Genomic DNA, 72,089 nt, shown 5'->3' with positions numbered 1-72,089 from the left:
TGGTGCTATAGTTGGTTAATTTGCTACTGGGATTTTCAAAAATCTCATCCCCCAAAAATAATGTAACATTTTAGGGCCTAAATCCTCCAAGGGAAAGCTGTATATTGAAGGCTAATTTGTGGGGTTTAGCCACAAAAATTCGTGAGCTCATTTGGTTATGTAAATATTAAACTAACAGTGCTGGAAGCACATTAACACTGACTGGTTCACGTGACTTTTTGATTATACTCCCAAATGCGTTTAATTATGAAATTTGGTATGATGAAAGATAACGTCCGAAGATTCAAATTGATAGCTAATACGTTAAAAATGGCCCAGTATACGATTTATAATGAGTTTTCAAAATTAATGGTCAGAATCTGAGAATTAGGGTTTTTGGCAAATGGACAGTGTTGCTTTTCTCAAAAGCCTGACGCTTTCTCATAAAGAATTGGACAATGATATTATTTTTTCTTGAAAGAGGACTTAAAAATCTTTAAGTAGAATTTTGAACCACCCCAATTAGATTTTTTTAGAATAAGTTATGAATTTTTGAAGTTGGGCCAGAAAAACTGGATTTTTACCCAATGAATAGTAAAAATCCAAAATTTAGCATTTTTATGGTAAAAAGTGAGCCTAAGACCATCCAATGTGGTCAAAAATGGTTTTAAAAGGAACCTAAGTCAATATATTAGTAAGGTGTGACAATAAACACCCCATCTTGGAAGAGCATTTTGGCAGCCATTTATAGAGGGAAAACTCTGCGAAAATTTAGAGAGAAAAACGTGGGGGTGAAGGCCAAGAAGAAGGAACAAGATTCAAGCTTTAAGATCAAGGTATGTGATAATTATAGTATATGCCTTGATGCCTATTTCGAATAAGTTACTCTTTGTATTTGATTCTAAAATTTGGCATGATTAAATTGCACTCATAAGCTTTAAATCCATAGGTAGAACACTTCATTTGGATATGTGTACCATTTATGGTGATTTTTCAAAGTTAGGGTTTGAAATCTGGAAACAGTGTTTAACCTTTGAAAGAGTAGCAAATTCCATACAATTTTAGTACTGTTACGTATAGAATTGGTTCCTGAAACTTTGCTTTTAAAGAGAAATTAGGGAGCTTTTAGTAGGACTTGGAACTACTCAGTTTTGATTTTTCTAAAATTAATTATGAATTTTCAAAATTGAATAAAAATTCTGGAATTTTTGTGTGAATAGTACTCGTGAAGCAAAATTTTCAGATTTGATCTTCTTGAATCTAAGGCCATATAAAGTGGTCATAATTGACAAGAAATGGATCTTAAGGATGGGAAATGATGAGATTTATGTTAGAAAATCTAGAAAGAAAAGCCTAAAACCAAGAGAAATGGTTGAGGTTCAAAAGAGCTAGTCCTGAACATTATGTAATCTCTTGGTCCTAATAGATTAAATGATCAATATGGCTATGTTTAGGACCTTAGAACATCTAAGAAGATGTTTGATTGATGTTAACCAAAAGCCCTTATGGTTTGGAAGTCAAGGGAGTCAAAGGAAAAGCAAGAGGAAAGCTTGAAGTACAAGATAGTGACTTACCCTTTATGTGCTTGATGTGGTATGCTTATGTGTTGGTTTATATTTATTGATTGTATGATGTTGTGACATGATAATTGTTGCTAGAAATACTATTTTTAATATGTTTTCATGGCCATGCATTTTTATTCTAAGCATAAAGCATGAGGGCATGTCACTAGTTAACTTAAGTTTATGGAAAATTACATACCATACACTAGCATCCATCTTGTGCATGTATATGGTAGTATTTGCTACTGAGATTCCCCCAAATCTCACCCCTCCCTAACCAACCATTTAGGTCAATCATCAATGGGCAATAATGGCATGAGAAGCAAGGAGAAGAAAGTGGAGAATTATTCATGTTAATGAATGAGATTGTTGATAAATGTGTAATTCTCCTATTATGTAAATTATGTTATGGATGCCAATGATGCCATGTATTTAATTATAATGTTTAAGACATGAATGAAAATACATGAGAATGAATGGAAAAGAGTAATCCCAAGTTATGTATTCCAAAGAAATAAAAAGAATTAAAGTAAGAAGTGGTTAAGGGATAAAACGTAGGTCCTGAAGCAGTGAGTTTGTAGCTCTAGTTTGACCTATCAAATGAATAAGTTAAGCCACAAGATTTGGTATACTTATATTACACATCCCAAGATTTAAAATGAGAGGTATATCACCTCAATTGGATGTGTATACAAGGAGATACGAATTTCCAAAGTTAAGGCACAGAATCTGGAAGTTCTAGATTTTACCAAATGAATAGTAACTTTACCAATTAAATTGTATGAATTAGGCAAGGATAAGTCCAATTGGATATTTTTTTTCCTTAAAGAGCTTTCAAAGATCTTTCTATAGAATTTTAGAATACCTCAATACAATTTTTATGAAATTAGTTATGAATTTTTGAAGTTGGGCTTGTAACCTGGAATTTAAATAGTGAATAGTAACCCGAGTAATTATGTTGAAATTTAAAATCTACGGGCTTATTTTGTGAAGCACTTGAACCATAACACTTCCAAATGCATACTCTAAGGGGTTAAAAGTAGGATGTTTCAAATATTAGATAGCAGACATGTTCACAAAGTCTCTCAATCAACAGAAATTCAATTACTTCAAACGAGAATTGGGAATGGTAAATCCCAATAAGTTGTAAGAAATCTCTTATTGATTCTTTAATTTAAGCATTTAGATTTAAAGTTTTGATGATTTAAAAACTAACTTAAGCATCAGAGTAGATAGAAAGTTGTTTTGCAGGAAACTCTGTTTTAAGGTAAAAAAACAGAGGTAAAGAGAGTATGAATGATCAATGAAGACATCGATAACTATGCTGTGAAGATGGCCTGAATTACTGATCACCTTATCAATAAACAAGGCATATAGAGTGGACTAGAAAAGGTGGAAGGAGGATTATCGATAAGCTGATCAATCACTCAATTATCGATCAACTCATCAATTAACAGCAACATAGAATCGCCGTTAGATCAGTCAAATAGGTAAGAATTATTGATAAGTTGATCTATAAACTATTAATCGATCAAATGATCAATAAGCCAGACCAGGTGAAATGTCTTGCCTTTAACCCCTCAGAGCACGTATTCGTAAGCATCATGGTTCAAGCAGATCATGACAAAAGCCCGCGGATTTGAAATTTCAACATAATTACTCGGGTTACTAATTACTGTTTAATTTCCAGATTACAGGACCAACTTCAAAAATTCATAACTAATTCCATAAAAATTGTATTAGGGTGTTCTAAAATTATACAAAAAGCTATTTCAATACTCTTTGAGGAAAAAATATTCAATTAGACTTATCTTTGCCCAATTCATACAGTTTAATCAATAAATATTACTGTTTATTTTATAAAATCTGTAACTTCCAAATTCTGCACCTCAACTTTGGAAATTCGTATCTCATTGTGTATGCATCTAATTGAGGTGATCTACCTTTCATTTTAAATCTTGGGATATGTACTATGAGTCTACCAAATCTCATGGCTTAACTCATTCGTTTGATAGGTCAAACTGGAGCTACAAACTCGCTGCTCCAGGACCTACGTTTTATCCCTTAACATCTCTTTACTTTAATTCTTTTAATTTCTTTGGCATACATAACATGGGCTTACTCTTTTCCATTCATGCCCATACATTTCTATACATGCCACAAGCATTATAATTAAATACATGGCATCCACAATATAAATTACATAATAGGAGAATTACACATTGAATAATAATATCATTCATTAACATGAACAATTCTCTACTTTCTTCTCCTTGCTTCTCATGCCATTATTGCCCATCATTGATTGCTCTAAATAGCTGGTTAGGGAGAGGGTGAGATTTGAGGGAATCTCAGTAGCAAAGAATACCACATAATCATGCTAGATTGATGCTAATACACTACATGTAACTTGTTTATTCTCTTGTTAATTAGTGACATTAGCATGCTCAAACCTAACTTCTTGATGTATGGCCATGGAAACATAATCTACTCATCATAAATAGTAATTACAGCAGCTAAAATATGTCACAATAACATTCAATAACATGTACACGGCAACACATAAGCATACAACATCAAGCAATGACAATAGGTAAGTTCACTACCTTGCACCTCAAGCTTTCCTCTTACTTTTCCTTTGACTCCCTTGACTTTCCAACCATGTGGGCATTCGGTTAACATCACCAAACATTCTCTTCGATGTTTCAAGGTCCTAAACATAGTCACATGATCATACAATCTATTAGGACTAATAGATTACATAATATTCAAACTAGCTCTCTTGAACCTCAACCCTTGCTCTTGGTTTTAGGGTTTTCTTTCTAGCTTTTCTGACATAAATCTCATCATTTCCCATCCTTAAGATCCATTTCTTGTTAATCAGGACCACTTTAGATGGCCTTAGATTCAAGAAGATCAAATCTGGAAATTTTAGTTCGCAGGTACTGTTCACGCAGGAATTCCAGAATTTTTACTCAACTTTGAAAATTCATAATTAATTCTAAAAAATACAAATTAAGTGTTTCCAAGTCTCACTGAAAGCTCCTTGAGTTAGTTTGAGAGGAAAAATAATTTCAGGAACCAATTGTACGCTGAACAGTACCGGAATTGTACGAAACTCGACACTCTTTCAAAGGTTAAACACTGTTTCCATATTTCAAACCCTAATTTTGAAAAATCACCATAAATCGTACACATGTCCAAATCAAGTGTTCTACCCATGGATTTAGAGCTCATAGAGTTTACTTTAAGGATGATAAATTTTAGAATCAGATACAAAGAGGAACTAACTCGAAATAGGCATCAAATCAGATGCTACAACCATCATATACCTTGATCTTGAAGCTTCAACTTAGGTGGACTTTCTCTCACTAGAAATAGCTCTTTCTCTCTCTAAATGCAAGAGCGGTAGAGTTTCCCCTATGGTTCCTTGCTTGGCCGAAAATGTGAGGGGAGGAGTGCCTATTTATAGCCAAAAATTTGGATTGAATGGACCAAAATGCCCTTGGTGGCTAATAGAAAGGGTAAGGACAATTTTGGAACTTCAAGTTGACTTTTACATCATCATCGCATCATCTTCTTACATCATCCTTATCTCATCCTTCTAGAAGATGCAAAGTGTCATAAAAGTGGTGGAGGAGAAGGGAGATTAAATCCTAGCCGTTGGATCAAGCTTGTTTCATAAGTTTCCTCCGAATTTACTTGGCCCACATTTCTCCGGCTTTCTTTATGGCCTTCCGGAGCTCAAAAAATTCTTCTGTCTACTCTATAAATTCCTTTTCATTCTATAGAATATCTATGAATTTTCTTAGGCCATAACACTCCCTTTAAGCCTTGTATAAAATTCATTTACTAAAATGCCCTTTTATCGGCACAATCGGCTCTTTAATTTATCAAAGCCACTCCATTGGCCTTTTGGTTGTGGGACTAAATTTATAAATTAGTACAACCTTTCAACCATTTAACCTCATTTTTGTATACATTTTTGAGGTCTCTTGCTATTTTAACTAATTACCTCAAACAATGTACTTTTTACTGGCCATAACCTTACAACTTCCATTTAAGCTACCTCAAGGGTATTTTCGTCATTTCTCTTCACAGAAGATCCTTAGAATATTATTTCCCATTTTCTAGGATTTTCTTGGAATTCTCTGTATACTCTTCCATTTTTATCCCTGTTGGTCATAACTTTTTGAATTTACGGTTTAGTCCCTGCTTGGACTTAGCTTCATATAATCCTCTCTTTGATGTTTCTAACTTAACCCTTGGCCTGTGTCTTGCCTCTTTTCTTTCTCTGGGCCTTTGAGACTTTACTGGAGTCTCTAACTTTAATTACACTTTAGCCTCTTGAAAGCTTCACTTTGCAGTTTAGTCCCTAAAACTGCTTTGACTTCCTTTCTCATCTTTGGGACTTCTGCCCAAAAGGGGTCTGGTAGCCTCTCCAATTCAGGCTATTTCTGGTACTTCTAGGCCCAAAAGTTTGGATGTTACAATTCTCCCCCTCTTAAAAGAATTTCATCCTCGAAATTCTGAGTCAACCCCCTATTCTTACCTTTAATGAGAGGTTAACTGAGGAGAATATCCCCACTTATACTTAACTCTGACCTCTTTAACCTTTCATTATATCACATTTTTAGGGTTTAACCCTAGGCTTCATACTCACATAACTTGTCGTTTTATACTTTTCCGTCATTTACATGAGCATGGCCTTTGCTTTTAAGCATTTTGTCACCACTACCACATTCTTCCTATGCTTTAGGCTCATCCTTTTATAATAATACCTAACTGAACCCAATTGTTCTATGTTATTTCATATCATTTTAAGGGTATTTATCATAGATTTTGGCTCCTTTTGATGATAATTGTGCTTAATTTTGATTAAGAGTCCTTAATTTGAGTTAGTGTCTTTTTGAGGGTAAAATTGTCATAATTGGTTATTAATTGTATTCAATTGATTTCTAGGACAATTGACGCTTCAAATTGTTGCTTTTTATTGCAGGACACTTGAGAATTAGAGCCAAGATTAAAGACCAAAGCATTACACAACATGAGAGTTTCCAAGAAAATGCTGTGCTGTGGCAAAAAGTCTGAAAATGTGCATCAGCGACTATTCTGAAATAGTTCACCGGGGCAAACTTTTGAGTTCGCCGCGGCAAACTCTCAACATTTCACTAAAATTCTTCTCTGGAATAGTTTGCCGCGGCCAACTTTTGAGTTCGCCACGGCAAACTCTCTCGTATCAGTAACGTCAAATTTGGACTCGGAACGCAAAAATAGGCCCTCTACTCATATGATCCGACCCAGATGGACCCCTAAAACCCTTAGAAACCCTATTTTTGTCCCATAACTCCATTCTATCATCTCCAACACCTCTATTCTCTCATCTTCTTGCCTCTCCACCTCCATCTTTTTCCCCATCCATTTCCTTCATCTTTCCTTCACTCAATCTCATTTCCTTCGATTCTGAGCTGCCATGGCCGACGGATTCACTTCAATTGGAGCTTTTCTTGAAGCTATGGAGGGCTAGGGTTTATCAACTCTTGAAGATGGTGGAGTAGCATGAGTTTCCAAGCTTCAAAGGGGAGTTTCAGTTTCAATCTTTAGTTTCTACATATGTATTTATGATTTCCTAGGTCTAGGATTTGTAAATTCTTAGTGAGACACTTTGGTTGATTCTGTAATCGTTGTTTAATGATTTACATTTGTAGTTTGGATTGGTTGATGTTGAATTTTGTGCTTAAATATATGTGGTCACATATATGCTTCTTTGTAGCTCTCATGATTCTCTCCTATCTTGCATGGTCATGTTTTGATACTGAGTTGATTGTGGGTTACATTGAGCCAATTGCATGACCATTCTCAAATTACACATTAGGGAAGCTTAACAATGTTTTCATTAATGATGTTCATTGATTTAAACATTGGACTCAATGAGTTATTGAGGTTGTTATTAAGAAAACCTAATGGATTTGTAAAACTCCCAATATCTTAAGTGAACTATGATTGCCATCAAAACCATTTTCAAGAGATTTCCTATCATTTATTTCCATTCCATCATTATTATCTTAAAACACCAAAAATATAGTATCTTAGGTTTGTTTTCATTACATTTAGTTTAGGCACCATTCATTTAAATCTTAAAAATCCAAAACCCCATTTCATTGCATTCCATGGCATTTAGTCTAGCTTAGGTAATTAATAAAGGCTCCCAAAAGTGAAACGACCTGAGTTTGCACTATACTGCATAGCTTGGATTTATTTTTGATTGAGAACCCCAAGGCGAACGATAAAAAGGCTCTCATCAATACCACGAAAGTATACCTGTCTTATTGGTATTTTACTATACCATGGTATTTTGGGTTTTCTTAATACAACCTTTATCCATTCTTTGTTCTATACCCTATCATTCCTCTTTACTTTCTGGGCATATCTCCTTTCTTTTCTTCATTGACTAGAACAAAATTGAGCCTAGTCTAATCAACAATAGAGATGTATGGAACAAGTCAAGGGTACTCTCTCTATATTAGCCCACCGCTGAAGGAGATTTCAGTATCTTAAACTCATCTCTGGTCATCATCTTCCCAAAGAGGTACTGTACTCTTACCCTTATGGCTCAGGCACTTTCTCTTAGGCTCAGTCTACTGCAACCTCAGGAGCTACTGCACTCTACCGTAAGCCTCTTCTGGATCCATCATGACCCTGGAATACTATCATCAATCTGAGCCATCTTAGGATCTCTAGGAGACTCTAGACCATAGAGTTGAGTAATAAAATAAGTCACCTCTACTCAGCTAGTAACTTGACTGATTATTCCCCAAGACTGATCACAGATATTAGTATTGTCTTCTTAGGCCTTACTCAATCCTTTCTGTCAACTCCTGCAATTCTTAGCCTTTCCATATTTTTTTAGCCCTTAGTTTTAGCTTCCTTAGGCCATTTTCCTTTTCTTGTGCCTTTCGAATGCTTAGGCACTGGCTCATCTCTAAAGCCCATTAACTTGCCATTATATTAATGCCAGCCTGCCTCGTCTTAGAACTCTGTAGTCCTTGCTGTCTCTTAATAATTCAAACAACATCGGGAGAGGACTTATATCATCACATCCTCATTATCCTTCAGTATTCCATAGTACCCTATTGAGCTCGAGGAGCAACTATTTGTATATCACACTGCTATTGTCTTAACCAGTTTCACTCTCTCTCTCTAGGGTAAGGTCCCTCCTGTGCCTTCCCTCGGTTGCTTCTACTTTTCCTGTGGGAGGATAGATTGCTTTAACTGGAGTATCGTCAACTCAACCACTTACTTTCTGTTTCATTCCTTCAGAGGATAGCTTACTCTTACTAGAGCAGCGTCACTCTGATCTGAAGAACCACTTTCCCAATCTTAGAGAGGTACTTCATGGTCAAGACTTTCTTTATATGCAATCTCTGCTAGGGTACATTCCTTGAATACCATATCCCTATCAAAGGGAGCCTCTCCACTAGATTACTCAATCTTATAAATAGTGGCATCTATCTATAGGAATCTCATTCCTTAGATTCCTTAATGGCTTGAGTTACATGGTTGTACGCTCTTGGATGCCTTAGGACATAAAAGAGTACTGTTTAGTCTCTAACATTATCATGTATCTAAGCATCATTAAGCTCTAGGTATCACCAGGAACTTGCTTATCTCTCTATTCCATAGTTCCTAATGCAACCATCTACTATCATGTTCTTATTCATTTCCTTTCATCTCTATCCTCAAGAGGGATCTTGCCTCACTTTACTCTTTCTAACTTTCTTTACCTCTTGACTAATTATTCTTATGGCCAAGTATTGATCACCATACCCTCATCACATCACACAGTGAACATTTAATCATCTTACTGTGTGGTGTCTAGGTTAGGCACCTAGGTCATTATTGACCCTTCATTCATTATCATCTAATCTCTGTCTCTCTTGGTTCACTATCCCATAAGTATTTCTATCTCTATTCAGGGATTTGAACAAACCTCAAACATCTCATCTTGTTACCTTGCCTCTATCGAGGTCACATCGATTACTTAAAGTACAGGTTGACATTCGATTCCCTTACTAGGGCATTGACTTATACCTCTGACTGGCTTACTGTACCCTTAACCATTCATTTCTATGGTCATATACTAATCATAAAGTGACCATTTTACACAGCAGGCATTGATCATTAAAACATCTCCGCTGTGTGACATTCCAGTCAAGCACCTTTAACCAATCACCTGAGGCTTAGGTTGTCACCTTGCTTTCCTATTAAGGTCTGGACTCCTATCCCTTACTGGCTTACCATACTCTTAGCCATTACCCTTTGGAGACGTCTTTCAACTTTAACTCATTCTCTGGTCAAGCTCTCTCAGCTCAACCATTCCTCTCCTGAGGGGGAGTCTCTTAGTAGCGACTACCTATCTCTCAAGTTACTCTCTGTCATTCCTTACTTCTCTTCTATGTCTATTTCCCTTGAAGAAAACACCTTAATATCTTAACCTCAGTTGGACCAATCCTAGTAACCCGTTACTTTTCTAATTTAGATTTCTTCTAATACCGGGCTTTGCTTGAACCAATACTCTACTTATACATTAGTCAGAACCTCTGTTCTGTTTACATACTTGCCAGAACCTTCGCTCTGATACCAAAATGAAACGTCTTGCCTTTAACCCCTCAGAGCATGCATTCGTAAGTGTTATGGTTCAAGCAGATCATGACAAAAGCCCACGATTTTGAAATTTCAACATAATTACTCGGGTTACTAATTACTGTTTAATTTCTAGATTACAGGTCTGATTTCAAAAATTCATAACTAATTCCATAAAAATCGTATTAGGGCACTCTAAAATTATACAAAAAGCTATTTTAATACTCTTTAAGGAAACAATATCCAATTGGACTTATCTTTGCCCAATTCATACAGTTTAATCAATAAATATTACTATTCATTTTATAAAATCTGTAACTTCCAGATTCTGCACCTCAACTTTGGAAATTCATATCTCATTGTGTAGGCATCTAATTGAGGTGATCTACCTTTCATTTTAAAGCCTGGGATATGTACTATGAGTCTGCCAAATCTCGTGACTTAACTCATTCGTTTGATAGGTCAAACTGGAGCTACAAACTCGCTGCTCTAGGACCTACGTTTTATCCCTTAACATCTCTTTACTTTAATTCTTTTAATTTCTTTGGCATACATAACATGGGCTTACTCTTTCCTATTCATGCTCATACATTTCTATACATGCCACAAGCATTATAATTAAATACATGGCATCATTGGCATCCACAACATAAATTACATAATAGGAGAATTACACATTGAATAATAATATCATTCATTAACATGAACAATTCTCTACTTTCTTCTCCTTGCTTCTCATGCCATTATTGCCCATCATTGATTGCCCTAAATAGTTGGTTAGGGAGGGGGTGAGATTTGAGGGAATCTCAGTAGCAAACACTACCACATAATCATGCTAGATGGATGCTAATGCACTACATGTAACTTGTTTATTCTCTTGTTAATTAGTGACATTAGCATGCTCAAAGCTAACTTCTTGATGCATGGCCATAGAGACATAATCTACTCATCATGAATAGCAATTATAGCAGCTAAAACATGTCACAATAACATTCAGTAACATGTACACGGCAACACACAAGCATACAACATCAAGCAATGACAATAGGTAAGTTCACTACCTTGCACCTCAAGGCTTCCTCTTACTTTTCCTTTGACTCCCTTGACTTTCCAACCATGTGGGCATTCGGTTAATATCACCAAACATCCTCTTGGATGTTTCAAGGTCCTAAACATAGTCACATGATCATACAATCTATTAGGACCGATAGATTACATAATATTCAAACTAGCTCTCTTGAACCTCAACCCTTGCTCTTGGTTTTAGGGTTTTCTTTCTAGCTTTTCTGACATAAATCTCATCATTTCCCATCCTTAAGATCCATTTCTTGTCAATCAAGACCACTGTAGATGGCCTTAGATTCAAGAAGATCAAATCTGAAAATTTTCATTCGCAGGTACTGTTCACGCAGGAATTCCAGAATTTTTACTCAACTTTGAAAATTCATAATTAATTCTAAAAAATCCAAATTGAGTGTTTCCAAGTCTCATTGAAAGCTCCTTGAGTTAATTTGAGAGGAAAAATAATTTCAGGAACCAATTGTAGGCTGAACAGTATCGGAATTATACGGAACTTGACACTCTTTCAAAGGTTAAACACTGTTTCCATATTTCAAACCCTAATTTTGAAAAATCACCATAAATCGTACACATATCCAAATGAAGTGTTCTACCCATGGATTTAAAGCTCATAGAGTTTACTTTAAGGATGACAAATTTTAGAATCAGATACAAAGAGGAACTAACTCGAAATAGGCATCAAATCAGATGCTACAACCATCACATACCTTGATCTTGAAGCTTCAACTTAGGTGGACTTTCTCTCACTAGAAATAGATCTTTCTCTCTCTAAATGCAAGAGCGGCAGAGTTTCCCCTATGGTTCCTTGCTTGGCCAAAAATGTGAGGGGAGGAGTGCCTATTTATAGCCAAAAATTTGGCTTGAATAGACCAAAATGCCCTTGGTGGCTAATAGAAAGGGTAAGGACAATTTTGGAACTTCAAATTGACTTTTACATCATCATTGCATCATCCTTATCTCATCCTTCTAGAAGATGTAAAGTGTCATAAAAGTGGTGGAGGAGAAGGGAGATTAAATCCTAGCCGTTGGATCAAGTTTGTTTCCTAAGTTTCCTCCGAATTTACTTGGCCCACATTTCTCTGGCTTTCTTTATGGCCTTCTGGAGCTCAAAAAATTCTTCTGTCTACTCCATAAATTCCTTTTAATTCTATAGAATATCTATGAATTTTCTTAAGCTATAACACTCCCTTTAAGCCTTGTATAAAATTCATTTACTAAAATGCCATTTTATCAGCATAATCGGCTCTTTAATTTATCAAAGCCACTCCATTGGCCTTTTGGTTATGGGACTAATTTTATAAATTAGTAAAACCTTTCAACCATTTAACCTCATTTTTGTATACATTTTTGAGGTCTCTTGCTATATTAAATAATTACCTCAAACAATGTACTTTTTACTGGCCATAACCTTACAAATTCCATTTAAGCTACCTTAGGGGTATTTTCGTCATTTCTCTTCATAGAAGATCCTTAGAATATTATTTCCTATTTTCTAGGATTTTCTTGGAATTCTCTGTATACTCTTCCATTTTTACCCCCTGTTGGTCATAACTTTTGAATTTACGGTTTAGTCCCTGCTTGGACTTAGCTTCATATAATCCTCTCTTTGATGTTTCTAACTTAACCCTTGGCCTGTGTCTAGCCTCTTTTCTTTCTCTGGGCCTTCGAGACTTTACTGGAGCCTCTAACTTTGATTACACTTTAGCCCCTTTCAAGCTTCACTTTGCAGTTTAGTCCCTAAAACTGCTTTGACTTCCTTTCTCATCTTTGGGACTTCTGCCCAAAAGGGGTTAGGTAGCCTATCCAATTCAGGCTATTTCTGGTACTTCTAGGCCCAAAAGTTTGGATGTTACACCAGGTATGCACTTTTACTTAACATTTATTGATAACGTGATTGATTATTCGTTTTTCATAACTTGATCGATAATTGTCTTCAGTGTTCTTGATTGTTCTTCTTATTTATCGAACACATGATCGATCATGCATTGACCGATAACTTGATCGATCAATTTTGTGCTTATAACATTTAGAATTTGAAAAACCCTGTTAGTTTTCAGAACCCTAGCTCGATAAACATTTCCCCTGTTTTCTCACAACGGTTGAAAATCTACCGTTTCATTAAATTTCATACTCCACTTCACTCGAAATCACTCCCTAAGCTCTTTCGATCTCTGCCAAACATCTCAAACTCACAAACCACCAAACTATCTTTGAGATTTCTTCTGGACAATGAAAAATAGTGAGAGTTAAGCAAGCTGGAAGTGACAGAGAAGAAAGCACCGAGAGGCCAACACAGTCCAAAGAAACAGGTTAGACAATGACAAATAAGCATTATAGACCTAAAGTATGGGATGATTCCACAAAATAGAGAGGGGTGCTCAAAATCAGGGAGAGCCGAGCTGAAGGTACCAAGTAACCACAGAGAAGATCACCTTGAGCAAAGTCAAATTTGCCAGTAGTAACCGAGGAATCAGAGATCGATTCTGATGAGGAGGTCTTAGTTCAAAAAGCTGTGGACACGACATTGAACATTCTGGAACCCAAGCAACCGAGACACAAGAAGTAGAGAATAAGTGAAGGAGTGTCTTAACCTACTTAAGGTATCCTCTCTGAACCATTTGAGTTTCTAATTGGGAATTTACATAAGGACGTAAACCAAGGGAAGTTCAAATCAGATTTTACTACCAAAAAATTTTGTCCAATAGTTTCTGTAAATTTGGACAACCTGAAAACTAATGAGAAGATTAGGCTAGATTTAAGTGACCCTCTTGAATATTACTCGAACTAGTTAAGGATTGGAGGTGAATATTGTCCTGAGGTAATTAAAAGGTTTCACTGCAACATGGAGTCAATTGAAGAATTTGATGATGAGGACAATTTAACAAATAAGTACCTCAGAACCAAACTGAGAGGAAGATCACTTATTCTCACCCTTGCCAAGTTGAATAGGTTACTGGGGACTGAAGACCATATGAGGGGAGGAGAAATGAATGCTATTAAAGCCTATAAGATCCTCATGCGGAGTGACAATTATCCTGGTAAGTTGAGCTTTCCTCATAAGCAGATACGTGATTATTACAGAATAATCCATTACATCTACTCAAGGAGCATGATCAACAAATCTGAAAGTTTCTCCCACCTCAACCAAGATGACTACCTTCTGTTGGCTAGAATAATCAATGGAGAAAAGATTAACATAGGAGCCCTCATTTACAGTGAAATGAAGGATTTTGTTCGTAACAAGTCAAAATCTACTTCTATCCCATATCCTCAGCTGGCTACCTATCTACTGAAAGTGCACAACATTGCACCACTTGAGCCTGGAGAAGTTAAGGTGAAGGTTCCCACTTTTGGCATTAACCAACTGAACAAGATGAAAATTTCTGTGCCCTTTAGATCTTCACATAAGCTAGCTCACAAGGAAAAAGGGAAACAACCAGTGACTAGCACCTCCAGACCCCAAGATAAGGCAGAATCCATTATAGCTCCCTCTCACACCTCTGGACCATCTTTCATGGAGAGATCAATCAAGGAAATGTTTTAGATAGAACTCCAAGATTTTGAGAGGAGAATTTATGCTACAGCTAAGGAATATAGGCAAATATTTGATAAGAAGTTTAAGGGCCTTTACACTGTACTAGACTTATATCGACAGGCCATGGCAGTCTTAGAAAGAGAGGTCTCATAGAGATTTGATTCTGTGGAAAAGGAAATCAGAGAGCTTAAAAGATTGGTTGCCTCTCTGTGCAACAACTTCTCTATACCTAGTACTTCTTTCAGCTTTGAAGACCTTTTATGTCATCCATACTCTCCTCCTCACCCTGATCCTGAACCCCCTTCTTCACCTATCTCTACCTCTCCCACATCTACTCTACCTTCTGCCCCTTCCATATCCCCTCCTACTCCTCTTCCCACTACCTTAGCCATTATCCTAGTTCCTCAACCTACTCCCTCTCTTGCTCTTCCACCTATCTCTCAAGCTCTTTCTCCCATTTCTTAACTCCCCCCTCTCCTTATTTCCACCACCTTGCCTACTATCTCTTCGCCTTCCCCATCTTCTGATGCTGACAAAAAAGGGGAGAAGAAATCTGCTTAGTACTTCTGCGTTTTATTTATGTTCTACACTTTACTTGTGCTTTCTGTTATGTAATTTGTTTTCTGTTATGTAATTTTTGTTTTTTGTTATGAAATTTCAATTTTGACAGTGGTTAAATGTTATCAGTTGCGTATTTCTACTAAATGATGACTGTTTAATGTTTACTGATGAATATTGTTATTTGGCATGATTTTTTGTTAAGTTCTAGATCTAATTTACATTTTTTTTATCTAATGAAAGTTGATTAATCTTACACCTATGTTTTGTCATCATCAAAAAAGGGGAGAATGTTAGTTTTAGTTTTAGTGATAACAATTTAAGTAAGATCTGGTTTAGTAAGTTCATCGATCACCTGATCGATCAAAGGTTAATCGATCTGGTGACAGATAAAATGTCTTTATACAAAAGTAACTTAGCAGTAAGATTGATCAATAACTTGCTAGATAAATCAAAATTTATAAGTTGATCGATCAAGGTTAACACCGTTTAGTCTACAAGCTTGCAGGAAATTATCGATCAATTGACAGAAAAATTCGTACAATTCTGGTAAGCTTTTGTTGATCACATGATCGATCAAGGAGTTATTAATGAAAACACAAATAAATAGTAAAATCCTCTTACTTACTTTATATTCAGTTTAACTCATCTTTTATCGATCAATACTTAATCGATAACCTGTTCTGACATTGCTTGATTAGCTTACTGGTTAATCGATAATAAGGTTCTATTTAAAGTTGCCTACTCGGTTCCTTTATCAATCAATTGATCGATCAGTCTAATTAAATGATCGATCATTACCATCTCACTATACTTCCTGTTTTAAGTCATTTTTAGATCACATGATCGATCATCCAAACTTCTGAAACTTTTGTTTTCACATAATATGATCGATCAAACTCTTTCCCTAACCCTTTTCTTGAACTAAGTTTTCAACGATATTTTATCGATCACTTCATCAATTAATCCTTAATCGATCAAATATTTGAACATCATATATTCTGTGATTTCAATGTGAAATTCTTTTCTAGACCTTTTATCGATCAATTCTTCTATCATTTATTTATCGATAAAGTACTTAATCAATGCTCTTTGAAAATCTATTTCTCTCATACTTAGCTTTATTGATAATATGATCGATCAAACAGTTTTTGATCACTTGTTCGATCATCACACCAGTTATCTCACTACAGCTATTCACAATGATCTTCAAAATCTTTTATCTTTTTATCTTTAAGCTTTTCTCAGCCTTCTTTTTACACATAATTCTCTTTTGAAGGGACTCAAAGGCATAGATGAATTTAAAGTTTTATTCTTGCAGAATTTCTTCAGAAGTCACTGCATTCATTTCTCATCTTTTATCGATCACTTATTCGATCATCTGTTGATCCATAAGCTTACTGATAAATATATATATGTGACTAAAGTTTTCTCTATAATTAATCGATAACTTGATCGATCAACTACTTATCGATCAAAACATCGATCAAGTATGTTCAGTTCATATTTAAAGTATTTGATGTTTGATTCGTTGCTTTTCTAGTTGGTATATGAATGTCAATGATCATTATTTGTTCAGTGATCTTCACAAATTTTCTTCTAAAAGAGAACTTACTGGTTTCAAGTATTGTTATAGATTACAAAGCAAGCTCAACTGTTATTTAGTAGCCTGTAACCTACAGTGTCAAAAACATTAATGGCGAAATACTGTTGTAATTGCCGAACACACGTAACTGATTTTTTGATAGCTAGAAGCTCTCTAGTCTAATGGTTAATTAAACTTCTCTAACTATAAAAGGTGTGAAGAGCATTGAATGAAGCATTAAATATGTGAGCTACCATCAGTTGAAATATTTACTCTTGCATTCAATACTCTATTTTCACCGAGCTTCAATGTTTAATATTCTTTTACTATGTGAGAGAGTTTGATACACCTACTTTACTCACTTTTAGAGGGTAACTCAAGAGTGTGAACTCTTGAGTAGGATTGTAACCGTACAGGTAGTAAGGGGGAGTAATTGAGAAATTCAATTACTGTACTGAGGCGCCAAGAGCCTGTTTAATCTTGGGTTCATAGTGAAAAACTCAAAGGTATTCTGAGGACTAGATGTAAGTCATGTGGTCAAGGCCGAACCAGTATAAATCCTGTGTTTTCACTTGGCGGTGAAATTCTTTTAACTCATCTTTTTTGTTTTACTTACCTCATTGTTTCATTACGTTAAAGTTTTATAACTTACCAAATTCACCCCCTCTTGGGTAAAGCTGCCACTAACAAGTGTGGTGTCATTTACAAGCTCATAAGACATGTCGAGCACATAAAAGTCAGTAGGAAAAACCAAATTCTTTTGCTTGAACCAAAATGTCCTCAATAATGCCCTCAGAATACCTAATAGTCCTATTAGCTAGCTGGAGTACAATAGTAGTAGACTTAAGGGTCTTGACTCCTAGTGAAGTGTAAATGGACTTAGGCATGACATTAATGGCTGCCCCTAGATCTAACAGGGCTCCCCCTATAGTAACCTTTCCTTTGGTTCAAGGGATAGTGAAAGATCCAGGGTCTTGGCATTTTATAGGAATTTAGGATTTAAACAAGACAGAAACATTAGAGGGCAACTGGACTCTCTCATTAGGTTTAAATCTCCTCTTTTGTGTGCACAGCTTAACACATCCTGCATTTTGGGCCTAGAAGAACTAGAATTAGCCTGAAATGGATAAGCTACCATACCTTTTCTGGTAGAGGTCCCAGAGATTCCTTAGAAGGACAGTACGATTTCCAGGGACTAAATCGCAAAGAGAAAGTTTTCTAGGACTGAGAAAAGAGGAGGTTAGAGATTTGGAAGAAGTCTCGACGCCCAAGAATGAGAAATAGAGATATATGTAGGCCAAAGGTTATGTTGGAGGTCTCAATGAGGTGAATTTTGAGGTTAAGCCAAACCAGGGGTAAAATTGTAATTTTGTAAAGTTTTGGGCTAGTAAGGGCAAAAATAAAAATTATGTCCGAAAATCCTAGAAAAATCCTAGAAAATGGGAAATGGTAGGTTAAGGCCTAAATACCTCAGAAAAATTTTAGAAAAATGGGAATAAGGTTCAAAGGCCTATATGAGGCTAAAAATGATGAAATTGCCTTTGAAAGGAATTTGTGGAATTCCCAGGGTTTTGATTGATTTAGAATATTATTGAAAATGAATTATTTAAAGTATAGGGAGGCCTCAAATAATTAGAAGGAAATGAGAAAAATACTTGAGGAATTATCACAGGTTTTAAAAATAATTCCGTCCCCAGAAAGCGAAGAGGTTGGCTTTAATGGAATTTAAAGCCTATTTACATACTATCTAGGGAAAGTCAAAGTCAAATGTCTAGAGGTTGACATTTGACTTAAGAAAAATTAGAAAAATTCCCTGTGATGAATAAATAGTATTGGTACGCGGAGATAGATTCTCAGAGTTGTGGATCGGTAGAAAGAATTCGGTCAAGATCACTCCTAAATAAATATGATTAATTATTTTAGTTATTTTAATGGAAGAACAAGGGAAGAGCATCACTCTCTCTGAGCATATAACATAATGCCATGTGAATTTATTTGAAGTGAGAAAATAATGCCAGAACATGTCCCGTTGGTTTCATGCAAGTCAGGACCCGAAAAAGTATCCTATACGGTGTAGAATGGCAAAATAGGTAGAGGAATACCTAAAGGCTGTATTTTACACCAATTTTGTATTAATTTTATTCCTATTTTAATGCCTTAATGATGAAGGAATATGGAGGATACAAGTGTACGGTTAGATGGGAAAAGAAGGTATTACGTGTACGGTTGGAAGCAAGACACGTGTACAGTCGGATGCAAAACATGTGTACCGTCAGATTAAAAGCATGTGGATTAATGATGTAAGCATGATGTCATCATGATGAGGTAAGCATGATGTCATGGGACACTTGTCACTACAAGATTAAAAGAGAAAATGGATGGTCAAGATCAAGCCATGTATTTTTAAGATCAACGGCCGAGATTCAGTCTTGTTTTCTATAAATACCCCATCCTTACCCATCATTTTTGTCCAACCTTATGGAAACCTTGGAGAAGTTCTGGCAAAATGGTTTCTAGAGAGAGAAATAAGAGGGAGAAATAAGAGGGAGAAAGAAAGGCCAAGTTGTCCCATGCAAGATCAGGCTCTAACACAAGGTATGTTCATGGTTTTTGATGTAGTTTTCATTACCCTTGTTGTTGTTGAGCTTGGTTATGGATTTTGATAATTTTTAGGAGCTTGGAACCCTTGGGGGAGGTGTTGCATGAAATTTTTAAGAATAGGGGGAGATGAAATTGATGTTTGAATAATGTTTAAAGGCTTGAGAGGAACAAGAATCAAGTGGTTTTATGTTGAAATCGGTTGAATTTCATGATTGTGCAACCTGAGTAGTAATTTGACCAGACTTGGTTCTTGTTCCTAGGATGTGATTTTGATAATTTAATGCTTCCAATGTGTTTAAAATAAAAAACTGTGCGGAGCAAAGGTGAGAAAACAAGTTTAGAAGCATTGGAACTGAAAATAGAAATTTTGGACCCTAAAAGCATACTATTCGGTCAAGGCCAGTTCATAGGGAGTTTAATTTTGATTATTTTGACCTTTGAAATAGATTCTATATGTAAAATTGTATGGGAATAGCATGTAGAATTAATTTTAGAAAGATTATAAATCAAGCTCAAAAGTTAGAAGCTAATATAGCTCAAAGAAAATAAAGTATTGATGTTATTGATTACCATGACTCTAATAAATGAATAGAAATAATATGTTGGTGTATTTAGGGCCATAAGACATCAAGGAAAAGGAATGGAAAAGGTTGAGGAAGCAGCCTTAATGGTTGGAAGCAAAAGGGAGCAAGTTGAAGAGCAAGAGAAAACTTATGATGCAAGGTAGTGAACTTACCTTTCTTATGTGCTTGATGTGTATGTGTGTATGTGCTATTAATGCCATAAGGTGCTTAAGCTATGCTACTGAATTATGATTGCCATGTTTATGTTAAGCATGCCTTGACATTATGTTGTGTGAATATGAATGAACGGGCTTACTTTTCATGGCATTTCACTATGCATGAATGATAAAGTTATGTACACAAAAACATGTCATGCACAATGTCATACACTTGCATCCATCTTGCATGCATAAATAGTAATGTTTACTACTGAGATTCTCCCAAATCTCACCCTCCCTTAACCAACCATAATAGGTGATATGATCAAGTGAAGGATACATGAAGTGGAAGCAAAGAAAGAAGAAAAGATTTGGGGAAATTTATTGTATTACATTGTACACTGTATATACCAATATATGTTGTAAATGTGCCATTGATGTTATGTGATGATAAATGATGATGTTGGCTTGTATAATTATCTATGATAATGTATGGGAATGGTTAGTGTATGAATGGAATAGTATTATGTATAGAAAGTCTTAATCATCAACTGTTAGTACAAGTTAGGGGATAAGCTATCCCTAATTGAGCAACAAAATAGTAACAGAGTAGAAGTATGGCAAATAACTGACTCTGCTTATGAAATTTGGCATGATTAAAGTGCACATCCTAAGCTTTAAAAAAATGGTAGATAACTTAAAACAGATGTGCACTAATAATTATGATTGCTCAAAGTTGGACTAAAAATCTAAAATTTACCAATAAATAGTAACCCAAGAACCAATCACAATGTTCAATCTATGGGCTTGTTTTGTGAATCGTTTGAACCATAATGCTTCCAAATACGTACTCTGAGGGGTTAAAGGTATGAGTTTCATAGCTCTTTTAAAACTTTAGCATATTTAGGAATCTTTTTAATCAGGTCAAGTAAGGGTATGTTCACTTCTACCTTCCTAAAAGTCTCAAGCAACTTGTGATCTTGCCTTTCATTGCCCATTTTTACATTTTTTAAATATGAATGAGAAAAAGGTAGTTCATTGATGTTTATCTCCTTACCTTCATTGCTCAAGGCTCCATGCTTGCTTGGCTCAGATTCCTTTGCATTCCCCTTGCTATCATGCTTTGTGGTGGTCTCCTTCTGTCGTAATCACATCTCTTTAGAGCTCTCTGAATTCTTGACCCTTGTAGGTGATGGTGGTAGCTCACCACACTCAATCTCCTCATCAACTACCTCATCCTCCCCTTTACTAAACTTTACTTACTTCCCACTTTGAAGAGTGATAGCATTCAAACCCTTTGGGTTTATAACAGTGTTGGAGGGAATAGCGCCACTACTCCTAGCTTGTTGCTCACTCATGTTATTGGATAGCTGAGTTATGTAACATCTCAAATTTTGGCTCATAGATACAAGTAGGGCTGCACAAAGACTGGACTGGACCGGGTTTGGTACTAGTCTGAAGTCTGGTCTGAAAAATGATCGGGTTGGACTTTTTGGTCCGTAGTCCTGTCCGGTCCGGTAAGACCCGGGACCAAGACCGGGTTGGACTTGGTCCACTGGGTTACTGGACCAGTCCAGGTTGATTCTACTTTTTTTTTAAAAAAATTAATACGTATTTACTCTGCTTTTTTTTTAAAAAAAAAAAACCTTTGTGACATATTTACTTTGCTGATCTTGTTGTAGATATTCTAAAATTAAACCTTTCCATTAAAGCTTTCCACTAGATAAATATTAACTTATTAATATAATATGACAATAATGTGGTCTACCCTCTGCATATAAGAAAATAAATATTAAACATGATCATATTTATGTTCCTAAAAGAGACAACATGGGGAGAAAATTAAGGGAAAACAACAAGGAACAAAAGATTTGAATAACCAAACTTGTCTTTAAATTATCATTAGTCAATATTCATTGAACCTACATATCAAAATATGTCCTTAACCTGTAGGAGTTAAAAGGTCCGTTGCCTGTACAAAAATCCAGGTGAGTCAAGCTATACACCAATCCTAATTAGCTGGACAAGCCATTCATACAAAGTCACTGTCAAGCACTAATTATCATCAGCCAACTATATGGTAATTTTAACTAACTAACCAAAAGATCAACCTGCACAATTAAACCAGTCAAAAAAATCCAGCCATGTAGTCAAAAAACAAACTATCACCATCAAGCAACCAAAAGACTTTATAGTCTAAGTCCAAAATATCTGAAACTGAAATGCTGAAAGTCATACATCCTCTCCAACATCAGTAACACTGGAATAATCTGAAAAGTATATAAAACATAAGTAGTCAATGACATTACAATAGTCATGGTAAAAATATGACATTACAATACAACATACACTAAGAAATTATTACAAACAACTGAAATTTATTTGAGCATTTATATAAAATATAAATAATCAATGGTATCACAACACATACCAGTCTTCACCACACCCTCTGTCTCCTGAAAGTTATCAAACTCTTGAAGCATGGATGTAAATTCAGAGAGAGATCTCCGGGGAGTAGCCAATTTTGGGCACAGATAAGTGCTTCAGTCATTGTTGGTGATAGTGAACTCCTATAAGAGTCCACTATACGTCCTCCAGTGCTAAAGGCTGATTCAGAGGCCACTGTAGACACTGGCACAGCAGATATCACGTGCCATCCTAGAAAGTATTTTATATTTACTAGAATTGACTCTCCACCATGCTAATATATCAAAATCATCATCAACAGGGGTATCATCAGCTGAAGAAGATGAAAGATATCTATCTAATTCAGATTGTGGGTCTGAGGAGCTTTTTTCTTTCTGGGATGCCAACCATCTGCGACCTGGATCTCTACTGCCTTGGCCTTGTAGCATAGTTGATGTTGATGATCTTGGGGGTACAGAAGAAACATTGCTTGAAGTACTACTAGTTGCTTGCCCCACAGAATACTCATCAAACATGCAATACAAAACATCTCTAATCTTAATTTTCATGGCCATGCAAACTTCCACATCATGAAAAAGCTGATCAAAAATATGATATACATAAGCAAGCTTGTAACGAGGATCCAAAATCACAGCACCAATGAGCAAAGGATTCATGTTCTTGTTTGACCCCAATATTTTTCATATTTACTTCTCATGCTAAGGGACATCTCCATAAGTAAAGGATCGGCATTCACAATGTTCTCTTCCAACAACTCATGAATTAGAGCAATTTGGTGGAAACAAGTGTTAGAAGTGACATCTAGTGAACTTGAAAACATCAGAGTTATGTCATAGAACACCTTCAAGAATTTAAGAAACATTCTTGCCTTATTCCAATCACTAGCTTTAGGAGGGCCTTCATTCCTGGAACCTCTAGCAAAGTATGTGTAACGCCTCATGTTTAAATTAATTAACTTTCCTTACGAAAGCATTTGGAATCACTTTTGAAGGCTACAATTGATGAAAAATCAAGTTTGAAAATTTTCATTTACGGGTTACTATTCATTGTCACCTTAAAATGTGACAAACTTCGAAAATTCATGACTAATTGTAGAAAAATCAAAATTGAGTGATTCCAAGTTCTACAGAAAGCTCTTTGGATAAAATTTTAAGAAAAAATAGTTTCTGAACTGATTGCCTTGAAATTAGAGCTCAATTTCCTTTGAAAGAGTTACTATTCATTTGGTCATTTTCGGATTTTACTGTATTTTTGCCTAACTTTGGAAAGGCATAACTTTCTGTACGGTTATCAGAATCAGGCAAACTACCCCTCATTTTAAAAAGAAACATCAGATCTCTTTGGTTGCCAAATCTTATGACCTAACTCACTCGTTTGATAGGTCAAACTGGGGCTACAAACTCACTGCTCCAGGACTCACGTTTTATCCCTTAACATCGCTTTAATTCTTTTTATTTCTTTGGCATACATAACATGGCCTTACTCTTTCCCGTTCATGCTCATACACTTTCATTCATGCCATAAATATTATAATTAAATACATGGCATCATTGGCATCCATAACATAGTTCACAAAATAGTAGAATTATACATTTATTAACAGTCTCATCCATTAATAAGAATAATTCTGCGCTTACTTCTCCTTGCTTCTCATGCCATTATTGCCCATCATTGATTGACCTAAATGGTTGGTTAGGGAGGGGTGAGATTCGGGGGAATCTCAGTAGCAAACACTACCCATAAGCATGCAAGACATAATGCACATGCATGACATGTTATAACATTAACACATGAATGCCATGGAAAGTAAGCTAAAGCATTTCAAGCTTCCATAACATATTGCCAAGGCAAAACATAACATAAACTTGCAAACATAACTTTGCAAACATTTCATCATAGCTTAGTCACATCATGGCAACACAATCACATCATGCAAGCATACATATCAAGCACACAGTATAGGTAAGTTCACTACCTTGCACCTCAAGCTTTCCTCTCACTTTTCCTTTGACTCCCTTGACTTTCCAACCATGTGGGAATTTGTTCAACATCACCAAACACCCTCTTGGATGTTCCAAAGGTCCTAAACATAACCATAATGATCACACAATCCATTAGGACCATTAGATGACATAAAGTTCAAGACTAGCTTTCTTGAACCTCAACCCTTTCTCTTAGTCTTAGGATTTTCTTTCTAACTTTTATAATATAAATCTTATCATTTCCCATCCTTAAGATCCATTTCTTGTCAATTAAGACCACTTTAGATGGCCTTAGATTCAAGAATACCAAATCTGGAAATTTTGGTTCGCGGTACTGTTCACTCAGAATTTCCAGAATTTTTGCTTAACTTTGAAAATTCATAATTAATTCTAGAAAAATCCAAATTGAGTGGTTCCAAGTCTCACTGAAATCTCCTTAAGTTAAATTTAAGGTAAAAATAGTTTCAGGAACCAATTCTACACCGAACAGTACCGAAAATGTACGGAACTCGAAACTCTTCCAAAAGTTCAACACTGTTTCCAGATTTCAAACCCTAACTTTGAAAAATCACCATAAATCATACACATATCCAAATGAAGTGTTCTACCTATGGATTTAAAGTTCACAGAGTTTACTTTAAGCATACAAAATTTCAGAATCAGATACGCACAGTAACTAATCCGAAATAGGCATAAAATCAGGTGCTATAACCATCACATACCTTGTTTTAGAGTTTGATCTGGCTTGGAACCACTTGGCCTTTCTTTCTCCCTCTTCTTTCTCTCTCTAGAAACCATTTTTCAAGAGCTTTCCCATGGATTCCTTATGCTTGGACGAAATGGTAGGGAGGGGAGGGGGTATTTATAGAAAAGCAGACTGAATTTGGACCGTTGATCTTAAAAATACATGGCTCGATCTGGACCGTCCATTTTCTCTTTTGATCTTACGGTGACAAGTGTCCTATGACATCATGCTTACCTCATCATGATGATATCATGCTTACATCATCAAGCCACATGTCTTTAATCCGATCGCACACGTGTCTTGCATCCGACCGTACACGTGTCTTACATCTAGCCGTACACGTAATATTTTCTTTTTCCCATCTAACCATACACTTGTCACTTTCATGTCCTTTCATCATTTATGACATTAAAATAGGGAGAAAATAAATGGAAAATTTGTGCAAAAATATTTTCTTAATTATTTCTTCACTTATCAAGCCAATCTTGCACCGTATCGGATACTTTTTGAGTCCTGACTTACCCTGTACCACCAGGACATGTTCTGACACTATTTTCTCATCTTAATAAGTACATATATGCTGCCACCTTAGAGGAGCATAGATGAAAATAATTAGCTCTACTGACAGGCTACTTAACCTTACTAAGTCATGCAGTAGAGATTTCACTATAACGGGTAGACAAAAGACTGTCTAAAATATTCCCATACTGCGTTCTGATTTTTATGCTGTCCATAAATGTCTTCTGGTGACTCAGCATGATGACTCGTAGGTGTCATGATTACGCTTGATGACTCAGCATGATGACTCATCGGTGTCATGATTACGCTTGATGACTCAGCACGCTGACTCAGCATCGTCATGATAGCTCTTAGATATTTTCTTTGGTTTTGTCTCCTATTTAGGGGACAAAATTATTTAATATTTGACTGGAGTATTTTATTCAATCCAGAGCTCCAAAAATTCATCCAAAAATATCATAAAATTCCTCATATTCTAGAGAAAATCTGTGAATTTTCTCAGGTCATAACTCAACCTGTAGCCTCACTTAAAAATCATTCTTTAAAATGCCTTTTTTCGGCACAACTGGCTTTTAAGTATTCTTAAAGCCATTTTGCTGGTCTTCTGGGGATGAGACTAATTTTATAATTTTCTATAGTCTCTTAGATCATACATCCCCATTTTACCATAATTTTCTGAGGTTTCCTTATGACTCAAACAATTAAATCTACCTCTACATTTCAAATTGAGCCATAAACTTATAAATTCCTTTTAAGTTACCTCAGGGGTATTTTCGTCATCTCTCTTCACAAAAGAGTCTTAGAATATTATTTCCCATTTTTTGGGATTTTCTTAGAATTTTCTAAGTACTTTCCATTTTTACTCCTGATGGCCGTAACTTTTTGAATTTACGGTTTTACCCCTACTTAGGCTCAACCTCATAAAACCATCTCTTTGAGGCTTCTAACTTAACCTTTGGTCTGTATCTAGCCTCTTTTCTCTTTCTGGGCCTTTGAGACTTTACTGGAGCCTCTAACTTTGATTACCCTTTAGCCCCTTAAAACTTTCATTTTGCAGTTTAGTCCTTGAAACTGCTTTAACTTCCTTTCTCATCTTTAGGACCTCTACTAAAAAGGGGTCTGGTAGCCTATCCCATTCAGGCTATTTCTAGTACTTCTAGGCCCAAAAATTGGGATGTTACAGTATGCCTCATAATCATCATCTTCATCTTCCAACGTTCAAAAGCCTTTTGAAATTTCAAAGCAGATTCCAACATCAAATATGTTGAATTCCACCAAGTATTAACATCAAGACAGACAAGGCTGGTGGTGTCCACTTTCTCTAATTCAGCAATATTCTTGAACTTTTGGAGACGAGCTGGAGAAGAACGAACATATTTAACTGCATTGCGGATTGAATCAAAGCTGTTCTTTAACTCCTTTAACCCATCATTAACCACCAAGTTAAGTATATGTGCAGGACATCTAAGATGAAGGTAGTCACCTCCACAAATCATGCCTTTCCAATTCTTAAGCCGCTTTTTCAGATATGACAAGGCAGTATCATTAGATGATGCATTGTCCATGGTTATGGTAAACACCTTCTCTATTCCCCACTCTAATAGGCACTTCTCAATGGTCTTCCCTATTGTATCGCCCCTATGATTTTCAATATCCTCTTATGCAACTTCCAATCAGGATCAATAAAATGACAAGTCAAACACAAATAACTAAAGTTTTGAGTGGATGTCCAGCAATCAGTTGTTAAAGAAACACGATGTGCAGACTTTTTCAACACCTCTTTTAAGATCTTGATTTCTCCAAGGTATAGTTGCCAGCAATCTCTAGCAACTGTTGTCCGGGATGGAATTCGAAATCTTGGTTCTAGCTCTTTGACAAAAGTTCTAAACCCATGCTTCTCAACGAACCTAAATGGCATCTCATCACAAATAACAAATTCAGCCAATGCCCTTCTACATCGTTTTTGATTAAAAACGTGAGAGACTAAGCTTCCCCTTTGCCCACTTGGTGTCACATAGTTCAACATTGATTGCTTTGGTATTGTGTCAGCCCTGTTTGGGTTCTTGTGACATTTTGGAAAATGCCTCTTCAAAGATGTTGTGCCATGCTTATTTGGGTCACAAGCATAAATTACATGACACTATTTGCAAGCAGCCTTAACTTCTCCATTTGTTTCTTCTAAAGGTAACTTCACAAAATGCTCCCAAACTTGTGATTTTGTGCTTTTCTTCTCAGGCTCTTTTCTCTTTCTACTCACATTGTCTCCACCTTCATCCTGTGTAATATTAGAAACAGGATCAGTAGTAGTAGGAGGAGGAGGAGGTACTGGTTCATCAGGAGGGGGTATTTCAGTTTCACTAATCCCCACTAATTGTGTTTGTGTAGACAAGGATTGATCAGTACTAGCTGAAGTTTCATCCACCATTTCTAACATACAAAATAAATAATCATGCATTAAAGATTGAACATATATGATAATACAACTGGAAGATAATAAAAGTAAGCATATATATCATAACAGGAAGGTCAAAGTAAACTTTGATTGAATAAATGTCTAATAAATATATATATATATTCAAAGATAGTTGGTGATAATTTGCAAGGATTGTTGAACATCGAACAAGGACAACCTATTGACTAAAGAGAATGAAGAATTAGGCAATTAGCTATATAGTGAGAGGCATTCAGCAAGCACTTATATGAAGATAGCATAGACGGGTAAACATACAGGACCATAATATCATTAAAACTTGCCCTATTGGTGTTCCAAGACCAATGTTATGTAGTACTTACTGGTAGGAATTGAAGATTCAATTTGGAATTTGATTAATGAGTGTTCATATAATAACTATATTTTCAACGCAGAAAAAGTTCATAATTTCATCATTACCAAAAAAAAAAATCATCATATACCTACCAAACAAATAAAGAGGGAATCATATAACAGTCATACTTAAATCCTACCTTCATTAGAAGATTAAGGCATTCAAATTATGAGTCTTTATTAGTCATATGCTCCTAATTATCTATTGGTCCCGACTATAATGTGAGACCTTAACCTCCCCTTCAATTCACACTATCAATGCTGATTTAAATTAAAGAAACAGCTTATAAATACATATATATATATATAAAATACAAATGTAATTTTTTTCACATTAGAATTGAAACTTGGGTTGCGACTTGCGATGTAGGTGAAGCAAATAACGATACAATTGGGGGGATTAATTATGCATACACAGAGGCAATCACGACTTAAGAATCATAATCAGAAGTGGGAGATGACAAAACTGATTATAAATTGGCCGAACAAAGATAAGTCAGAAGCGGGCAGTTGCGTCCCAAAGAATAGTTTCGAACGAACCTTTTGAGGAGAAAAAGCTACTCTAATGTTGAAGAAGAAGCCAATCGAATGTTGATGGAAGTGAAGATGAACAGCAAGTCGACAGACCGTAGCAACTATGGAAGCCTCAAAGAAAAAGGAGGAAAGAGCGGCAGAATAGACATGTTAGGGCACACAAAAGGGAAATTGAAAACTAAAAAGGGGAAAGACGAAAAATGTCTTGGATTATTGGATTGGGCACTTGGGCTTGGGCTCATATTTTGCATTCTATTAAGTCACATATATTTGAATATGTAATAAAATTCCACCTAGACCGGGCCAGACTATATGGTCTGATGCATTAGTCTTTAACCCGGTCTTACCTGGTATTTTGGTCTAACCCGATTGGTCTAGTATGCTCTTCGGGTTGTTTTTTGCAGACCGGGTCGGTCCAGGTTCGTCCGGGTTGGACCGGGTTGACCGGGTCCCGGGTTTTTTTGCACGGCCCTAGATACAAGTAATAGCACAAGGAAAGGATGATTACTAAGTCCAATGCAACGAAAGTCCTGGAGATTCCTTGGAAGGAAAAAGAGATTTTCCAAGGGCAAATGTGTAAAACAATAGTGTTCGGGGACTAAAAAATGACGAACTCGAAGCAACTAAGGGCCAGAGGTTATGCCAAAAACTTGTAAGAGATGGTTCCGAAGGTAAGGCCTAAGGAGGGACCAAATTGCAAAGAAAAGATTTGTAGGCCAAAGTAGGGACCTAATTGTAAATAATAAAAGTTTTGGTTGGCAAATGCTCAGAGTTAGCAAAAAGGCCTAAATGACTTAGAAAGATTCCAGAAAAATGGGAATAAGATCCCAGAGCCGATATAAGGCTAGAAATGATGAAAATGCCCTGAAGTCATTCCAGGGTTTTGAGCAATTTGAGATAGTAACTTAAATTGAATTATTTAAGCCATGAGACAGCCTCAAATAATCAGGAAAAACTGGGGAACAGTAATTGAGGAATTTACATATATTGTAAAATTAATTCCGTCCCCAGAAACTGACAAGGTTAGCTTTAATTAAATTTAAAGCCTATTTATACTCTATCCGGGGAAAGTCAAAATAGCTGTCTAGAGTTTGACTTTTGACCTGAGAAAAATTAGAGGAATTTCTCGTGATGAAAGGGAAAGAATGAAACCCAGAGACAGATCAACGGAGTTACGAGCTGATAGAAAGAATTCAGAGAAGGTAACCCTGATTAAATATTATTTAATAATATTTCTGGGAAAAGGAGAAAGAAAATATCTAAAGACCATCATGACGGCGCTGAGTCAGCATGTTGAGTCACCAAATGCAATCATGACACTGCTGAGTCAGCATGCTGAGTCACCAAATGCAATCATGACACCTACAAGTCATCATGCTGAGTTAGCAGAAGATATTTATGGACAAGATAAAAATCAGAACACAGTACGGGTATATTTTAGACAGTCCTCCTTTGTCTACCCGTTATAGTGAAATCTCTACTGCGTGACTCAGTAAGGTTAAGTAGCCTGTCAGTAGAGCTAATTATTTTCATCTATGCTCCTCTAAGATGGCGCCATATATGTACTTAATTAAGATGAGAAAATGGTGCCAAAACATGTCCCATTAGTACCGAGTCAGTCAGGACTCAGAAAAGTACCCGATACGGTGTAGAATGGCAAAATAAGTAGAGGAATACCTAAGGGCTATATTTTGTACGAATTTTATATTAATTTCTTCCCTATTTTAATGCCAAAATGATGAAGGAATATGGAAGAGACAAGTGTACAGTTAGATCAGAAAAGAAGGTATTACGTGTACGGTCGGATGCAAGACATGTGTGAGGTTAAATTAAAGACATGTGGCTTGATGATGTAAGCATGATGTCATCAAGATGAGGTAAGAATGATGTCATAGGACACGTGTCATCACATGATAAAAAAGAAAATGGACGGTCCAGATCAAGCCACGTATTTTTAAGATCAATGGTCGAGATTCGGTCTTGTTTTCTATAAATACCCCTCCCCTCCCTCTCATTTCATCCAAGCACCTTGAACCCATGGGGAAGCTCTTGCAAAAAGGTGTCTAGAGAGAGAAAGAAGAGGGAGAAAGAAATGCCAAGTGATCCCAAGCCAAATCAAGCTCTAAAACAAGGTATGTGTGCCGTTTTTGATGTAGTTTCTACCTCGCTTGTTATTTTCGAGCTGGTGGTTTGTTTGATTGGATTTTTTATGATTGAAATCCTATGGGGAGGTGCTGCACGAAATTTATTGGAATAGGAGAAGTTGATATGGATGTTAAAAGCATGTTTAAAGGCTTGGAAACAACAAGAATAAAGTGGTTCTGTGTTGATTTGGCAAGAAACCCAACTTTCCCTTAGTTTGTGATTATGTTCGGTCTTGACTGTTCTGAATGGTTAGGATTGGATTTTGATTGTTTTGAGCTTGGAAATAGATTCTATATACAAAATTATGTGGGGATAGCATGTGGAAATAATTTTAGAAAGATTGGAATTGAAACTCAAAAGTTAGAGTTCAAGTATGTTCGAGAAAGAATCAAGTAAAGATAAGTTGATGACTTGATTCTAATAGTTGTTTTGCATAATTTATTGATGTGTTTAGGACCTTGGAATATACAAGAGGATGTTTAATGGTGCTGACTGAAAATCCATAGGGTTGGAAAGACAAGGGAATCAAAGGAAAAGCAAGAGGAAAGCTATGTTATAAGGTAGTAAACTTACCTATACTGTGTGCTTGATATGTATGCTTGCATGATGTGGTTGTGTTGCTATGATGTGACTAAGCTATGATGAGATGTTTGCAAAGTTATGTTTGCAAGTTTATGTTATGTTTTGCCTTGGCAATATGTTATGGAAGCATGAAATGCTTTAGCTTACTTTCCATGGCATTCATATGTTAATGTTATAGTATGTCATGCATGTGCATTATGTCTTGCATGCTTATGGGTAGTGTTTGCTACAGAGATTCTCCCGAATCTCACCCCTCCCTAACCAACCATTTAGGTCAATCAATGGTGGGTAATAATGGCATGAGAGGCAAGGAGAAGAAAGTGGAGAATTATTGACGTGATGAATGATGTTATTATTCAATGTGTAATTCTCCTATTATGTAATTTATGTTATGAATGCTAATGATGCCATGTATTTAATTACAATGTTTATGGGATGAATAGAAATGTATGAGGATGATTGGAAGAGTGTAAACCCAATTTATGTATGCCAAAGAAATAAAAAGAATTAAAGTAAAAAGAGGTTAAGGGATAAAACGTAGGTCATGGAGTAGTGAGTTTGTAGCTTCAGTTTGACCTACCGAATGAATGAGTTAAGCCATGAAATTTGGCAGAATTATAGTACACATCTCAAGTTTTAAAATGAGAGGTAGATCGCCTCAATTAGATGTGTACACAAGGAGATTTTTTTTATGGAATTAGTTATGATTTTTCAAAATTAGACTTGAAATCTGAATTTAAACAGTGAATAGTAATCTGAGTAGTTATGTTGAAATTTTAAATCCATGGGCTTGTGTCGTGACCTGCTTGAACCATAACACTTACAAATGCACACTTTGAGGGGTTAAAGGTAGGATGTTTCAAGTTACGTATGAATTAATCTTCTCAGCCTTTGTCTCCTCATGCTCCATCCTTTTCTCTAGGGCACTAAATCTGGCATCATTTTTAAAGGAGTCTTGTTGAATCAGAGAAGCTAAAGAGTTAAACTGATTGGCATTGGAAGTCCTTTCTTCTTTCATCAAGGCCATCTTGTTATGTAGAAGTTGATTTGTGTTTTCTTTCAGTGGAATAGTCAAGGCCTGCTATTGGTTTTAGAACTGGTTTGAGGATGGACCAGCTCCTCTACTTTTCTAAAATCTATTTTGAGGTCTATTCTCTTCGTTCCTCCAACCAAGTCGAGGGTTTGCTTTCCATCCCTTGTTATAGGTATTAGAATAGGGGTCCCACTTTTGATTTAGACGACCCTAGTAAACCACAAATACCTCTTCATACCAGCCTGGATAGGCACTAGAAACATACATCACTAAGCCACAAGTTTTGCAATTAGGGGCAATAATATCCATAGGAGTAGGTGGACGATGCATGCTCATATTCTTCAACTCCGCAGTGATTAGGGATAATTGAGAGGTCACCTTATTTTCCAAAGAATCAACTTTTGACTCCAACGTGTCCATTCTTCCATTATGAATTGTAGAAGCTCCCAAGTCATGTACCACTCTAGTGTCTCTTACACCGTATTGCTGATGATTTAAGGCCATTTTCTTGATTAAATCCCAAGCCTCTTCAGTAATGGAGTCTATCAAAGATCTTCCTAATGTAGTATCTAACATACCCTTCTCTTGATTCTTCAACCCATCATAAAAATACTACACCAGTTGTTTATTCAGAATTTAATGGTGTGGACATCTTGAAAGTAGGTCCTGGAATCTATTCTAATAATCGTAAAGAGATTCATCATGATCTTGCTTAGCTGAATAAGTCTCCTTTCTCATTGATGAAGTTTGAGAAGCCAAAAAGTATATCTCTAAAAATGCTTTCCTTAAGTTCCCCCAACTGTGATATGCATTTGCCATATGCCTTAGAAAGCTCATGTACCACTCTCTAGCCTTGCCCTTAGATGGGAAACCTACCAAAGTACTTGGTCTAGTGATGCTCCCACAGGCTCTATGCTCTGACAAACCATAGAAAAGGATTGCAAATAGAGATACAAATCTTCTTCTGTTAGGCCATGAAATTTTGGAAGTGAGTTAATCAATAAACCCTTAATTTCAAAATTAACTTTAAAATTGGGACACATAGTAGTAAAAGGGTCAAAGTTAACATCAGAAGTTGTGGCTTCTCTAATTGTTCTTCTTCTAGGGTGCCTATTATTTTCTCCCACTCTCTCTTATTCTCTATTCCCTCCATTGCCACTGTTTCTCATTTGGCTACATTAGGATTAGGATTGGGTGGGTTAGGTGGTATATCAACCATGATTTCTTGTTCAGTAGGTTTACTCTCACTACTGGATAGGCTAGATTCCACAGAAATATTCTCTTGCTCAACCACTAATTCACTTGTCCCCCTCAACTCTCTTTTCTCTTCTTATCTCTCTAAGTCTCCTCTCAATTTCAAGTTTAAAAGGTACAAGCTTGGTTTTTTGTGGCATGTAAGATAAAGGTCACAAAGAAAGAGCAAATAAAATTGACTTGCAGCACACAAAGTCAGATAAAAGTATGATATGTGATGGATGCAAGTGTATGGATAGTATGAGTATGTACTCACAAAAAGAAAAGCAAATAGGTTTAATTTTCAAAACTACCCAGAAATATTTGCCGTGGTGAAACTGTCCTGAGACAGTTAGTGATCTAGAAATAGTAGGTTTGCCGCGGTAACAGCAAAAGTTAGTCGCAACGAAGGTGTCCCGAGAGGGATCCTCATGAATGTTTGCTTATTTACTGTGGCGAAACTAGGAGTTAGCCATGGCGAACAATGATATAATCCTCTTGAAAATGTGCTTAGGCTGTCATAGTTTGAAATTGATTTATATAGGAGTAGAAATCACTAAGTTGAAAATGGTAAACCTTAAAATACTATTTAAGTCCAGGATCTTAAGCAATAAGACTCCATTTCTCAAGATCCTGTTAAGTTCCCTTAGTGTATGTAGGAAGATTGATTGATGCAACAGGTCGAATGCAATAAGAATCAACTCAATATCAAAACACAACTGTGCATGAGTAGAGAGAATCAAAGATCATAAATGGACATATATGATACTACATATATTGAAGCATAAAGATCTACATTAACCAATCCACTACATAAATGGATATTCAAAACTGATTACAACTATAATCAAGTAGTTCAACTACAAATTACAAATCCTAAACCTAGAAATTCATAAATTCATAACTAAACTAGGGTCAATCTACTCCCCTTCTCAGTTCATTGAACTCCAACCATTGCTACACCTTCAAGAGGAAGAAAAATGCCTAGCCACGCATGGAACTGTGAAACTTCTCAATGAGGAATGCATCTGAGCTACCCATGGTGGAGATTTTATAGTAAAAAATAGAAGAAATTAGGGTTAGATGAGAGAGGGATGAGAGAGAACGAAAATAGAGGCTGTGTGTCTAGTGAATGATGTCACTTTCTTGAAAATAGGGTTTCTAAACCAATAGTGAGGTGTATTAGGTCGGTTTGTATTAATGGGTAGGTAAAATTTTCAAAAATGGTTTGGGTCTGGGTTGCTGATTTGAAGAGTTTGCCATGACCAAAGTATAGCTTTGTCGCAGCGAACCATTCCTGAGAGGTCTTCTGCTAGATAATGTGTCTTCACCGTGGTGAAGGCAACTTGTAGCCACAATGAGCCTTCCTTGAGTAATCTTCAGGTAGAACTCTTAGCTTCGCCGCGGTGAAGGCATGAGTTAATCGTGGTAAAACTTGGCAGAGATGTTGTTGATGCATCATATGTGTTGTACTTCCTTAGTCTTTACTCTTGGCCCTACTTCTTGAGTGTCCTAAAATTAAAAGCAATGGTTTGAGGTATCAATTATCCCAAAAATCAACTAAGTGCAATTAATGAATAAATAAGACAATTTTACCCTCAAATACCACTAATTCAAAACAAGGACTCTCAAACTCAAATAGGCATAACTATCATCAAAATGAGCCAAAAAATGTAACAAAAACCTAAAAAATACCATCAAATAATATAAACAATTTGAGCTCAATCAGTCCTATATTGTTTCTTGCTTGATTCTCTTAAGTTTGATGGTTGAAATTTCTGGCTCTCCCCTTGTTTTGGTGTTGGCCAAAATGATGAATGACTAGGGAGGGAAGTTTTGGTTACTAAACCTGGTTACAATACCTTGTTTGATGATTGTTTCAAGTGGTTATATGTTGCTTTTGAAAAGATTTCATTGTTAAAACTCAAGAGGTACTGTTCAGCCACTTTAAGAACTCTACCCTAGGATGAGATTTCAAAGTTTGGATGCTTCCATGATGTTTAAAAAGGAAAATAGTGTAGGATAAACCTAAAGAACAAGTGAGCACTAGAATCAAAGTTGTGATTTTTGGAAAATAAACCCTAAGTATTTGGCCAACTTGGTTCTTGAGCAAGAAGATTTCTTTTCTTAAATCCAAGTACATATTTGGAATCTACATGAAAAATCATGTAGGAATGAACCAAGAAAGGATGTTTACGGTTTAAGGAAACAAGCTCTGAAATCAAAGATCAAAGATTAAAGATTTGAGGGATAAGGGGGTTACTTGAGTTTTGCTATTGATTTTTATATGGATTGGTTGGTAATATTGCTACTCCTTTTATGGATTTTCATGTTAGGGTTTGATATCTGTGAAGGAAAGAAAGAAGAGCAAAGAAATCAAGAGCATTTGGAGCAAGGTAGCAAAGTTTAACCTAACTACTAACATTGACATTGCATTATTTATTATTGCAGGAATGATTGCTATCATGTGAGTGAACTATGATGATTATGATGTGGCTGCTCCTTGCATTTTATTGCCTTGGCTTTTGCATGTTTGAGATTGCCCAATTATAAGCGTATTGGTTCTTCAAGGGTAGCTAATATTGTTATGCATAATGATGATGCTTGCTTGGTGTTATAGTTGGTTAATTTTGCTATTGGGATTTCATTGAAATCTTATCCCCCAAACGTAATCTAACATTTCAGGAGATAAATCATCTAAGGGGAAGCTGTAGATTTGAGGGTAAATTATGGTGTTAAACCATAAAAATCATTTGACTTTTAGTTATGTATATGTATGAATAATGGGATGATGTAACCCTAAATAGGCTGTCAACTTAAAGCTACATTTTGATTAAGTTCTCGGATGTTTTAAATCACAAAATTTGGTATGCTTAAATATCACGTCCTATGTGATTTTTACTAATTTTTCAAAGTTAAGGATCAAAATCTAGAAAAAGAATTTTTACCAAAATAACAATAGTGACTTCCACAAAAATCTAGCACTTTCTCAAAAGGAATTGGTTCACAAGATTATTTTTCCTTGAAAGAGCATTCCACAGAATTTTAAACCACTCCATTTTGATTTTTTTTATATTAAGTTATGATTTTTCGAAGTTGGCACAGAAAACTGGAATTTACCACATGAACAGTAAAAATCCGAAAGTAACATCCTTAACATGATTTTTGAGTTCAAGAATATTTAATGTGATCTAAAATGGTTCTAATTGAACCCTAAGTTGTTCTAATAGTAAGGTGTAAAATTTTTAGTATCAAAGTAGAGGTTCTGACATAGGATAGAACACTTTGCTTAAATAATGTGTCAATTGAAGGGAAGATTGACATCTTTTAGATGAATCAAGATGGAGAATACTATGGATTGGGATATAAGGTTTAAGAGTTCAGTGAACTAGGGAGAGACACCCTACAAGGGTAAGTGTTTGATGATAAAAAAGGAAGACCTGACGGAGTGGCTGAAAGATGCTCGCCCAATACACTCAATCGTAGGGTCGAACCTAGCACTGTCACACCTTCCTTTATAGCCATATTGTATATCATTTGGAAACATTATAATACATTTCCCATAGCTTAAGAATGAAAAATTTCAAGGTCAACATTTTCTATTTACGTGCTGTTCGTACACTGTTTATAGATTTTTAGACCAACTTTGAAAATTCATAACTAAATGTAAAAAAAATTAAAATTACGTGGTTCCAATTTTCACCCGAAGCTTGTCTGAGTACTTTAGGGGAAAAATACTCATTGGACTCATTTTCATTTGAAACATTACCAGAAAATTCGACAAAGTGCACTGTTTATATGGTCAATTTTCAAATTTCCTATATTTTAACCCAACTTTGAAAGGGCATAAAGCTAAAAATATAATCTCGAAGTATGCCAAATCTCAGGTCTAGACTCAAAGAAATGCTTATTATTTTATTTGTCCCAAGTTTGGGCATTTTAAGGGACATTTTATCCCTTAATTAGGTCTAATTTTGCCTTTTCTTTTATCTTTTTTCATTCTTAACCTTTTGGGACCCATAACATACTTGCACATACATTCTAATATGCTTAGACATTTTCATACATGTTCATACATATTCAACTCCATAAGGGTGCTATTATCCAACAAATACAAAACATTACATAACATAACATAATGTTCATAAATAATGTCACTAAGCATTTGCATGCCTTCATTCACCACTTCCTGGCTCTTGCCTTTGTGCACATAACTTTATTGCTCATGCATAATAAAATGCCATGGAAAGTAAGTAGATTCATATGTATTCACATAACATAATGCCAAGACATGCTCAACATAAACATTGCAATCATAATTCAGCAGCATGGCTTAGTCACATCATGACATTCATAGCACACACACACACACATAAATGTAAGCAAGAAAGCATTTTAATCATAATTTAATGCTACCTCTTGTAAACTTAGTGACTTGTCCCCATTAAGTTTAGGGTATCTCCTTAATGATTTGGCAAACTACCTAGCAAATCAACTTCAATGCCAATCATTTACCAACCATTCAAACACATTACATAATACTTGAACATTAAATCCCTTTTTCTTGGATTTTTGACCTAATCATTTCCTTTTTGTTTCAATCAATCTCTTAGGTCATTCCCACATGATTTTTCATGTAGAATCGACATATCTGATTAGATTGTACAAAATCACATCCCTTCCCTTTCATTTAGGCTTGGTCGAATAGGGGTCCATGTTTCCCAAAAATTCCATTTTTGATTCAAATGATTTCAAACACTTCCCTTTAGTATATTCCTACACAAAAATATCTTTTGAACTCATTAGAATCATCAAAACACATTGAAACAATTCCTAACCCTAAGAACAAGACTTGGCTGAATTGAGTATCATGAACTATGGCTTGATTTTCTTCAATAAATCATTCCAAACAATATCCAAACATACCAATACAAGCTCATAATCAAAGTTTTTTGCATCCCCTAACATTTCCTTTATGTTGGTTGAAATTTCAATATAGTTTCCCCTTAGGATTAGACATGATATCTTCCAATTGCATAAAAATCAACCTTATACATACCTTGATTAATCCTTGGTGGAAACTTACTAGCTTGGCCTTTCCTTGAAGTGGTTTGAAGGTGATTTGAGGTGGGTAGAAATTTTGACAACACTTCCCCTAGTTCTCCCTATTTTGGCCGAAATGTGAAGGAATGGAGGGAGTATTTATAGACATCCATAAGCTTCCCAAACCTATCCTTGGTTAGCTATTTTTCTACCCAAAATGCCCTCTAATTTTCATTCAAAAAGCAAAAAAAATATGGGCCACAAGATCATTACTTGCCCACCAAGTAACTTTAATCCAATGGTAAAAAATGTGCCAACAAATTGACATGTGATCTTTGGGCCTTGGGGAGCACATCCCTCCTAACCAAAATGGGCTAACTAAATGTCCAAATCTGGTTGGGAAGTAATGGAGTTAGTTTGGTTCAATTCTAATTACAATCGTGCATCCAATTTACCCCTTTTTAGCCCTATATTAGGAAAAATAGCTCGGGACTCCTAAAAATTTATTTATTTCCATGATAAATCTGCATTTAATCCAAAAGCATGATCTGGAAAGTTTGGGAATTTTTCACAGCCTCTAACTATTTATTTCACATTTTTCTCCGAAATTGGGCTTTTGCTGATAGAATTTCGAAAGTAAATTCCCCATAAATTATTTCCTTCGTTTCCAATACTTGGAATAATTTTATAAATTCAAATATATTTCCAAGGAATTTATCCATATTTTTTCTTGAATTGTTGAGGCCCTTACATAATTAGAATAATTATATTTCCTCAAGTTTTGCTATTTCCTCAAAAATAATTATTTTTGAGAAATTTCACCATAATTTATTTTGGGCCATTTTCACTCCCAAAATATCATAGGTGCCTCAAAAACCTCTAATTTGGCCTTTTTCCATTTTTAGGGAATTTCTATAAAGTTTCTAATTTTACCCCTAGGAGTCCAGTATTACTAGTCTGGCTTCCTTCACTGTTCAAATTTTGGGATGTGACATTTCCTCCCCCTTAAATAAATTTCATCCTCGAAATTTAAAACATACCTCATTTAGATAGCTCTTAGTACTTGTCTTTCATGTCGTCTTCCTTTCTTTAGGTCACCTCTTCCTGTGCCAGACTCTCCCAGATCACTTACTCTATTGGGATGGCCTTATGCCACAACTATCTGACTTGGTGATTATAGATCTTTTCTAGTTTCACCTCCTATATCAGGTCATATGGGAAAGCAACATCCTCATACTCAAGATGTGGGGGGAATCGGCTGATATTTCTTTAATTAGGATACATGGAAGACATCATGTATCTGGTTGAGGTTCGGGGGCAAAGCCAACTTATATGCCACAGGCCCTATCTTAGCAAGGACTTAGAAGGGTCCCATATACTTAGGTGTTAGTTCTTTTACCTTTGGGGTTTGACCTATTCCTGTGGCTAGTGTCTCTAACCTCAACCTGTAACAACTTCCTTTTTATGTCCACATATCCTTTCTATTTACATTATATGGTGGACAATTCTTATTAATCATCTTTATCTATCATCAGCTTGATCCATCATCTTTGGGCTGTAAACCCTTCTTATTTTGGTTCAATCCACCTCAATGGAGGTCGGCATCCCTTTCCGATAGAATTTCAGAAGTAAATTCCCCATAAATTATTCCCTTCGTTTCCAACGCTTGGAAATAATTTTATAAATTCAAATATATTTTCAAGGAATTTATCCATATTTTTTCTTGAATTATTGAGGCCCTTACATAATTAAAATAATTATATTTTCTCAAATTTCACTATTTCCTCAAAAATAATTATTTTTGGGAAATTTCACCATAATTTATTTTGGGCCATTTCACTCCCAAAACATCATAGGTGCCTCAAAAGCCTCTAATTTAGCCTTTTTTTCCATTTTTGGAGAATTTTTTGAGAATTTCTATAAAATTTTTAATTTTACCCCTAAGGGTCCGGTATTAGCAGTCCGGCTTCCTTCAGTGTTCAAATTTTGGGATGTGGCAAGCACTGAGTTTAAGGGAACTCCCTTGGTTTGGTTTTTGGGTGGAATATATAGTAGTTCCATGTCACATCTAGCATTATGATAATTGAAAATAAGAAATATTATGAAATTATTGAGGATTAAAAATAATAAGGAGAATTTTGGTGGAAAATAATTCCAGTAGTTTCCAAGCCAAAAATAGGAATTTGACTAATTAAGGAAAATTGGTCAAAATTTAAATAAGGAAAAATATGTCCAAGCCTTGGAAAATTAAGGAAAAATGAGGATAATATTCTTTGAGAATTATATGAAATTATAAAGTTGGTTTTATGACCAAATTACCCTTAGATAGTTTATAAGAGAATTTAAGGGTGATTTAGCTAATTAAGGGATTTTATTTGAAAAATTCCAAATAAATATTTTAAGGGGAATAAAATTCCAAGAAAATTCCTATGAGATCCCAAGTAATTATAAGGAATTATGGAATTAAATGAAGACCCTCAAGTATCTAAGATTTTTCCAAATAATGATGAAAAGTGGAAAAATCCCTAAAGAGAAGGAAATTAATTTTCCTTTTTAATTAATTATTAGGAAATTAATTTTGAGGCAAAGAGGGCAATTTGGGAAGATAATAATAAGGAGAATAAATTAAGGATTTGACAAAAATAATTACAGAGGCTAAGCTACTGTAATTATAGAAAAGAAGTTAAACTCAGAGCCTAAAGTATACTGATAAAGCAAGATTAGTGTCTTGCAAATCAAAGGGATCATATTGAGCCATGTGTCAAGCTCTTGAAGGAGAAGATTTGAATTTGCCAAGTGTCATTCCTCAAATGGAGAGGATCTTGACTTTAGTAAATAATTTCATTTGGAATTTTGTTAATTATGAAAGAGAAATCAAGATTTAGTAGGGTAATGACACTTGGACTATCATTAAAGAAGGTGGTTGAGATATTTTGAACCATTAATCAAGCTCATCTTCCCCCTATTTTCAGATGAGAGTTCGGCCAAGGGAGGAAATAAGAGAAAAAGAGAGAGCTTGAGAGAAAAGCAAGAGAAAGTGAGCTCCTTTGGTCATTCAAGCAAGGATTCAAGGTGAGTTCATGGTTTTAGATGTGTCTTGCTTTCTTTTCTTCCCTTTTTATGGTTGAAAAATTTGTCTTCTCCCTCTTTTTGTGGCTGGCTGAACTGGATATTAAAAGGGGAAGGGAGTTTTGTTCATCACATTTGCTAAGATACAACAACACAAGCTAATTCCTAGTGTTTGCATGTGAGTTTAGGTTGTTTTAAAGCATTTTTCATGGTTATTTCCTCAAGTGTTCTTTTTGGCCAAGTGAAGGACTGAACCCTAAGATGAGTTTTTCAATGTTTTAAGGCTTCCATGATGCTTAAAATGAGGAATGGTGTAGGGTAAACTAAAAGGAACAAGTATTGGAAGCTTAAAAGCAAAGTTGTGATTTTTGGTTTGAAACCTCTAGTGGTTCGGTCAGGTTGTGGCTGGAAGAAGCAATTTTATTTCTCTAGATCTAAGCTCATATTTGGAATCTACATGAAAAACTATGTAGGATTAAGTCAAGAAGTGATTTTTAGGGTTTAAAAGAACCAAGTTTAAAAATAGTGAACAAAGGAGGGAGCTTTATGGTTCAAGAATCATTTTGATTTATGTTCTTGCTTTTTCATGGTTGAATAATGATTCTTGCTGCTCTTTTTGATGGATTGCATGGTTAGGGTTTGATATTTGTAAAGGAAAAGAGGAGAAGGAAGAAAAGCTAAAGCTTTTGGAGCAAGGTAGTAAGTTAAACCTAGCTACTACCACTAACTAGCATTATCGATTATTGTATGGTTAATTGCTATTATTGTGGTTGAGCTTTCTTGATTATTATGTGGCTGCTCTTTATAGTATCTTGCTTTGGCCTTTGCATGTTTGAGTTTGCCAAATGATAAGCATGTTAGTTCACTAATAGTAGCTAATGTGATCGTGCATAATAATGATACTTGCTTGGTGCTATAGTTGGTTAATTTGCTACTGGGATTTCCATGAAATCTCATTCCATAAATGCAATCTAACATTTTAGGGCCTGAATCCTCCAAAGGGAAGCTGCAGATTGAAGGTTGATTGTGGGGTTTAGCCACAAAATTTCGTGATCATATTTTGGTTATGTATATATTATACTAACAGTGCTGGAAGCACACTGACACTGACTGGTTCACGTGACTTTTTGATATTGTTCTTGTATGTGTTAAATCATGAAATTTGGTATGATAAAATTTAACGTCCTAAGCTTCAAATTGATAGCTAATACGTTAAAAATGGCCAAGTATACGATTTATAATGATTTTTCAAAGTTAAAGGTCAGAATCTAGGAAAAAGGGTTTTGGCAAGTGGATAGTGTTGTGTTTCTCAAAAACCTGACACTTTTTCATAAGGAATTGGACAATGAGATTATTTTTCCATGAAAGAGTACTTAAAGATCTTTAAGTAGAATTTTGAACCACCCCAATTTTATTTTTTTGGAATAAGTTATGAATTTTTGAAGTTGGCCCAGAAAAACTGGATTTTTACCCGATGAACAGTAAAAATCCGAAATTTAGCGTTTTTGTGGTAAAAAGTGAGCCCAAGACTATCCAATGTGGTCTAAAATGGTTTTGAAAGGAACCTAAGTCAATATAATAGTAAAGTGTGACATTCCAAGTCTGCCAATACCTCCAACACCTGTAGCACCTATCCCAGTTCCACTCAAACCAGAGATCCGTAGTCATGTTCAGCTGAGAGAGATATTGAAACTCTTGGCACGCCACATGTCACATCCGACAATTGGGTAATTAGTAATAAGAAATATTTCTAAATAATTAAGGGTCAAAAATGACAAGAAGAGATAGAAGAATTTTTTATGGAAAATAATTATTATGATTTTCCAAGCCAATTATGGAAATTTGACTAATTAAGGAAAATTGGTCAAAAGTAATTATGGAGAAATAGTTCCAAGCCTTGAAAAATTAAGGAAAAATGAGGATAATATCCTTTGAGGGTTATATGAAATTATAAAGTTGGTTTTATGACCAAATTACCCTTAGAGAAATTATAAAAGAATTTAAGGGTGATTTAGGCTAATTAAGGGATTTTATTTGGAAAATTCCAAATAAATATTTTGAAGGAGAATAAAAATTTCAAGAAAATTCCTATGAGACCCCAAGGAATTATAAGAGATTATGAAATTAAACGAAAACCCTCAGGTATCCAAGATTTTCTCAATACTTGTGAAAAGTGGAAAAATCCCTAAAGAGAAGGAAATTAATTTTTCATTTTATTTAATTATTAGGAAATTAAATTTGGAGACGAAGAGGGCAATTTGGGAAGAGAAAATGAGGAGAATAATTTAAGGATCTGACAGAAAATAATTACGGAGGCTAGAGCACTATAATTATAGAAAAGAAATTAAATCCGGAGCAAAGGTGCACTGATAAAGCAAGAAGTAGAGTCTTGCACTTTACTTGCCCTACAAGTTGCCACTTGTTAAGCCACCAATGGAGAGGATTTGAAGTTGCCAAGTGTCAAGCCACCAATGGAGAAGATCTTGATTTTTGAAATTAATTTCATTTGGCATTAAGTTAATTAAGAGAGAGGATTAAGATTAAGTAAGCACTTGACACATGGCATAACATTAAAGGATGTGTCATAGCATTAAAGAATGGTAGTTGGGATATTTTGGCTTGAAGAGAAAGCTATCCCTCCTCCTAATTCAGATTCATTTCGCCCAAGAGGGAGAAGGAGAGAAAAAGAGTGATCTTCAAGTGTGAACAAGAGGAAAAGCAGGCATATCTGATCTTTCAACTAAGATTCAAGCTTGGTAAGTTGTTCTAAGATGTTCCTTGCTTTGTTTTCTTGAGTTGTATGGTTGGAAAATCACTTCTTGTCCTTTCTTGTTACTGGCCAAAATGGATTTAGTGTATGTAAGGAGGTTTGTTGTCAAACATAGCTAGGACACTACGAATCAAGGTGGTTTCAAGTGGTCTAGTGTTGTTTTGAAAAGTTTTTCATGGTTGAACTCCAAGAGCTATGGTTCGGCCACTTTCAAAACTGAATTTTAGGAAGAGCTTTTCAATGTTTTAGTGCTCCCATGGTGCTCAAAATGAAAAATGGTGTAGGGCAAACCAAAAGGAACAAGTGTTGGAAGCATTAAAACCAAAGTTGTACTTTTTGGTTCAAACACCCGTTTTGGTTCAGTCAAGGGTAACTAAAAGGAGGAGTTTTATTTGTTTAGATCTAAGTACACATTTGAAATCTACATGAAAAACCATGTACGAATAAGTCAAGAAGCAATTTTTAGAGTTAAAAGGAAACAAGTTCAAAAATAGTGAACAAAGATAGAAGCTTTAAGGAGCAAGAGTCATTTATGATTTGTGTTCTTGCTTTTTCTTGGTTGGTTAATGATTCTTGCTGCCCTTTTTGATGGACTGCATTGCTAGAGTTTGATATTTGTGAAGAAAAAGAAGCGAAAGAAGGAAGGCTCAAGCTTTTGGAGCAAGGTAGCAAGTTAAACCTAACTACTAACACTAACTGGCATTATTGATTATTGCATGATTAATTGCTATTATGTGGTTGAACTTTCTTGATTGTGATGTGGCTGCTCTTTGCACTTTCTTGCTTTGGCCTTTGCATGATTGAGTTTGCGAGATGATAAGCATGCTAGTTCACCAATAGTAGTTAATGTAGGTATGCATAATGATGATGCTTATTGGTGCTATGGTTGGTTAATTTGCTATTGGGATTTCCATGAAATCTCACTCCCCAAATGCAATCTAACATTTTAGGGTCTAAATAATCCAATGGAAAACTACATATTGAGGTTAAATTTATGGTGTTGCCATAAAATTCGTGGACTTTTTGGTTATGTATATATTAAGCTAACAGTGCTGTAAACTCACTGAGGCTGCCACGTTTAAGCAACTTTTTCATTAAGCTTCCGAAGGCTTTTAATCACGAAATTTGGCATGATTATAGATAACATTATGAGCTTCAATTTGATAGCTAACACGTTAAAAATGGCCAAGTATACGATTTTTAATGATTTTTCAAATTTAAAGGTCAGAATCTGGAAAAAGGGTTTTTGGCAAATGGACAGTATTACATTTCATAAAAAACCTGATGCTTTTTCCTAAGGAATTGGATTACAAGATTATTTTTTCTTGAAAGAGAACTTAAAGAGGTTTAGATAGAATTTCAAACTACCCCATTTTGATTTTTGTGGAATAAGTTATGAATTTTTGAAGTTGGGCTAGAAAAACTGGGTTTTTTTACCCGATGAACAGTAAAAATCTGAAATTTAGCGTTTTTAAGGTAAAAAGTGAGCCCAAGACCATTCAATGTGGTCTACAATGGTTTGAAATGGAACCTAAGTTGATAAAATAGTAAGGTGTGACGTTTTTGGTATCAGAGCAGAGGTTCTGGCATAGGATAGAATGCTCTGCTTAAATTACTCGTTGGGTAACGTGGTTGGTTAGGAGGATCCAATGAAATGGGCCATAGAGACTGCTAGCCCAGGATATTCTACAAAGGAGTCCAACATTTATCCAAAGCATTGGGCTAACCTTTTAGGGATTTCCAAAGGACAATTACTGTACCTACCTGGACTCGGTGACCTGATAGATCCCGTAAGTGGCTTGTATCAAGAACCACTAGACATTAGCCTTTACATTCAATCCATTAGATAGCCTGTCACCCTAAATATGCATCTAAGTGACATTTCCTGACCCAGTATCAGGCTAGTGAAACCCCCGGCACTTGCAATGCCTGACCCTGCTTTAATGTAGCTTAAGATCCATAGTCATGAGCAGTTAAAAGGAAAGTTAGAGTTTTTGGGTCATCATATCAAGAAAGATGAGGATCAATAAGATCTGAACACTTACCTAGATTATCTTTAGGGGGTGAAGGTGTTCTATTAGACGTATGGATCAAATAAGTAGGTTACGCTGGCAATGTCTGGTTATTATGTTGTTTGCTTTTCATATGTATGTTCTGAACCTGCTGCTTTGGTTGATACATAAGCACTGTATGCCGAATGTTTTGGTAAATGTTTACTTCTTGTTCCTTTATTATATTATCCGAGTAGTTAAATATGATGGTTAGAACTCGACGAAACCCTTCGCTAGAGAGATCCCCAGATCAGGACACACGGGTCCCTCCTGACCTACTGCAAATAATTCTGGATCGTCTCGAGCAACAACGAAAGACCATCAAAGAGATAAGGGCGGCACAGGCTCGCCAGGGACAAGAGAGGGATGCCGCGATAGTTGCAGTGGTGGCAGTGGCAATGGCTAACCTCGACAGGAGGCAGCCAGAGGAAGAAACCCTAGCAGCGTAAGCAACAGAATCATTGCCTAGAATGGCAATACCGGCAGTAGACCCCGACAGTATCCAGCAATGGATAGCACGTTTTTGTAAACACAACCCACTGTCATTTGACGGAGTATTTGACATCCAAGAAGCAAAAGACTGGATTAACTGGTTGGAGAAGATTTTTAAAGTATTAGACTGCCCGACAGAGTGGAAAGCCCAGAGGGCAATTTATAAGTTAGAGAAAGATGCTGACCGCTGGTGGAAGAATACTGAACTTATCCTGGATGCTCGAAACACGAGGGTGACATGGGAAGTGTTCCTCGAGCAATTCTATGAGAAATATTTTCCGAGGTCAGTCACGGATGAAAGGGAAGTGGAATTCCTGACCCTGAAGCAGAAGACAATAACCCGTTTGATGAGTATTTAGCTAAGTTTATCCGTCTCTCCTACTATTCCAATTACCTGTGTTACTGATATGATGAGCGGTGGATGACGAAGAAGATGGTCAGAGGATTAAAGCAGTCCTTAAGGGAGATGATTGCTCCCAGGCAGTTTGAGCACTTCAACAAGGCAGTTGAGGCCTGCCGAATTACAGAGAATAGCCTGAATCATCATCTGATGGTTAAGTCTACTCCTAAGTCAGAGAAGGGAGATCAAGGTAGCACCTCCTCAAATGCCAATAGAAAGAGAAGGAAGCCATGGGACAATCGAAAGAATAAGAAAGGAGGCAAGCCCTTAAACAGCAAGGAATGTCCAACTTGCAGCAAGAGTCACGGTGATAGACCATGTTTGGCCTAGCATAACGTCTGCTACACTTGCGGCAAGCTCGGACACTTCTTGAGAGAATGTCCACAGAATACAGAAAAGGTAAGGCCACGTACCAAAGGACTAGTATTTGCCATCACACAGGAAGAAGCCCAGAAGTCACCAGAAATGATCTAAGGCATGATCATTATTAACAACTTCCTAATGATTGCAATGTTTAATTAGGGTGCTAGTCGTTCATTTATTTTGTATGCCTGAGCTAAAAGACTTGGCTTAGTTATGGATATGTTGCTGTATGATATATATATGTCTCCACACCAACACATCATAGGATAATTACATTTGATGTGTGCTTAAACTATATAGTTGTTATGAGCGTTGTTGACTGCCTCAAACTTGATATGTATGTCTTACATGAAATTGATGAGGTGATTGGATTGGATTGAATTGGTTGTTGTCCCATAATGGCAAGGACAAAACCCTAATACTACCTTAAAGGGAAATGGGGTCAAGTTGGAAGTTAAGTTGAACTTCGTAACGGAAGCCTAGACGAGCAATGGTACGATGAATGAAGCTGAGTAAGACTAGTAGAGGATAAGAGAAAAGTGTATTTCATCATGATAAACCACGAGAACTAGTGGCGAAGGATGAATACAGAGTGATTACCAAAGGAGGTGGTAACTTCCATAGCTGCAAATAAGGATTCTGGTTATGGTGAACAAACACAATAACTCTTAGATGTTGATATGGTCACTCAACGAGCCACAATGACTCTCAGAGGTTGCAAAGAGTGAGATTAGTAGAAGTTAAAAAAAGAGAGGTAGCCACTAATTAGAATTATTAGATTCCCCCTCAGAAAGAAATGTAATGATGAGGAGTTGAACAAGATGGTTAGGAGTTGAGTCTACACACCACTAAGAATGTGTTAGTGGCTACCTAAGCTAGACAAACTCTTACAGCCTTGTTAGGGCTAGGGCACCATGATAGAGTAGTTATCTCAAGTCCTGAAATAGATGAATATGAACTTGGAGATAATGAAGTCAAGATGGAGAGCCCTAATGAAATGTCTTAAGGATCAAGAAGAAGAGGACGAGACAAATAGCTATGCAGGGAACTAGCTTAGAGGTTGGCATGTTCCCCTTAATGTTAAGAGATACTCAGTCGCTTGGGGTTTAGGTTGAGAGGTACCCTTTTTAAGGGATAAGTTCTTGGCCAGGAGTCTTCCTAGAGAGGGTGGGAATTAGTCCTCCAAATTAGAAATTTACATTGCTCAAGATGGAGCAAGGTACCCTATCTGAGTAGGAAAGGGAAGCAGCTGAGGCAAGGCAAGTGGAGTGACTTCATCCGATGGAAGTATAACTAGCCAAGAATGAAGCTAGGCTTAGATGTACCTAAGCTTAACAGAGTACTAGAGCAAGCAGAAAGAAAAAGAACCTCAAAAGTCCTCTCCCTATGACTTCCAGAAGCAGCTACAAGTAGAAAGAGAGGCTCCCTCTGGTAGGGATAAGATGTCTGGATGGCACGCTACAGACATAGCAACCAGTAAGAGCTTGTACTTCTTGCATTGAAATGCTAGGCATTATGCATTTTAGAGTATGCTCATACTGAAAAGTAAAGTAGAGGAAAGAGAAGTTGCATAAGTCCTCTCTCTGCACCGTTCTAAAATAATAAGAAATGGTAAGAGCAGCTGGAGGAATAAGAGAATTCCTAAGATAGATTGGCTTAGGCACCTAAAGAGATAAATAGGTGACCTGGGGAATTAACGCAAGGCCCAAGAGAATGGTATTGGTTCTTGGAATAGTTTTAGGAAATTATCAGTTAGGTGACCAACTGAGTGGAGGTAACTTTACTTAGTCCTATAGTCTAAGTCTCCTAGGGATTGATACCTTTTTGGGAAGATAAGGACTAAGGATGAGTTGGAGTTATGGAAGCCTCCTTCGGTTGTAAACTGATACTGAGAGAGTACTCATGACTTCCTTCTAGATAACCTTATCATTAGCTAGGCTGGGCTCAAGTTCCTTCCGATTAATAGAGGAAAGCCAAAGTTAGAAGAATTAGAGCTGGAAGACCTAAACAAGAGACATTCAGGCTAGCTCCAAATACAGGAAGAACTCCATGCGATACAGAGATAGACTGGGTATTGACGGGCAAATCCTTAAGATGAGGCGAAAGACAAGAATGTGAACTAAAAAGACCCGACTAAAGATAGATCAGGAAAAGGTCTAAGATAGCAAAGTGCCAGAGTTGAACCTATCAGAATCAATGCCTCAGATTCCCATTAGCACTGGTCTGTTAAGCGTGCGTGGGTAAGAGTAACCCAATGATAGGTAACCTCTAAAAAATAATGTAAGAGGGTGCAGAAGCCAAAAGTGTCAGTCATTTTGGCAAGAATGCACTAAGTCTAGCAAAGAATGAAGGGTGAAGGTTAAGGAAGCTATTAGGCTATCGAGTGTCCTAAGTAGTATGGTTTCGGCCTAAGACCCATGATTTACTTGAAGTTTTAGGGGTCCTTATGAAAGAAATGGACACTACTCTCAGATTCAGTATAACCTACTATCCTGAGACGGATGGGCAGACACAAAGAACGATATAGATATTAAAAGATATGCTGGATGCATATGCGCTTATTTCTGGTGGTAACTCGGATGCGTACTTACCGTTAGCTGAAGTAGCGTAAGATGGTAATTTCCACACAAGTATTCGAATGGTACCATACAAAGCACTCCTTGGGAGGAAGCATAGATCTCCCTTGTGCTGGACAGAACTCAATGAAAGAAGTAAGTATGGTCCTAAGATACTGGATCAGACTTCCCAGTAGACAAAAGTTATTCAACAAAAACTTCTAACGGCTCAAAATAAATAGAAGAGTTACCCAGACACTAAAGGAGACTGTTAGGGTTTGAAGTTGACGATCAAAGTGTAACGACAATGGAAGTCAGTTGATCCTCAAAGACTAAAACGCTAGGTCCAAAGTATCTTGAATCATTTCAAATTTTGACCAGAGCTAGACCAGTAGCTTACAAGTTGGCCCTCCCCTCGAATTTGAATTGGATTCATGATGTCTTCCATATCTCCCAATAAAAGAAGTACCATCCAGACCCAACACATGTCATAAGCTATGATGACATTGTGCTCCGAGACAACTTGTCTTTGAGGCCAGACCAGAGAAAATCATGGATCAAAGGTCAAGAAGCTAAGAAACAAGCAGATCTTATTGGTCAAGGTGGTCTGGAAAGGTCTTACACCAAAAGAAGTTACATGGGAGATGGAGACTGAAACAAAAGGAAAAGTACCCTAAACTTTTGCCAATAAGATATACCTTAAATTTCGAGGACGAAATTTATTTAGAGGGAAGAAATATCACATCCGACAATTGGGTAATTAGGAATAAGGAATATTCCTAAATAATTAAGGGTCAAAAATGACAAGGAGAGATAGAAGATTTTTTATGGAAAATAATTATTATGATTTTCCAAGCCAATTATGGAAATTTGACTAATTAAGGAAAATTGGTCAAAAGTAATTATGAAGAAATAGTTCCAAGCCTTGAAAAATTAAGAAAAAATGAGGATAATATCCTTTGAGGGTTATATGAAATTATAAAGTTGGTTTTATGACCAAATTACCCTTAGAGAAATTATAAAAGAATTTAAGGTTGATTTAGGCTAATTAAGGGATTTTATTTAGAAAATTCGAAATAAATATTTTTAAGGAGAATAAAAATTCCAAAAAAATTCCTATGAGACCCCAAGGAATTATAAGAGATTATAGAATTAAACGAAGACTCTTAAGTATCCAAGATTTTCCTAATACTTGTGAAAAGTGGAAAAATCCCTAAAGAGAAGGAAATTACTTTTTCTTTTTATTTAATTATTAGGAAATTAAATTTGGAGACAAAGAGGGCAATTTGGGAAGAGAAAAATGAGGAGAATAATTTAGGAATCTGACAGAAAATAATTACAGACGCTAGAGTATTGTAATTATAGAAAAGAAATTAAATCGGGAGCAAAGGTGCACTGATAAAGCAAGAAGTAGAGTCTTGCACTTTACTTGCCCTACAAGTTGCCACTTGTCAAGCCACCAATGGAGAGGATTTGAAGTTGTCAAGTGTCAAGCCACCAATAGAGAAGATCTTGACTTTTGAAATTAATTTCATTTGGCATTAAGTTAATTAAGAGAGAGGATTAAGATTAAGTAAGCACTTGACACATGGCATAGTATTAAAGGATGTGTCATAGCATTAAAGAATGGTAGTTGGGATATTTTGGCTTGAAGAGAAAGCTATCCCTCCCCCTAATTCAGATTCATTTCGCCCAAGAGGGAGAAAGAGAGAAAAAGAGTGATCTTCAAGTGTGAACAAGAGGAAAAGCAGGCATATCTGATCTTTCAACTAAGATTCAAGCTTGGTAAGTTGTTCTAAGATGTTCCTTGCTTTGTTTTCTTGAGTTGTATGGTTGGAAAATCACTTCTTGTCCCTTCTTGTTGCTGGCCGAAATGGATTTAGTGTATGTAAGGAGGTTTGTTGTCAAACATAGCTAGGACACTATGAATCAAGGTGGTTTCAAGCAGTCTAGTGTTGTTTTGAAAAGTTTTTCATGGTTGAACTCCAAGAGCTATGGTTCGGTCACTTTCAAAACTAAACCTTAGGAAGACTTTTTCAATGTTTTAGTGCTTCCATGCTACTCAAAAAGAAAAATGGTATAGGGCAAACCAAAAGGAACAAGTGTTAGAAGCATTAAAACCAAAGTTGTAATTTTTGGTTCAAGCACTCCTTTTGGTTCGGTCAAGGGTAACTGAAAGGAGGAGTTTTATTTTCTTGGATCTAAGCACACTTAGAATCTACATGAAAAACCATGTACGAATAAGTCAAGAAGCAATTTTTAGAGTTAAAAGGAAACAAGTTCAAAAATAGTGAACAAAGATCGAAGCTTTAAGGAGCAAGAGTCATTTATGATTTGTGTTCTTGCTTTTTCTTGGTTGGTTAATGATTCTTGCTGCCCTTTTTGATGGATTGAATTGCTAGAGTTTGATATTTGTGAAGGAAAAGAAGTGAAAGAAGGAAGGCTCAAGCTTTTGGAGCAAGGTAGCAAGTTAAACCTAACTACTAACACTAACTTGGCATTATTGATTATTGCATGATTAATTGCTATTATGTGGTTGAACTTTCTTGATTGTGATGTGGTTGCTCTTTGCACTTTCTTGCTTTGGCCTTTGCATGATTGAGTTTGCTAGATGATAAGCATGCTAGTTCACCAATAGTAGTTAATGTAGTTATGCATAATGATGATGCATGTTGGTGCTATGGTTGGTTAATTTGCTATTGGGATTTCCATGAAACCTCACTCCCCAAATGCAATCTAACATTTTAAGGTCTAAATCATCCAATGGAAAGCTACAGATTGAAGGTTAAATTTATGGTGTTTTGCCATAAAATTCGTGGACTTTTTGGTTATGTATATATTAAGCTAACAGTGCTGTAAACTCACTAAGCCTACCACGTTTAAGCAACTTTTTGATTAAGCTTCCAAAGGCTTTAATCACGAAATTTGGTATGATTATAGATAACGTTATGACCTTCAATTTGATAGTTAACACGTTAAAAATGGCCAAGTATACGATTTTTAATGATTTTTTAAAGTTAAAGGTCAGAATCTGGAAAAAGGGGTTTTTTGCAAATGGACAATGTTACATTTCATAAAAAACCTGATGCTTTTTCCCAAAGAATTGGATTACAAGATTATTTTTTCTTGAAAGAGCACTTAAATTGGTTTAAATAGAATTTTGAACCACCCCATTTGGATTTTTGTGGAATAAGTTATGAATTTTTGAAGTTGGGCCAGAAAAATTGGATTTTTTTACCCGATGAACAGTAAAAATATGAAATTTAGCGTTTTAAAGGTAAAAAGTGAGCCCAAGACCATCCAATGTGGTCTACAATGATTTTAAATGGAACCTAAGTTGATACAATAGTAAGGTGTGACACCACATCAAGATAGATGTGGATCAGCAGGACTTGACCACCTACTTAGATTACTTCTAAGGGGTGAGGGTGTTGTATTAGATTTATGGAGAGGGTAGCCCTTACCTAGATATGGAGGACTGGTTCCTGATGATGATAGTCATGCTCCTATTTACCTCCTTATGGCAGAATGAGTTCTGTTACCTGGACCAAATATTGGGATCTATTATTGAGGAGTGGATCCAGAGTCTTGGGGGCTTTGCTATTTTATATTTCATATAATCAGTTGGACCTTCATAGCACTAATGTAGGACTTGTTTTGGTGCAGCTAACCATAGTAGGTTAGATTAATGATGCTTGGTTGTTATGTATGTTTCTAAAATGGCATGTATGTTTTGAACTTTGTTGCTATTCGTTGATATATGAATGTTGTATGATGTATGCATATTCTTAACTGAAATCCAAGCATGTTTTTTACTTCTTGTTCCTTTGTTATGCTGTCCTTTTAGTTAGCATAATGGTTAGAACTTGAAGAAACGCTTCACCAGAGAGATCCTCAGGACATGACACAAGCGTCCCTCCCGATTTGCTACAATTAATTTTTGATCGCTTAGAATAGCAACAAAGACTATTGGAGATATGAAGACGACACAAGCTTACCAGGAACAAGAAAGAGACACCGCAATAGCAGTAACAGTAGCGGCTAACCTCGAGAAGAGGCAGCCTGAGGAAGAAACCTCTGCCGCTCGAGCATCAGAATAGCTGCCTAGACCGGTAATGCCAGTAGTAGAGCCTGATAGCATCCAGCAGTGAATGACCCTTTTCTACAAGCATAATCTGCCATCCTTTGATGGAGTGTTTGATGTCCAAGCAGGAGGACAAGATAAACTGCTTGGAAAATATTTTCAAGGTTTTGGACTGTCCCACTGAGTAGAAAGCCCAAATGGCGATCTACAAGCTAGAAAAGGATGCCAACCATTAGTGGAAGAACACTAAACTCATTCTTGATACTCGAAGCATGAGAGTGACATGGGAAATGTTCTTGGAGCACTTTTATGAGAAGTACTTCTTGAAGTCAGTTAGGGACAAAAAGGAAGTAGAATTCCTAACCCTGAAGTAGAAGGATAACAAGCCGTTCAATGAATACTTGGCTAAGTTCATCCATCTATCTCACTACTCTAGCTATCTCCGTTACGGAGATGATGAGAGGTGGATGACCGAGAAAATGCTCAGAGGACTGAAGCACTCTATGAAGTCAAACAATCTCATCTATATATAGCTTTGTCAATCTTTCTAAAGAGTAAGTACTCTTGATAAGTAGGAAGTGTGCTGGCTTAGTTAATCTGTCCACAATTACCCATATTGCATCATAACCAGCTAGGGTTCTTAGCATGCCAGAAATTAAATTCATGGAAATACTATCCTATTTCCATTGAGGAATATCAAGATTCTTTAATAGTCCTGGAGGTCTTTGATGTTGTATCTTGACCTTTTAACATGTCAAACACTTCAACACAAAATTCGTGACATCCCGCTTCATTTTTTGCCACCAGTAGTTCTTTTTCAAGTCCTGGTAAATTTTGGTTACCCTGGGTGTATCATATAATTACTCTGATGCGCCTCTTCTAGAATAATCTTTTTTATTTTCTCATTATTAGGGACACAAATCCTCTTTTTGTACCTCAGGATTCCTTCTTCACTAATTTCATAATTAGGCACATAACGGGTCTCCCCTTCCTCTCGAATGCTTAATAACTGGTTATCCTCCATCTGTGCGGCCTTTAAGTCTTGAAAGAACTCATAATAACCCAAAATTGATTGTAGAGTGGCTGGAGCCTTATGTACCACTTGGAGATCTCTTAATCCCTCTAAGCAATAGTGTTCTTCCAAACTCATGTGAAACATATTCACCGTTTTCCTACTCAAAGCATCTGCAACCATGTTAGCTTTACCCGGATGATACTTAAGCTCAAAGTCGTAGTCCTTAATGAATTCCATCTACCGATATTGTCTATTATTCAATTCCTTATGATCTATTAAATACTTTAGGCTCTTGTGATTGCTAAAGACTTCAAACTGTGATCCATACAAGTAGTGCCTCCAGATCTTCAATGCAAAAACCACCACCGCTAATTCTAGGTCATGTGAAGGGTAATTTTCCTCATGCGGCCTTAATTGTCTAGATGTATAGGCAACCACCTTTTCTTCCTGCATCAAGACACACCCTAAACCCTTAAGTGAAGCATAAGTATAAAGTGTATACGGTTTACTAGGATTTGGAATAGTCAATACTGGTGCCATGGTTAACTTAGCCTTCAGTTCTTGGAAAGCTACCTCACACTTGTCATTCCAGATAAACAGCTGATATTTCTTGGTCAACTTAGTTAGAGGCATGGAGATTTGAGAAAATCCCTTGATGAATCTTCGGTAATACCCAGCTAAGCCCATGAAACTTCTTACCTCTGTCACAGATTTTTGTGTTTCCCATTTTAATACGGCATTGACCTTGCTAGGATCAACAGCTACTCTCGTGGCAAATACTACATGGCCTAAGAACTTTTCTAAGCTAGAACTCGCACTTGCTTAACTTAGCATATAATTGATGATCCCTCAATATTCACAATGCAATGTAAAGATGCTCTCGATGTTCTTCCTCGTTCTTAGAGTATATCAGGGTATCATCTATAAACACCACAATAAAATTGTCCAAGTATAGCCTAAAGATCCTATCCATATAGTCTATAAACACTGCTGGAGCATTTGTCAAACCAAAAGGCATTACTAGAAACTCGTAATATCCGTATCTAGTACGAAAGGCTGTCTTCGGGATGTCCTCTGCTCTGACTCTTAATTGATGATATTCGGACCTTAAGTCTGTAACACCTTATGTTTATACCAAATAACTTATCTTGCGGAAGCATTTGGAATCACTTTTGAAGGCTACAAATGATGAAAAATCAAGTTTGAAATTTTAAATTTACGGGTTGCTATTCATTGTCACCTTAAAATGTGACAAACTTCGAAAATTCATAACTAATTGTAGAAAAATTGAAATTGAGTGATTCCAAGTTCTACGGAAAGCTCTTTGGACAAAATTTTGAGGAAAAATAGTTTCTGGACTGATTGCCTTGGAATTCGAGCCCAATTTTCTTTGAAAAATTTACTGTTCATTTGGTCATTTTCGGATTTTACTTATTTTTGCCTAACTTTGGAAAGGCAAAACTTTCTGCTCGGTTATCGGAATCAGGCAAACTACCCCTCATTTTAAAGAGAAAAATAAGATATCTTTGCTTACCAAATTTCAAAACCTAACTCACTCGTTTACTCAAATGGTCATTGGTCAAACTTTAATCCCTTTTAGTTGACTTTTTACCCCCTTTGGAAGGGTAACTTAACTTAATTGACCACTTAACATCATAGCATACTCTCCTTAGCTATATTAGCTATTTCTAATCATGCTTGGACTATTCTACTCATGCTTGTATACCTCTAACCTTAATCATACTATTGGAAACATACAGCATGCTTCATATTGCATTCCTCCAAAATAGAAAGGTTCAAAGCCATATAAAGTTACTATGGCTTACTACCTCTTCAAGTAAGAGCCAACTCCTTTCCTTTGCCCTTAGATATTGAAGGCCCTAGGGTTTGTTTAAATATTGGGGTACGATTCTTGGGGAATCTTAATAGCAATTGCATACATTATCAAGGTCACACAATACATTGTAAATCAAACTACATGCATGCATACTTTAACTTTATGTTCATGCTATGGCAAGGACATATCATCATAAACATTCATGGCACTTAACATAGCATAAGCCAAGGCATAATTTGCATGGAGGCAACATCATATAACATAACATTCTCATCCACCTCATAGCATAACAGGTTAGCAAAACACAGCCATAATCATACAAAGTAAGGTGACACTATAATATAATGAATTGCAAAAGCTACCTTGATTGCTTTCCTTCCTCTTGAATTCTTTCCTCTTGATTAGATCCTTGTCCCTTTGTTATGTATAGCCTATTAGGCAACCAATGACACAACATTAAGTATTATTATAACTTCATAACTTAACATAACCCCTTAAACCCCTTTTTCTTGATTTTTAGGGTTTATTTTTCTAGCTTTGATTCTTGAACTTTCTTGGGCTTTTCCTATATAATTTTTCATGTAGAATCCATTTATCATATTAGTTTTATGAAAATCCAATCCCTTCCCATTGACTTAGCTTGGCCGAACCATATATATATTTGTAGGGAAAAGGATTTTCAACCAAACTAACATGTAACCACTTAATCTTTAACCTTTAACCATGCTTAATCTTCATCTAAACCATTCCTTATCATTTTGATAAAATTTGGGCAGCACTTCCCCTTAGAAAAATGACTTTCTATCATCATTAAAATAGCCTAAAACTAACATACCATCATTATAACTTGAAATGGAAGAGTTTTAGAAGCTTACCTTGCTTCCAAATGACTTTCTCTCACTAGAATTCTTTTCTTTCTCTCTCTACATGAAAATTTGCAAGAGGTTTCCTACTTGAAAGGTCTTGCATGAAATGAACATGTGAGGGGGTATTTATAGGCTTCATATTTCACTAATTCCACATATGCCCTTCTTGCATAAGACTTAATCTTAGCCCTCCAATTTTTACCTCTTTCCACATGTACAAATCTTAGGCTATGTAGCTTAGTATGTTGACACTTGGATAATGAGTCATTAGGGCTTATGACATCTCTTCTTATCCATTAAGATTAATTAGGCTCTAATCAAGGTTTACTCTCTTAATCCCTTGATTAACTTGGCTAATCACCCTTCTAGAAACTTTTGACTTTTCAAAAGTAGATGGTTGAATCCTAGCCATCCAATGAACCATGTTTGCCACATGTCACAATCCTACAGAAGATGACTTAACCCTAATCATCTTACTTAAACCTAATTAGGTTTTAACCTATCTTGATTTATTATTTTCTTTTTCTTTTTCTTTTTATTTTCTTTTTTCTTTTCTTGGCCAATTTAGGCGTGACATGTGTCCTTGTCCATCTGTAGGAAATTTTATCACCCTTGTTGTCCAGACAGTCCACTAAGTCTTAATATAGTACTGGTTTATTTTATCTAATAGCCGAAAAATTCTAGTATCTCAAAATTCTTATATCAGCTTACCATTAATTATGTCTCAGTAAAGGGGAATTTCTGATTAATTTCATAATTTTTCTCCCTCTATAACTCCTTAAATTGTCATTTCTATAAAAACAGAAAATCTACCAATATTAATTTAGCTTTAAATTCAATTAAAGCTAACCTCCTCATCATTTAGGGTTGGAAATAATTTTATAAATTTTCATAATTCCTAAATGAATTTTCTTTAATTTTTCATAATTTTCTGAGATTTCTAAGTATTTTTAAGAATTAATATTGGCTAATTTTTCTTAATTTAGCCAATATTAATAATTAAAATAATTTTTAATAAATTATTTTCAACCTGTATTTACTTTCTAGATCTCAAATACCGTTCTACGGCATTAATTCTATTTTCCATGATTTACTAGAAATTTTTAGGATTTCCAGACACTAATTACGATAATGCCCTTTGTAGACCAATCATTTTAAAAATGACAATTTGGTCCTTTTTCAGTTCTCACTTCAATTGTTGCGCTGTTTATCTATCTTTTATCTCACCTGGCCTTGGTCAGCCCTAAATCTTTCATTAATCATACTAAAGATATCAGGGTATGACATATTTCCCTATTTCTAGGTTAGAAATTTTGGGATGTTACAAAGTCAATCTTAGAAAACACTGCTGAACCCATTAGTTGATCTTGTAAGTCATCAATCCTAGGCAAAGGATATTTGTTCTTGATAGTCACTTTGTTCAACTGCCTGTAATCTATACACAATCTCAAGCTCCCATCCTTCTTTCTCACAAACAGTACTGGTGATCCCCACGGTGAGACACTTGGTCTAATAAACCCTTTTTCAAGTAACTCTTCGATTTGCTTTTTCAGTTCTGCCAAATCAGAAGGTCACATTCTGCATGGTGCTTTAGAAATTGGAGTTGTCCCTAGTACTAGCTTAATGGAGAATTCAACTTCCTTTTCAGGAGATAAACCAGATACTTCCTTAGGAAATACTTCAAGAAACTCCTTTACCACTTCGATTTGATCTATGCCAACTTCTTTATCTATACTAATAGAAAAGAAAATAGCGTACGCCTGACAACCCTTCTGAATACACTTAGTTGCTTGAGTAGTAGACAATCACAAAAGACCATTAATAGCCTCAACTATCATAGTGCACAAAGGAAGAGTTACCATCTCCTTTTTACAATCCAAAAGGGCATTATTTGCTGATAGCCAATCCATACTAATAATCACATTAATACCCTTGAGGGTAGACAAATCAAATCAATCATAGACTCACAATTCTCAAATTTAAGCACGAGACTTAAGCACACCTGTGTGGTTAACACAGTGGCTACCGCTCGAGTTGACACTTTCAACAAGTAAGACAAATCATGCATTGGAAATTTAAACTTATGAGCACATTCCATAGCAATAAAAGAATGAGTGGCACCAGAATCAAACAACACAGGTATATCATGTCCTTAAAGAGAGATAGTACCTCTAATCAGACTAGGAGCCACACCAGCTTCCTCTCTAGTCAGAGCAAAAACTCTCCTAAGCACTATGGATCTGAAACTAGGAGTTTGCTGCTGCGCCTCTGGACAATTACGAGCTAGATGTCCAAACTTATGGCATCTATAGCATTTCCAACACTATCCTGGATGATTTCTCCCATATCTCATGCAAGAACCACTAACACTTGGTGTAGATCTGGCAGGCTCATAGTGGACACTCCGATCTCCCCCTATACGGCTCCCCTGAGTCTGTCTCCTTTGCATAAAGCCTCCACGGGTTGAATTCTTTTGATTCTGGCTCTTGCCTCTGCTTAAGTTACCCAAGCTCCCATAACTATAGTTATTCTTTTCATTGATTCCTCCTATTGGCCTCATAAAATTAGAGAATCTGCCCTGGTTATCCTAACGCCGGCTCTCCTCGACCTCTAGGGTTCTGCGAGCTGTCATCCTGAGTTTTGTGCAGGTATCCTCGAAACTCTTAAACTCATATTAGGCCATTTGCTGCTTCAACTCTGGCCTTGCCTGTTCTATCAATTACCAGGCCATCCACTCTGGATTATCTTTCTGCTGTAGGTAGGTAACATGCTTGGAGAGGTCAATATACTTGGCAATAAACTCATCCTCATGCATGTTCTCTTGTCGAAGAGAATAAAGAGCTCTTTTTCTTGTCTCATGGCTGGGGGAAAGTAGTGGTCAAAGAACATCTACTTAAATTCATTCCAAGTAATCCCCAAGTCATCTATGCGCTTACGCTCCTCCACCACCTCTTACCTCGGTCCCTCAATAAGACCACCACGGCTTGTACCTTCTAATAGGTATTACAGCCACAAGCTTTGAATATTGTTTCCATATCATCAATCCAAGCCTCAGCTTTATCAAGATCCATACCCCCATCAAAAGTCTTTGGGTGATGCCATTCTATGTCCTTCTATACACTCTTCGGATTCATAGGCTCCTCTTTTCCTTATTGCCATCGTGAGCTACTCTCTTCTCTAGTTCCTTCAACAGAACCCCTGCGGGTACCAAAACTTCCCACAGACAGCTCAGGAAGCCTACTCTCTTCGAACTCTTCCATAGCTCTCCTAACTCTCAAATCTTCCTCTATCTTCCTTACTCTCTTATCTACCACTGTAATTACCAATTCCCTTGGCTGTTGCAGTAAGATCTCTTAGTTAAACAACAAAGGATTCGGTGGTTGATTAGGTAGGTTTGTGGATTCATCTCCACCCTGATCGGTTTGACGAGATCATGTCCATACCATCCTCCCCACCTAAGGATGGAACCCACCAAAAGAAACATAAAGTAAGGTCAAGCACAGGCACAAAGTAACAGGGAAGGTTATGTGAGATTATTATATATTGCCACTAAATGTAATGTAATGCAACCTAATTCACAGAATCTTTAGCTCTGATACCAAATTGTGACGACTAATCTTTTAAAACCCATTTAAATTAAATCAAACAATTTATTTGAATGATTAACCATAATAGAAAAGAAGAAACCTTAAAATTTTAAAATCGCTATCATGGTTAAAAAAAAATAAACTTATAATATGAGCAACATCGATCGTTAACTTGGGCCTTGGACTTCCAAAGTCCAAAAATATCATTCAACCATTAGCCCAAACCGAACTTATACTTTTCAACATACGAACTGATAAATTATTTTTAATATAAGCTATAGAGCCCATTAGTCAAAAGTCAACGCTTTCAAAAGAGTATCACATGTAGAGTCTGAGATGTCTCTAGCCTTCTAGTGGCCCGATCATACTAGATAGTAGTAATTAAAAGTATTAGTCTATAACATTAGAGCAGATGAGCCCTATGTGACAATATATAACAAGTCAGCACATAGAACAAAAGCAGGGAGGCTATACAAGCTATAATAGTACACTATGCCTCCGGAGCCTTCCCTGATGGGCCACCACCTGAACTATTACCTGAAGATAGTAAAAACCACAGGGTGAGACAAATGCCTCAGTAACCAACTCTCCAACTCATCATACATACTAACATGTGTTCGTGAGGTGTCAAGTGGAACAGTTGTTAATTCTCGAACAACATAGATATATCTATAGAAATATAATTTCAATCATCCAAACCCTCACTATGGGGGCTAACACACAAGTCACATAAGTCTATCCCTTACTATGGGGGATTAATCAGAAATATAGGTCTATCCCTCACTCTGGAGGACGAATAAGAAGTCACAAAGGCCTATCCCTCACTATGGGGGATGAAGGAAGAAACCAACCAATGTGCACCAATGGCGGCCTTACCACGTGGTAGGATAACGCTTAATCCAAAATCCAAATAACAACCAATCATTCACATTATAAAGAAAAAATGTCTTAATCTTTTCTCAGTATAATCCATAAGATATAAATATATATCTTTTCCAAACTTCTCAATTACAACTCCAAAAATCTCACAAGACAATTTTCATAGCTCAAAAGATATAATATATCTACTCGAATTCCAAATAACAAATATTATTCAAAAATAGCAAAATACTCACAAACAACATATTTGCACATATAACAAGTGAAAAGTGGCTACTTCTTGCCAAAGCAATAAAAAGGATTACCACAAGGTCAATCCTTTGCTCAACCAATAATTAATCTACACAATTAATATAACCACATATTAATATAAGCTAATTAATTAAATAATTAAGCTTCTATATATTATTTAAATTTCTAATTTAATTGAATTTTTATTATAAATTCCTGCAACTCTCATAACCCAAAAATTAAGTATAACTTAAAATTTCCTAAAAGCCAAATTATTTATTTACAACCCCCAAATTATTTACCTTCATAAAAAGGATTTTCCAAAATTTCTAAATATAAAATTATTATGTTCTAAATTCTAAAATTCTCCATTTAAGTTTAAACCTCAAAATCAAACTATCAAAAATGCAATAATATTTCAAATATTTATAAATAAATAATCTAATCAAAGCTTTAATGATATAACTATCATATATATATATATATATTTTCATCAATAATAAACTTTTTAGCTAAAATAATTATTTTAAAACCTTCAGTCACCCAATAAATAAAACTAAACCAATTAAAATCTCAATAATATGTCAAAGTACCCAAATAAATTATTTAACTTAATTTTAACTGGTAAAAATATAATATAAATCATATATAATAGATTTTTCAACTAGAAAAATTAATTTAATCACTAAAAACCAACAAATAGACAAATCTAACAGATTAAAATTAACAACTCATTTACCTCTAAATTTCCATGATCATCTTTTACCAAAACTCTATATTTATATCATATATAAGTCTCAAAATTTTCTCTAAACACTATAGTAATATTGTCATTAGGAGGCCTAAAATATATAGAAATATTCAGGATGAAAGTTTGATAAAAAGAACTATATTTGTGTACCTAGATGATTCTCAAAACTTGCATTACTCTTCAAAATGCCAGAACTTCTCTACTCCTCTCTCGTTCTCTCTTTCTCTCCACATATGCCTCATCTTCCACGTCCACTCTCCCTTTTATCTCTAACATTCACCTGCTCCTCTATTTTTTTTTCCCTTCATGCATTAACTCCTCCTCCCCCAAAGTCTTCATTCCTAATCCAAATGCCTTAATTTTTTCACACCTTAATTTTTCCATGCATCAACTTTCCACGAGTCAATTTTCCACGCCTTAACTTTCCACTAAAGTCGGTGGAAAACTGCTACTTCTTTTTTTTTTTATATTATTATTTTATTTATTTATTTACTAAATCCTAAAATAAAATTTAGGATATCACAAAAACTCTTGTGAAATGGATTCTAGAGAGAGAAAAAAGTGGGGGAGAGAGAAGCCAAGTGGTCATATGCAAGATCAAACTCCAAAACAAGGAATGTTCATGGTTTTTGATGTAGTTTTCACTGCCTTTGTTGTTATTGAGCTTGGTTATGGATTTTAATGATTTTTGAGAGGTTGAAACTCTAGGGGAACATGCTGCACGACATTCTTAAGAATAGGAGAAGATGAAATTGATGTTAGAATGATGTTTAAAGGCTTAAAAGGAATAAGAATCAAGTGGCTTTATGTTAAAATTGGTTAAATTTCATGACTATGTAACTTGAGCTATATTTCAGTCAAGGCTAGTTCATGGGGAAGGAGTTTGATTTTGATTATTTTGAGCTTGGAAATGGATTCTACATGCAAAATTATGTTGAAATAGTATATGGAATTAATTTTAGAAAGGTTGGAAATCAAGCTCAAAAGTTAGAAGTCAATATAGCTCAAAGAAAACAAAGTGATGATGTTATTGATTACCATGGCTTTAATGAATGAATGACAATGATGTTTTGATATATTTAGGGTCATGAGACATTGAGGAAGATGAATGGCAAAGGTTGAGCAAGCAACCTTAATGGTTGGTAGTAAAAGGGAGCAAGAGGAAGTAAAGAGAAAGTTTAAAGACACAAGGTAGCAAACTTGACTTTACTCTTTTGTTCTTGGTATTTGCTTGCATGTATGATATCACACCTTCATTTTTAACCCCCATTATACATCCTTTAGAACCGTTTGGAATCATTACACGATGCTCAGAGTAGGTAAAAACCAAGATTTAAATTTTTGATTTCGGTTACTATTCATGTAACCCCCAAAAATCGGGTCAACTTTGAAAAATCATAACTAAATGTAGAAAAATTGAAATAGAGTGGTTCCAAATCTCACGCAAAGCTTATGAAATTCTATACATAGGAAAAATATTCACAAGTATTGATTTCTCACAGATCAATACCAATTTCCACGCAATTATGTACTGTTCATTTGGTAATTTCTGAAATTTCCAGTATTTTTATCCGACTTCGAAAGGGCATAACTCTTTCTATAAAATTCCAAATTTAATGATCTACCACTTGATTTAAAGCTAAAAATATGATCTATTATTATGCAAAATTTCAAATCCAGATTCGAACATTTGCTATTTATTTCGTATGCACCAAGTTTGGTCCTTTTTAGTCAAAGGTTATCCTCTAATTACCTTTATTTTGGCTCTTTCATAACCTTTTACCCATCCTTAATCATTTGGGGCTTAATACAAGCTTGAACATACATTCTACTATGCTTTCACATATTTAAACATAGACATACATGCTTGGCTCCCCTTTGGAGCTATTATCCAACAAACATTTCCAAAGTCATAATATTACATGACAAGTTTCAAAATTTACACTAGGGTACATTAATTGTTCATTAGGCCTCCAGGACAATTTCCTTGCCTTTTCCCTTGTTTGAACTCCCTCTTAGGTGGTGTTAATTATAAGAGTGAGATTTTAAAGAAATCCCAGTAGCACAGAATCACAATTATCATGCATTCCTGCAAACACTACGTGCAATGCTTTTGTGCATTTATCTTGTTTATATGTTCATGCTTTTATGCTATGAAAAGTAAGCTATCATACACATATTCAATGGACATAATGCGAAGGCAACATACTTCAAACATTGCAATCAACATTTGCAATAAAGCTTAGTCACATCATGGCACACATTGTACACATACACATTAACACATCAATGTAAGCAAGAAAGCAATCAAATGTAATTCAATGCTACCTTTTGGTACTTGGTCCTTGATTTCCTTTAAGTTCAAGATGTTTTCTTGAGGATTTGGCGAGGTACCTATCAAACCAATAACAATGTCAATCATTCAACAATTATTCAAACACATTCCCTATTATTTAAACATTAAACCCTTTTTCTTAGGATTTTTTTGGCCTAATTGTTTTTCTTTTGATTCAAGAAACCTCCTTGGCCATTCCTACATGGTTTTTCATGTAGAATTCAAATATCAAATCAAATTATACAAGATCAAATCCCTTCCTTAAGTTCTGGTCAAAACAGAAACGAATTTTTCTAAAGAAAATGTCAAAATTTCCAACTTTGATTTCTAATGCTTCCAAATTCAATTCCTCCATATAACCCTACACAAAAATGCCCAAGGAGTCCAATGGAAGCATCAAAACCATCAAAATCTAATCATAAGACCATATATTCAAGATGGCTGAACACTTCCTCTTAGGTTCATAAATTTTCACATTTGATTCCAATGAATTTGAACATACTTCCTTAGTATAATCCTACATACCATCACATTTTAAATCCATTGGAACCATTTAAACTTATTGAAACAATTCCTACCCTTGAGTTCTTGAGTTGGCTGAACTGAAAAGTCATAGTTTATAGGGTAATTTCTTCCATAACCCATTCAAAACCGCACCAAACATCAACAACACAACTCATACTCAATTTGCTATCCTTTCTTAGCACTTCCAGCACAACAGAAATGAAATAGCACTTCCCCCTCAAATTAAGTCACGGTTTGACTATGGAAAAAGTATCAAATTAAAGCCTAAACATACCTCAAGGAGTCTTGGATTAAATCTTGATGATTAAGCTTGGATTGGGAGTGATTTGAAGAGTGTTTGGAAGCCAAGAAGAATATTGTGCAGAACCTCCCCTCTATTGTCCCAATTCTGTCCTAATTTTGAGTTCCTTGTGGGGGTATTTATAGACCTCATTTGCTGCCCAAAAATCTACCCTTGGGCAGCTATTTCTTCCCCAAATTAAGTGCAATGGTCGGCCAAAATGAAGAACAAATCCTAGCCACACATGCTTTGACTCACTTTCCAAGAGAGTTGATCCAATGATTGAAAATTTGCCCAGCACACAAGCCATCTGTCCTGGTCATGATGAGCACGAATTTAGGCCTTTTTGGATGCTAACTAAATGGTAAAAACTGATTAGGAAGTAATGGAATTGGTTAGGGTAATTTTAAAAATTATTTGGTCCCATAATACCTAATTTCTTGCCCCCTATTAAGGAAAAATATCTAAGGGCTTTCAAAATTCCATTTATTTTCATGATAAATCCATATTTATTCCAAAGGTGTGATATGGAAATTTTGGAAATTTTTCAAGACCTCTAGATATTTATTTCACATTTTCTCTGAAATCAGATCTTTACCGATAGGAATTCAGAAATAAATTCCCCATAAATTACTTCCTGCATTTTCCAATACTTGGAAACAATTTTATAAATTCATAAATATTCCTAGGGAGTGTATCCATATTTTTAATTTAATTTTTGGAGTCCTTAGGTAATTAAAATAATTATATCACTTTAATTCCCCTTTATTTTTCCCTATTTTCCCAAAAATAATTAATTTTTTGGGAATTTTCACCAAAATTTATTTTGGGCTATTCTCACTCCCAAAACATCATGGGTGACTCAAAAACCCCTAATTCCACCTTTTTCTAATTTTAGGGAAATTTTGACAACTTTTCTTAAAATTACCGTTTTGCTCCTAGGGACCCGATAAAGTCGGTTTTGTCCCATTTTGGGTTTTCATGCTTTACTCATACCTTATGCTTATCAATCATATCTCATTTTGCACATTCCCATTACTAGGGTTCCAAATTTTGGGATGTTACATATGACATGTTTCCATGTTATATGATTTTATGAACTCATGTGTTATGATTGTGAATGTGCTTAAAATATGCCATAGCCCTATGTGTTTTATGACAAATGCATGATGATTTCTAAACATGTCATTATGTTATAAAGGTGTTAAGTTGCAAGCATGTTATAAATGCCAAGCTTGCCATATATGTTTGGGTAATTATTGTTTGCTACTAAGATTCTCCCGAATCTCACCCCTCCCTAAACAACCATTTAGGTCAAGTATGATGGAGAATGATTGCATGAAGGAGATCAAGAGAAGGAAGGAGAAGAAAGTGGAGAATTATCCATGTTAATGAATGAATCTATTAGTTATTGTATGATTCTCCTATTGTGTAAATTATATATAAGATTGCCAATGATGCGATGTATTAGTTTAGAACATTTATAGCATGACTGGAAACGTATAAGAATGAATGGGAAAGAGAGAACCCAAGTTATGCATGCCAAAGTAATAAAAAGAATCAAAGCAAGAACTGTCTAATGGAAAAAAACGTAGGTCCTAGAGCAGTCAGCTTCCAGCTCTAGGTTGACCTACCAAATGTATGAGTTAAGACATTAAATTTGGTATGGTTAAAGTACACATCCTGAGCTTTCAAACAAGTGGTAGATCACCTAAAATACATGTGTGTGTCAAGAGTTATGCTAGGTCAAAATTAGGGCAGAGAAACTAGAATGTATAGTTTTGACTAAATAAACAGTAAAAGTTTAATGAATAAACTGTACGAATTGGGCAAGGATAAGTCCAGTTTCATATTTTTATCCTATAGATAATTGAAAGAGATTTGAGTAGAATTTTGGAGTACCTCAACACAATTTTTTATAGAATTGGTTATAAATTTTTGAAGTTAGGCCAAAAATTTGAAATTTAACTGGTGAATAGTAACCCAAGAATCAATTGCAAATTTTTAATCTACAGGCTTGTTTCGTAAATCGCTTGAATTGTAATACTTCCAAACATATACTGTGAGGGGTTAATAGAAGGATGTTTCATTTTGGTATCAAAGCAAAGGTTTTGGTAATTGTTTAAATAGAACAGAGGTTCTAGTAAAAGCTTTGATAAAGGTATAAATGAAGCACTAGTTGAAGCAAAGCCTGGTATAAGTAAAATCCCTATCTAGGAAAGTGATGGGTTACCAGGATTGCTCCAACTATGGTTATGAGATTAAAGTGATTTCTCCAGGGGAAATGGACGTAGAGGAGAAGTAAGGAATGACAGAAAGTAACCTAAGAGATAAGTAGTCACTGCTAAGAAACTCCTCTTCAAGAAAGGAATGGTTGAGCTGAGAGAGCTTGACCAGGGTATGAGTCAAAGTCAAAAGACTCCTCCAAAGTGTAATAATTGATTGTATAGTGAGCCAGATAGGGGTATAAGTCAATCCCCTAGTAGGGAAACCAAGTGGCAACCTAAACCTTAAGTAATCGATGTGACCTTGATAGAGGCAAGGTAACAAGCCAAGATGCTTGAGGTTTTTTCAAATCTGCCGCGGCGCACATCCAAAATTACGTCGTTTAGATTAGTGACTTTAGGCTGCCTATTGAGCCAAATCCACTGTGGCACTTTTCAAATCCGCCGCGGCACTTTTCACAGAGAGTCTTGCCACTTTTGCATACTAAGTCCTTGAGTGTTTGTTTCTTTGATTTCTAGACCTGAATTCTCATGAAATTACAAAACACTCCTTCCAAGAGACTAGTAGTATTTCATCACCATTAAATCCAAAATTAAACATATAATACCATGAAAATCATGCTAGAATCAATGAAATATAGAGAGATATCAAATTCCCCCACACATGCACTTTGCACTCCGGGCAAAGAATCAGCAATTCACTTCCCAGAACACATGCCAATCCAAGTGCAATTAGAATCAAAATCCATACACTAGTTGTATTATTCGTTAAGCAAGCCAACCCATAAAACTTTTAATTAATGACAAGAAAATTAATGCTAAACATAGCTCAATCATTACAAGTGAAATGAGAGACTCTCAGATTAAAGTGTTTCTCTCTACTTACTAGGAGTTAAATTTTCTCTCCTCTCTACTAGTCTATGTCCTACCATAGGCTTGTCAAAATTCTCGACATCTCCACCACTGTACCATATGAGTTCAATGCATCAAGAGGTCTTTCTTAAGGTTGTAATGTCGGAAAAGGCTAAGATGGAATGAATGAACTAACAAGTGAAATGCATGAGTAGCGAAATGTCAACTCAGAGTAAGTTAAAGTATAATCTTGAAAAGACACCAATGTGCAGATTTAAACTTTTGGAACAAAAAAAATCCTTGCTCTTCAAACCACCATGGAATGCCTTATTTCAAAAAAAATTTTTTCACAACTTCTTTTCTTCTTATTTTTTTTCTTTATCACAACTTCTTTTCTTCTTCTTTTTTTTTTACCACAACTTCTTTTCTTCTTCTTCTCTCATTTTTTTTCTCTTTCTTTTTATATATATTTTCTTCTTATTGCCCTTTCCCCCTTTTTTTTTATTGGCACCCAAACCCAAGAAGACAAAGATGTAGACATTCATGATGCACTTTTTAAAGTGAAAAACCAAATATAACTCACGCAAAACACTTACTACAAAACAATGAATGAAATGAAAGTGAAGGCTCAAAGGGGTGAACAAAGGTTAAACGTGAAAGGGTTTGTGTTTAGGTCAGAATGGGTTTAGAATAAAATGCCTATATCATATGCATCTTGCTCATATCAAAATGCAGTCTCAATGAAGAATTAGGACAAGTTCTAGAGGATCATAGGACTAGGGAGTATGCACACAAATTCAGAACATATAAGCTCAAATTCCTTCCATGTGGGTTTTCTCTCATCTACTTACTTTAATGAATCATATCTAGTCACTAACTTAATTGCCACCAAAATTAGTCCCATGGTAAAGGTTTGTAAGAAGAATAATATCAACCAGGCATAGATTCTGATATGATTGCAAAATGGATTTCCAATTTACAAGAATACCTCAAGGGTTATGAATTGATTCTCAACAAGGTTTTTGAATAAATAAAGTGTTAAGTGAGCAAATCCAATTGTCTCTCCTTAAAAAGATTCTAAACCAACACAATAAAATTATTCAGTAACACTTCAACATCAAAAAGGAGGTGTTCACCTTCATTCAGGAACAGGTGCTGCAGCGCCTTTCAAAATAGGCCGCGGCACTTTTCACAGAACTGAACTTCTATCAGGCGCTGCGGCAAATTACTCAAAGGGGTCATGGTGCTTTTCACATAACCGAATGTTCCAACAAAAATTTTCATTCAGATCCTAACAAATGTAGCTTTAAATCACAGGAACATGTAATGCATTATTAAGAACCAAAAACCTTTGGATTAAATCACATGTTCAGCTGCAAAACATGGCTCAACTACTTCAATCACAACTCAAATATCAATACAATCACCATCTAACTAAGTCATCAGCAATACTTATCTGCCCTACACTTATACAAAGTATTGTCCTCAATACAAAACCAATGAGCTGTGCAAACAGGGAAAAACTAACTAAAAGAAAACAAACAAACAAAGATTTTTCTAAGCTAACAGAGAAGGGTTTCCCCCACACTTA

This window comes from Neltuma alba, unplaced genomic scaffold (genome assembly GCF_004799145.2).
Source record: "Neltuma alba isolate B1F8T4 unplaced genomic scaffold, ASM479914v2 tig00012336_pilon, whole genome shotgun sequence".
NCBI lineage: Eukaryota > Viridiplantae > Streptophyta > Magnoliopsida > Fabales > Fabaceae > Neltuma > Neltuma alba.
This window is presented reverse-complemented; position numbering follows the sequence as displayed.